This window comes from Nomascus leucogenys, chromosome 11 (assembly GCF_006542625.1).
Source record: "Nomascus leucogenys isolate Asia chromosome 11, Asia_NLE_v1, whole genome shotgun sequence".
NCBI lineage: Eukaryota > Metazoa > Chordata > Mammalia > Primates > Hylobatidae > Nomascus > Nomascus leucogenys.
Window position 1 is genome coordinate 26,955,916 of NC_044391.1, and position 72,089 is coordinate 27,028,004.

A 72,089-nucleotide genomic window follows, 5' to 3' on the forward strand; every position below is an offset into this window, starting at 1 on the left:
TGAAATTATGGAAAAACAGACACAAGCTCTTATTATGTGAGTGGCTGACCTGCAACGAAAGATGCATGCACAGCCTCGCCAGGTGTCTACTGTTAAAGAGAGGGCATTGATTGGAAAGAAAGAGGACTCTGAAACTTGGAATGGGAACATGTGGGAGGACTCTGATGAAGCTGGGGACACTGAGTTTGTAAACTCTGATGGACTTTTTTTGCCAGAAGGAACAGCTTCTCCATACCCGGTAGTGGCAACATCCCCTCCCCGACCCATGCTGCCATCAGCCTTTCCACCTTTGTCTGAGGAGATAAACTTTGCACTGCCTGAGGCAACAGTGATGGCCTCTGCTGAGGCAGTTGCCAGGCAAGATAATGTTGATTCTCTTCAGGAGCCACCCCCAACGCCCCTGTTTGCTTCTAGACTTATAACTAGAGGTGAGGTTGAGAGTGTGACCCATGAGGAGATGCGCTACACTCAAAAAGAACTGTTTGAGCTTTTTAATTTATATAAACAAATCTGGAGAACAGGCATGGGAATGGATATTAAGGCTATGGGATAATAGTGGAAGGCACATAGAGTTGGATCAGGCTGAATTTGTTGATTTGAGCCCTCTAAGTAAAGACTCTACTTTCAATGTTGCAGCTCAGGAAGTTAAAAAAGGTTATAATAGTTTATTTGCTTGGTTAGCTGAAATATGGATTAAAAGATGGCCCACTGTGAGTGAGCTAGAAATGCCTGATCTCCCTTGGTTTAATATAGAGGAAGGGATCCGAAGGTTTAGGGAGATTGAGATGTTGGAGTTGATTAGTCACTTGAGACCTACTCTTCCCAGCTGGGAGGATCGTCCAGAAGATATGCCCTTGACCAGTGCCTTGCGAAATAGATTTGTGAAGGCAGCACCTGCATCTTTGAAGAGCCCTGTAATTGCTCTTCTCTGTACGTCAGATCTAACGGTAGGAACTGCAGTCATTCAACTACAAAATGTACATACAGTGGGAATAATTGGATCCCATGGTGGCAAGGGCCAAGTGGCAGCACTCAACTGTCAAAGGCAAGATGGGCGTAGCTACCATAACGGACAGCAGAGGTAAAGTGGCAATCAGAATAGTCTAACTCATATAGAGCTCTGGCACTGGCTAATTAACCATAGGGTTCCTAGAAGTGAAATTGATAGGAAGCCTACTGCATTTCTACTTAATTTATACAAGCAGAAAACTTACACGTCGAATGGACAAAAGACTAATTTGGATTATAAAAACAGAATCACAGCCCCTCAATCAATTTCCAGACTTGAGCCAGTTTACAGATCCAGAACCCATTGAATGAAGGGGAGGCCAGGTCCCCTTCAGGAAGGACCCCACTACATTACTGACAATTTATGCAGTGAATCTTTCTCCCACCCTTCCCCAAGGAGACCTCTGGCCTTTTACCAGGGTAGCTGTGCACTGGGGAAAGGGAAATGATCAGACATTTTGGGGACTACTAGACACTGGTTCTCAGCTGATGTTAATTCCAGGGGACCCAAAATGTCATTGTGGTCCTCCAGTTAAAATAGGGGCTTGTGGAGGTCAGGTAATTAATGGAGTTTTAGCCCAGGTCCGACTTACAGTGTGTCCAGTGTGTCCCCAGACTCATCCTGTGGTCATTTCCCCAGTGCCAGAATGCATAATTGGCATAGACATACTTAGCAGCTGGCAGAACCTCCACATTGGCTCTCTTACTGGAAGGATGAGGGCTATTATGGTGGGATAGGCCAAATGGAAGCCATTAGAGCTGTCTCTACCTAGAAAAATAGTAAATGAAAAAGAATATTGCATCCCTAGAGGGACTGTGGAGATTAGTGCCACTATCAAGGATCTGAAAGATGCAGGGGTGGCGATTCCCACCACATCCCCATTCAACTCTTTCATTTGGCCTATGCAGAAGACAGGTGGATCTTGGAGAATGATAATGGATTATCATAAGCTTAACCAAGTGGTGACTCCAATTGTAGCTGCTGTACCAGATGCGGTTTCATTGCTTGAGCAAATTAACACATCCCTTCGCACCTGGTATGCAGCCATTGACTTTCCAAATGTTTTTTTCTCCATTCCTGTCCAGAAGGCCCACCAGAAGCAATTTGCCTTCAGCTGGCAAGACCAGCAATATACTTTTCCTCTCCTACCTCAGCGGTATATCAATTCTTCAGCGTTGTGTCGTAATCTTATTCAGAGAGACCTTGATCACTTTTCGCTTCTGCCAAATATCACACTGGTCCAGTACATTGATGACATTATGCTGATTGGATCTAGTGAGCAAGAAGTAGCAAACACACTGGACTTATTAGTGATACATTTGTGTGCCAGTGGATGAGAAATAACACCAACTAAAATCCAGTGATCTTCTAGTTCAGTAAAATTTCTAGGGGTCCAGTGATGTGGGGTCTGTCAAGACGTTCCTTCTAAGGTGAAGGATAAGTTGCTGCATTTGGCCCTTCCTACAACCAAGAAAGAGGCACAGTGCCTAGTGGGCCAATTTGGATTTTGGAGGGAACACTTCCTTCATTTGGGTGTGTTACTCTGGCCCGTTTACTGAGTGACCCCAAAGGCTGCCAGTTTTGAGTGGGGTCCAGATCAATAGAAGGCTCTGCAACAGGTCCAGGCTGCTGTACAAGCTGCTCTGCCACTTGGGCCACATGACCCAGCAGATCCAATGGTGCTCGAAGTGTCAGTGGCAGATGGGGATGCTGTTTGGAGCATTTGGCAGGCCCCCATAGGTGAATCACAGAGGAGACCTTTAGGTTTTTGGAGCAAGGCCCTGCCATCTTCTGCAGGTAATTACTCTCCTTTTGAGAGACAGCTCTTCACCTGTTACTGGGCTTTGGTGGAAACTGAATGTTTGACTATGGGTCATCAAGTCACCATGTGACCTGAACTGCCTATCACGAATTGGGTGCTTTCTGACCCATCTAGCCATAACGTGGGTCACACATAGCAGCATTCCATCATCAAATGGTAGTGGTATATATGTGATCAGGCTCAGGCAGGTCCTGAAGGCACAAGTAAGTTACATGAGGAAGTGGCTCAAATGCCCATGGTCTCCACTCCTGCCACCCTGCCTTCTCTTTCCCAACCTGCACTGATGGCCTCATGGAGAGTTCTCTATGATTAGTTGACAGAAGAAGAGAAGGCTAGGGCCTGGTTCGCAGATGGTTCTGCACGATATGCAGGCACCACCCGAAAGTGGACAGCTGCAGCACTACAGCCCCTTTCTAGGACATCCCTGAAGGACAGTGGTGAAGGGAAATCTTCCCAGTGGGCAGAACTTTGAGCAGTCCATCTGGTTGTGCACTTTGCATGGAAGCAGAAATAACCAGATGTGCAATTATATACTGATTCATGGGCTGTAGCCAATGGTTTGGCTGGATGGTCAGGGACTTGGAAGAAGCATGATTGTAAAATTGGTGACAAAGAAATTTGGGGAAGAGGTATGTGGATGGATCACTCTGAGTGGTCAAAAACTGTGAAGATATTTGTATCCTATGTGAATGCTCATCAATGGGTGACCTCAGAAGAGGAGGATTTTAGTAATCAAGTGGATAGGATGACACATTCTGTGGACACCACTCAGCCTCTTTCCCCAGCCACCCCATCATCGCCCAATGGGCCCATTAACAAAGTGGCCATGGTGGCAGGAATGGAGGTTATGCATGGGCTCAGCAACATGAACTTCCAGTCATCAAGGCTGATCTGGCTACGGCCATGCTGAGTGCCCAATTTGCCAGCAGCAGAAACCAACCCTGAGCCCTCGATATGGCACCATTCTTTGGGGTGATCAGCCAGCTACCTGGTGGCAGGTTGATTATACCGGACCTCTTCCATCATGAAAAAAGCAGAAGTTTTTCCTCAGTGGGATAGACACTTACTCCGGATGTGGGTTTGCCTATCCTGCACACACTGCTTCTGCCAAGACTACCATCTGTGGACTCACAGAATGCCATATCCACTGTCATGGTATTCCACACAGCCTTGCCTCTGAACAAGGCACTAACTTTATGGCTAAAGAAGTGCAGCCGTGGGCCCATGCTCGTGAAATTCACTGATCTTACCATGTTCCCCATCATCCTGAAGCAGCTGGATTGATAGAATGGTGGAATGGCCTTCTGAAGTCACAATTACAATGCCAACTAGATGACAATACTTTGCAGGGATGGGTAAAGTTCTCCAGAAAGCCATGTATACTCTGAACCAGTGTCCATTATGTGATACTATTTCTTCCATAGGCGGGATTCACGGGTTCAGGAATCAAGGGGTGGAAATGGAAGTGTCACCACTCACCATCACCCCTAGTGATCCACTAGCAAAATTTTTGCTTCCTGTTCCCATGACATTACATTCTGCTGGCCTAGAGGTTTTTGTTCCAGAGGGAGGAACACTGCCACCAGGAGACACAACAACGATTCCATTAAACTGGAAATTAAGATTGCCACCTGGACATTTGGGCTCCTCCTACCTTTAAGCCAATGGGCTAAAAAAGGAGTTATAGTGTTGGCTGGGGTGACTGATCTGGACTATCAAGATGAAATCAGTCTACTACTCCATAATGGAAGGAAGAGGATGCGTGGAACACAGAAGATCCGTTACGATGTCTCTTAGTATTACCATGTCTTGTGATTAAGGTCAATGGGAAACTAAAACAGCTCAATCCAGGCAGGATTACAAATGGTCCAGACCCCTCAGAAATGAAGGTTTGGTCACTCCACCAGGAAAAAACCATGACCTGCTTAGGTGCTTGCTGAAGGCAAAGGGAATACAGAATGGGTGGTAGAAGAAGGTAGTCATCAATACCCTCTATGGCCACATGACCAGCTGCAGAAATAAGGACTGTAACTCTCATGAGTATTTCTTCCTTATTTTGTTAAAAACATGGCCAGGCGCGGTGGCTCAAGCTTGTAATCCCAGCACTTTGGGAGGCCGAGGCGGGTGGATCACGAGGTCAGGAGATCGAGACCACAGTGAAACCCCGTCTCTACTAAAAATACAAAAAAATTAGCCGGGCGTGGTGGCGGGCGCCTGTAGTCCCAGCTACTCGGAGAGGCTGAGGCAGGAGAATGGCGTGAACCTGGGAGGTGGAGCTTGCAGTGAGCCGAGACTGCGCCATTGCACTCCAGCCTGGGTGACAGAGCGAGACTCCGTCTCAAAAAAAAAAAAAAAAAAAAAAGTTTGTGTATGTATACACGTGTACTAAGAAAATATCTTCATTTTATTTCGTTTTCCTTTATCATGTGACGTAAGATTTATTAACTTCATATCAGCATTTAAATCTTGTTAATTTTATATAACAGTATTTGAGTTGGGGATTGGTGCATTTCCGGTTGTGCGAAGGATAGTTGTATTATGTTAGGTGTAATTATGACCTTATTATAGCCTTTGTTTGAAGATTATGATCTCAGGAGATGTGTGTGGGTTCAAGTTGACAAGGGGTAGACTTGTGATGGTTAATACTGTGTGTCAACGTGATTGGACTGAAGGATGCACAATATTGATCCTGGGTGTGTCTGTAAGGGTGTTGCCAAAGGAGATTAACATTCGAGTCAGTGGGCTGGGGAAGGCAGATCCACCCTTAATCTGGTGTCTGGTGAGCAAAATCTAATCAGCTGCCAGCAAATATAAGGCAGGTAGAAAAATGTGAAAAGGTGAGATTGGCCTAGCCTCCCAGCCTACATCTTTCTTCCATGCTGGATGCTTCATGTCCTCAAACATCGGACTCCAAGTTCTTCAGTTTTGGGACTCAGGCTGGCTCTCCTTTCTTCTAAGCTTGCAGACAGCCTATTGTGAGACCTCGTGATCATGTAAGTTAATACTTAATAACCTCCCAAATATATATATATATATATATATACACACACACACAAATATATATATATGTATGTGTGTGTGTGTGTGTGTGTGTGTATATATACATATATCTCCTACTAGTTCTGTTCCTCTAGAGAACCCTGACTAATACAGATTTCCAATTAAAGATATCAAGCAGGCAGCTTAATTTTCAGGGCTTGCCCAAGAGGGATGAATGCAGATAAATTTTGGGAGTTGTTGGCACAGTGGATCGGAAATACTTATTGAAAGGTTCATTAATAAGCCTCAGAGGGTCCAAGAACATTCTAAAATTATCCGGAAAAAGTATGGTTGTATATTCCTTTTATTTTTCAGGGACAAGGTCCAGAATTTTCATCAGACTCTCAAAGGGGTTCATGACCCAAAAAAGTTTAAGGACAACAGATATAGATGATGGTAGATATTATAGGAATTGGTAAATTACTAAGCAAGAATATGTAGATTGAGAAGATAGCCAACAATGGGTTCTTATAGTAGAACAACACCTACAGGGTAGTTAGAGGAAGATAGAAGGTAGATATAGTAAGAAAACCAGGAGAGTGTTATGTTATAGAAAATCAGTGGAAGAAAGTGTCTCAGGAAGACAGTGTCTCAAGAAGAAAGACATCTGTAAGAGATTGGGTAAGATAAGTACAGAACCCCACCCACCGAATGGCAGCAAGGAGATCACTGGTTACTGGCAAGAGTAGTTGCAGTGTATTTGTTATTAATAGAAAACTTAGTTGGAAGTAAAATTGACAGAACCGCTATAAGCATTCTTTCTGAGAGTTGACTGTGAAGCAGAGGGGGGCACATGGCTAGAGAGAGGGATGTAAGATCAACTGAGAGACTTAAGCGTGTGTATATGCTAATTGGAACAAAATAGCAGAGAGGGAGCGACTGAAGAGATAAGATAAAAAGGAATAATTGATGGAGTTGTATCTCTGTGGATCTGGGAAATGGACACCACAACATAAGTCTAAGGATTAGCTTCAGGAGGACCAAGTCTTCCACTGAGACAGAAAAAGTGAAAAGGACAAGGGTGGATTTAGCTAATGTTATAGATCTGAGAGTGGGGGACTGAAGGAAGTCTCATAGGCTTATGTCTTCACTGTTTCTGAAGTAGAAAGTGAGGCAATGCCTTGACAGAGAGATAGGTTTTGAACATGCTGCCTGAGAAGATTGATGGGGTTTTGAAATTATTATTTAAGGAGAGAAAACTGGCTAGGAATATATAAAGGATTTATAGGTTATGCTGAAAACCAAGCAAAAATTAAAGATCTAGAATGTGAAGGGACACCAAGATGCACTGTGAACGTGTATTCTCTATTATCAGCCAGTAGATCATGGAAGTTAAAGATAGGATTTTACAAGGATAGTGTGACAGAAGGATGTGGGACAAGATTGTGGGGAAGAGTGTTAAAGACGGATGACACGATGGATCATGAGGTCTAGGCTGAACACAGAAGGATGGAGAGAAAGGAGAGAATTGAAGTTCCAGGATAGGCATAGTGGGAATGAGGGAGTTAAAGCTGGAAAGAGCCTGTTATTAGACAGTGACACACTGAAATTCATTACTTTAGAGAATGATGGCAATGTCTGAGGTATGAGAGTAGGTGAGGAAGTGGACTGGGGTTTATAAGGTAGGTAAATGTCACATATGGATATTGATTGGGATAGTTACCTGGATGGGACTTTAGGTAGAGATAAGTATGATTCAGGGGCCAAAATTTTTGACTAAAACCATGACTAGGTGGTTGGTGGTTGACAGTTGAAGGGGAAGAAATGATATGGTAAATGCCATTATTCTCAAGCAACAAACTTTTTTTTTAGACTCTAGGACTTGGAAATATTGATTTGAAAGCTGCACTGGGGAGTGAAAAGAACACAGGACCGGCCTCTTAGAACTACAAAATATGGAGCATAGGAATATGGCCCTTGAGAGGGCCACCACAGCAGTACCCTTGGGAGATGCATCAAATTTCAGTAAGGTGGGAAGTGTAGCATGCGTTCTATGTAGCAGCTAAGAGTAGAGGGAAGTCTGTTTACGCTGAAACAAGTTTCAAAGGGTTACGTGACGTGATGCTTTCGAAGGAGAGGAGAAATTGGGATTGGGTCAGAAGCGGGGAAGTGCAGAGGAGCTAAATTGACTGAAGAGGACAGCTGTCAGGAGAGGCTTACATTTTGAGGTCGTGACCAGGATTGACAGGAATGAAAGGCACAGACAGAATTTGCTGAACTTCATGTACCTGGCAAAATCTGCCTTAGAGTTGTATCAGACACAGGCTACCTTTCAAGACATAAGTCTCCTGACAGATAGTAGCTTGCTTTGTGGATCTTGAATCACTGTATATTTGTCTGGTATCTTCTTTAAATTATGAATCTCCTTAAAGGGTATCAGTTAATAGATATGTGAGCAAGTACTATGTGCAAAGTACAGAGGTTTTATAAAGTAGTAAGTGAGAGGATCTGACCTCACGGAGCCTACAGACTGTAGATTCTAAGGAGGAATTTATCGTTAAACAAATGTGTAAAATTCTACAAAAGGATTCGACATGTACAGGAGTGTATCTTATGATACTCAGCCTTGTGTAGGGTGGAAATGGTCTGCTTATCTTGCTCTTGTGTATTTAAAATAGGTAGTGTAAGGAAGTGAGAAGCACCTTTAGACAGACTGACCTGAGGTCAAATCTGCTACTCCACCAATATTACTATGTAAACCTGAATTGGTTTTATTAAACTTTGAGCCAGTCTTTTCATTTCTAAATAGTAGACAGGTTATATCTTGTAGGGTAGTAGTGAGTACTAAGCAAGTTAATGTAAATATAGCATCAAGTATAGTGGTTAGCACATGGTAAGTAAGCAAAAGGTTGGTTTCCTTTCCCTAGAGTACTTCCTATAGGCACTTTATAAAATATGACTAAAACTATAAATGAAGGACTGTATTCTATCATTATTCAAGCTACTTCTTTGGCATTATTATATTTTGATTAAGAAAATTATCATACTCACTTAGGTGACAAATTTTTTAGATGAAATTAGATGTATGGTGAAGGAGTATCTGATGAAACTGACTTAGCAACTAAAAAAAACTGCTACTCTGTTTTTCTTTTATAAAATTGAATGCTTAAAAAAATCTCTGTTTAGGATTGCCATGGGGATTGTTTCTACTTTTCACTTAAACTGTTGATTTATCTATATCCACACTGTATTTTTTCAGTGACATGTATAAGTTTCAAGATGACCCAGTATTTAGTGACTTCACCTAATGCTTCCGGTTGAAATGTTTCCCAAGGGAGTCAGCCAACCATTTTTATTTTGTGCATAGTATAGGTAGAAAACAGCAAAGCAATACAAAACAAAGTTATTGACTAGTTTTGTTGTTGTTGTTGTTTGTGACAGGGTCTTCTGCTCTGTCACTCTCGCTGGAGTGCAGTGGCACAATAAGAGTTCACAGCAGCCTTGAACTCCTTGAGCCCAAAACTAGAGTAATTGAGATATCTATCACCTCAAGCATTTATCATTTCTTTGTGTTACGAACATTCTAATTCCACTCTTTTAGTTATTTTGAAATATATGATTAATTATTATTAACTATAGTCATTCTGTTGTGCTGCTGAACACTAGATCTTATTTCTCTAAATGTATTTCTGTACCAATTAACCATCTCATCTTTATTCCCTCCTTCCCTGCTCCCCTTTCTAGCCTCTGCTAATCATCATTCTATTCCCTATCTGCATGAGTTCATTTTTTTTTTAGATCCCACATATTAGTGAGAACATGTGATATTTATCTTTCTGTGTCTAGCTTATTTCACTTAACATAATGACCTCCAGTTCCATCCATGTTGTTGCAAATGACAAGATTTTATTCCTTTTATGGCTAAATAATATTCCATTGTGTATATGTTTGTACCACATTTTCTTTATCTGCTTGTTTGTTGATGGCATATGTTGATTCCATATCTTGGCTATTGTGAATAGTGCTGCAGTAAACATGAGGGTGCAAATATCTCTTCGATATACTGATTTTCTTTCTTTTGGGTATATACCCTGCAGTGGGATTTCTGGACATATGGTAGTTCTACATTTAGTTTTCTGAGGAACCTTCATACTTTTCTCCAAAGTTGATGTACTCATCAATCTTTGATGAGTAAGTGGGAAAAGTCCCACCAATAGTGCACAGGGGTTTTCTTTTCTCCACTTCCTTGCCAGAATTCATTATTTCCTGTCTTTTGGATAAAAGCCATTTTAAATGTGATGAGATGATAGCTCATTGTAGTTTTAATTTGCATTTCTTAGATGATTAGTGATGTTGAGCATTTTTTCATATGTCTCTAACAAGAATACTTTTGACCTATGTTTCATTTCTTTGATACTTCATAGTAAAACTTTGCAGAAGAGTTGTCTAAAATTGTTTTCTACATTGCTCAGGTGTTTTCCCAGCCCACCTTAATTAGAGTTTAGTTTCCTTTTAAAGGTCATCCATGATTTCTACGTTACCAAATCCAGTGACCTCTTCTGGGTACTCATCTTCCTCCTCATTCCAACTACGCTTGTCTCATTGACCACTTCCTTCCTTCTTAACTGCCTCTCCTTAGCGCTTTCTTCTCTTGGCTCTTAGACCATACTTTCCTAGATTTCTCCCTGCCTCTTGTTGGTTGCTCCTTTGCTGGATTTTCCTCCTCTGTTTTCCTCTAAATCATGGGTGTCCAATCTTTTGGCTTCCCTGGGCCACACTGGAAGAAGAAGAATTGTCTTTGGCCACACGTAATATACACTAACACTAACCATAGCTGATGAGCTAAAAGAAAATTGCAAAAAGATCTCACAATGTTTTGGCCAGGCGCAGTGGCTCCCTATAATCCCAGCACTTTGGGAGGCCAAAGCGAGTGGATCACCTGAGGTTAGGAGTTCAAGACCAGCCTGGCCAACACGGTGAAACCTTGTATCTACTACAAATACAAAAATTAGCCAGGCATGGTGGTGGATGCCTGTAATCCCAGCTACTTGGGAGGCTGAGGCAGGAGAATTGCTTGAACCTGGGAGGCAAAGTTTGCAGTGAGCCAAAATTGTGCCACTGCACTCCAGCCTAGGTGACAGAGTGAATCTCCATCTCGAAAAAAAAAAATGTTTTAAGAAAGTCTATGAATTTGTGTTGGGCCGCATTCAAAACCATCCTGGGCTGCATGCAATCTGTGAGCCATGGGTTGGACAATTCAGTCACTACAATACTTTGCTGATGACTTTTACAAGTCTACCCTGAACTTCTGCCTGGAACTCTAGGTCATCTATGAAGCTTCCAGCTTGACCCCTCTACTTTGATTGCCTGTTTTTCTGTCTTCTTGCAACCACTCTACTGCCGCCATCATTCCTCTCCCCTCAGCTATTGTAATAGCCTCTTAATTCATGTCTTTATTACAACTCTGGGTACTCTCCTCTCCACCACCCAACTCATCCATTTTCCATACAGGAGCCAGAGTGACTTTCATTTTAAACACAACTCAGAATCTATCTCTTCCTTGCTTAAAATCCTCTAGTGGCTTCTTACAGCTCTTGGGATTTAGTCCAGCTTCTGCCATGGCCTACAAGGTTGGCCCTGCCTATTGGGCCACAGGCCTTCCCTCAAGCCTCAGCTTGTCTGTCTCTCCCCACTCACTGCCTCCGAGCCACTGTGGTCCTCTCTTGTCCTCAATCCAGCCCAGCTTAGGGCTGCTGCATTTGCTTTACTTTCTCTCTGGAATGTTCTTCTAATAGCTGGCTTGCTTTTATCATTTAATTCATTTAGTCTCCAGCTCAAATGTTACTTTTTCAGAGGGATTGTTCCAAAGAAATGCCACAGCCACTGTCTACCATATTATCCTGTTTCATATTTTTCACAGTAAATTTCTCTGTGGAATATCTAATTTGTTCATCTGTCTGCCTCACTAGAATGGAAATTGCATTAGAGCAGAAGTCATGTCTGCCATATTCACAACTACATTTTCTTCATGTAGAACCGTGCTTCGTACTTAGTAGGTGCTCAAAAGGTTATTTTAAAAAATAAATAAAGGAGTAAATGAGTAATGATAATAATACTGTTTAACTAACATTGAATAGCATTTGATATTTTGGGATGTCCTTTCACTCACGTTATCTGGCTTCCTCTCCACGATAACTTCTGAGGTAGGGACTATTGTTATGGTCATTTACAGATGAACTAAGTCATTTTGTGCCCTTTCACCTCCGCATCTGAAAGGGAAAGAAATTGCACTTTTTAAGCCTCCAAAGAAAAAGAGAGTCAAGGAATTTTGGTAAAATTATTTAATAGGCTGAGCTAACCATCTGTGAACTTTTGCTTTTTGCATTTTAACCAAATGTTAGAAATTGAACTACATGTGTTTCTATCCTGAACACTACAAACCATTCAGAGAAAATGTTCTCTATTATTCCTGGGTCCAGATGCAAGAAGTCCATGGTAGTCAATGCTCTGTAATTAAATGAGATTTTAGGCTGAGTTTCTAATCCCCTGAGACACAGAATGTGCAGCTGTACTAATAATGTGGCCTATTACATGGAAAGCCAGCCGGGTCCTTATTTCTTTATGTATGCACACACATACACACTCACACACATACATTCACATTTATATTTTTTAAAGCCAACAACAATCTAAACACAAGGTTCTCATTCTGTCTTTAAATATGGGAAATAATATTAGATTAAGTTAATGTAATCACTAACATCATGTTCTGTAAATTGAAAACTAATGCAGCTTTGTTTTCCAACTCCCAGTCTGCCCAAGAAACCAGAATTTCCAGAATGTCCAGACCCACACTTTCGATGATAAAATATATGTACCCCACTTAGAGTAAGGTGCATAATTTAATATTTTATTGTGTTTGATTTATAGGCTTTTTCAATCCTTATTAAATTTAAGTTTTCACAATTGAGGAAAGGCCTTAAATAAAACATATTTTGTGGTTAAAGACATATCCCACATGTGCTGGGTTGGCAATTTAAGTCAGGATAACTCCTTTCTGGGCCTTCAGAGCACTGCTGAAAGCTCTGATTGTGGGGCTAAGGTTAGTAGGGCTGAAGGAGAAAGGGTCAGTGTTCAGAATCCAGGCTGAGAGCAGTATCTGTTTCTTTGAGGTCTGATGTTGCATCAAAATCCACTTCAAAATCTGGTATGGAAAACTCTTAAAAATTTATATCAAAATTTGGCTTTTGTCTCTTTTAAAAAGAAAGAAACTTTAGGGGGGTAGGGAAAGTGATTTGTACTGATACCTTTGGCAAGCCCTTCACTAAGTATTCTTTCAGAGCAGTAATTCCCAAACCGTCAAAGACCTGGACATGACCTCAAATATCTACAGCTCGAGAAATGTTACTTGGTGCCGCAGATGTTTTCAGGCAGGAATTCCAGGTCCTGATGAACAGATGGAAGTACCTTTCCTTGAAAGCCTCTTCTGCCCTGAGGACGCTGGCCACTGAAAAGGATCCAAGCTATAGGACTGACATCACTGGAGAATGGAAATATCCTTTCAGCGTCTCTAAACTACCAGTCCCCACTAATCTTAACCAACTCCAATGCCTCTCAAGATGTTTCTGAACCCCTCATCCCTAAGGATTTATTTGCTCATGCCACTCCTGCGTTTTCGCATTTCTATTATGTCAGTGATCATATTCTGTCCTAACTCCTATTCCATACAACAGAGACCAGGAGGCCCTGTACTGTTCTGTACTTCATGTCCTCTTTCTCATCTCAAAGTTATCTTTGATTCTTTCTTCTTCCACAGTCACTACTTCTCATCAGTTATGGACTGTTCTTGATTCTCTCTTCTCAGTATCTCTTGAAATCCTTCTATTTTTTTTTTTTGAGACAGGGTCTCGCTCTTGTCGCCCAGTGCAATGACAAGATCTTGGCTCACTGCAACCTCCACCTCCTGGGTTTAAACAATTCTCCTACCTCAGCCTCCTGAGTAGCTGGGATTACAGGCATCCACCACCATGCCCGGCTGATTTTTGTATTTTTGGTAGAGAAGACATTTCACTATGTTGGCCAGGCTGGTCTCAAACTCCTGATTTTAGGTGATCTGCCCACCTTGGCCTCCCAAAGTGCTGGAATTACAAGCGTGAACCACTGCGCCCAGCCCCTTCACTTCTTTATATTTCTATGACCCTCTCTGAGTCCAGGCCATCTCTGGCTCTTGCTTTTGCCCTCACAGCAATTGATTTGGCTTTCCTCACTGAAGTCTTGCTCCCAGCCCTCCCTTTACCTATTCTTCCTTACTCTGCAGTCAGAGTGATTTTTTTTACAATGCCTGTATATCTGATCATCTCATTCCCCTGCCAAAACCTTTAGTGTATTTCCACTGCCCTTGAGATAAATTCTCAGCTCCTTACCATGGCTTACCAGGTGCTATCAGCATCTCTCCCTCATTCCCCCTCTTGCACTACACCTTACACTGCAGTCATACTTAACTCCTACTGCTTTCTCAGGGAAGCCTGTGGGGCCTTCGCTTGCCTGGGCATTTCCCTGTGCTGTTCCCTAGTGCTCTTCCTAGCTCTTTACCTGGCTAATTCCTACTCATGCTTTGTTCTCAACTTACGATCACTTCCACCTGGTCACCTTCCTAGACCTCCTGCTTATCTTGCTCTTCTTTCCCATAGCATTTTGTCCTTCCCTGGCACAGCACTGAAACTTCATTATAATTGTGGTTTATTTTTTCCCTCTAGACTAGAAGGTCCCCAAGGACAGAAACTGTATGTACCTTCTCTCTTTTATATCATCATCACCTAGCTCAGTGCCTGGCATATAGAAAGGCATTTAATAGCTATTGAATAAATATTCATTGCTGTATCTTCCACACATCTTGGTATCAAGTTGGTATCGCTGACTACGTTGCACACAGTGGATGTTCAATACCAATTTGATGAATCAGATCCAATGGACACATTGTTCAAATTGTCCGATAGAAAACCTAGGTCTATTGAGACACAGAGTAAAACAATAAGCTGGTTTAGGAAATATTAAAATATTCTTTTCTGAAAGATGAATTTGATTGGCTGACCAATCACATTGGACCACGAAGATGACCAGACAGACCATGTTATGTTTGCTATACTCTTTTTGCAGATGGTGTTTAGTTTTTACTGTCTGTGGCAATTCTATCTATTGCCTGGAAATTGGCTGCTATAGAAGTGGGTAAGAATTTAAAACTACCTTAATACTGATTATATTAATAACTACTAATCACGTTCTTAATGCGCATCAGCTCATTTGATCCTCACAATGATCCCGTGAAGTAGCTCCTGTTATTATTCAACTTTACAGACGAATGGTAGAAAGAGGTTCAGATGAACCTCTGCAGTCTTACTCTGGATTCCATGCTTTTAAACATTTCTCTGTATTGCTGGTATTCTTCGCTGTGATCACTAACTAGAGACATAGCTTCAGAGATAGACACGCATTTATGAGCTATGCAAAGGCCTTAGGAGTCTTTTGCACAGGCAGCAGGCATAATGCTTAGGAAACGAGGTCAGCCTCTTGTCATACCTGCTGGACTTGATTTTAATAAAGCTTTGCCAGCAAGTCATAAGAGAAATGGGAGCAATTTGGAAATAAATTACTTCCATTATGCTGCAGAATCTCCTATATACTGTGGCATTTAGGAATTATTCACAGATGTATGTTTACAGTTAAAAAATCAACTATACTGTGCTCAATTATATGAGGGGAAAACTCTAGTAAACAGTTTTTAATTGGATTGAAATTAAGATAAATTTAGGATAATGAAGGAAAATTTCTTAACAGCAAGATTTATAGACTGTGTGCAAAACTCCCATTGGAAGTGAAAGAAGCCCAGTATTTTGAAATGCAAAATTTACATGCACATGAGGAAAAAACATTATGTGTACAATCAGTTTCTATGTAGTCATGAAATTCTTTTGAAAAGCAGAGTATATATGTATTATTCAATAGACAGATAAGAGCATTCACTGTTACAAAGCTCTATATTTGGTACTATGGGAGGTACAAAATTCTCTGAAATCTAGCTACAGATTCCAAGTAATTTATAATCTACTGAGTTATAGGACTTCTTTATTAGAGGAACTGTATAGTGTATCCATAAAATGTTCACGAAATGTGAGAACCAAATTATAAAATATTCTTTTGGAAGAGATGCTGTATTTGGTAAAAGAGAAAATGAGATCCCAGAAGAATATTCATCCTGAAAGAAGAAGAAAGAATGAAATTTGGTTTTCTTTTCATTTAATTCTAGGGTTTAAATGCAATAAAAGGTTAAGGAACATCCTATATGAAGCTTTAAAAGCAGATTCTTTGAAAATATTAGTAATAGGGGGTGGATTTTCAAAGATGGGATGAGAGCCTACCTTTACAATCACATAAATGACTTGGGACAAACCATGATACATTCTAAACCCTTGCTACTCAAAGTGTGGCCTATGGATCAGCAGCATCAGCATCACTTGAGAGCTTGTTAGAAATGCAGAATCTCAGGCTCATCCCATGCCTACTGAATCAGAATCTTCATTTCAATAAGACCCCAGGTGAAATTGTATGCACAGTAATATTTGGAAGTATTGGTCTAAATAATAAGCCTTTGGCACAAGATATTTTGCATTTTTGCTCTTTTTGCAACAGTCATTTGCTGAGGCATTCGTCTACCTTTCTAAGATCTTTTCTTTCTACTTCACTCTCCAAACCATTCTCCCCAGAAGCTTTTCTGTCTCTACTGCTTCCTACAAGAGCTTCTCTTTTAAAAAAAATTTGTTTTTAGTGACAGAGTCTTACTCTGTTACCTATGCTGTTGCATAGTCATGCAATCACAGCTCACTGTAACCTCGAACTCCTGACCTCAACCAATCCTTCAGCTTCAGCCTCCCAAGTAGTTAGAACTACAGGTGGTTGCCACCCTGCCCGGCTAATTTTTAAATATTATTTTAGAGATAGGGTGTTGCTGTGTTGCCATGGCTGGCCTCAAACTCCTGGCCTTAAGTGATTCTCCTGCCTCAGCCTCCTCTGTAGCTGGGATTACAGGTGCATGCCACCAGGCCCAGCAAGAGCTGCTCTTGACTTGATTGCTTTCCACTGTCTTTTTGGCCTAAACCATATGGAACAATTTGCATTTTCTGAATATCCTATGTTCTTTCATGCCCTCCACCCACGTTACCCTCCATATTCCCATTTGGACCCATTTGACCTTTGGGACTCAGTGAAGCCTCCTCTCCCTTTTTACTTTATAGATATATATACACCACATTTATTTATCCACTCATTGGACATTTGGATTGGTTCCATGTTTTTGCAATTGAGAACTATGCTGTTATAAACATGCACGTGCAAGTATCTTTTTCATATAATGACTTCTTTTCCTCTGGGTAGATACCTAGTAGTGGGATTACTGGATCAAATGGTAGATCTACTTTTAGTTCTTTAAGGAATCTCCACACTGTTTTCCATAGTGGTTGTACTAGTTTACATTCCCACCAGCAGTGTAGAAGTGTTCCCTGTTCACCTCATCCACACCAACATCTATTATTATTATTATTTTTAAATTATGACCATTCTTGCAGGAGTAAGGTGGTATCGCATTGTGGTTTTGATTTGCATTTCCCTGATCATTAGTGATGTTGAGCATTTTTTCATACGCTGGCCATTTATATATCTTCCTTTGAGAATTGTCTATTCATCACCTTAGCCCAATTTTTGATGGGATCGTTTGTTTTTTTCTTGCTAATTTGTTTGAGTTCGTTGTAGATTCTGGATATTAGTCCTTTTTCAGATGTATAGATTGTGAAGATTTTCTCCCACTCTGTGGGTAGTCTGTTTAGTTTGCTGACTATTCCTTTTGCCATGCAAAAGCTCTTTAGTTTAATTAAGTCCCAACTATTTATCTTTGTTTTCGTTGCATTTGCTTTTGCGTTCTTGGTCATGAAATCCTTGCCTAAGCCAATGTCTAGAAAGGTTTTTCCGATGTTATTGTCTAGAATTTTTATAGTTTCAGGTCTTAGATTTAAATCCTTGATCAACCTTGAGTTGATTTTTGTATAAGGTGAGAGACGAGGATCCAGTTTCATTCTCCTACATGTGGCTAGTCAATTATCCCAGCACCATTTGTTGAATAGGGTGTCCTTTCCCCACTTTATGTTTTGTTTGCTTTTTTGAAGATAAGCCGGCTGTAAATATTTGGGGTTATTTCTTGGTTCTCTTATTTTATTCCATAGGTCTATGTGCCTATTTTTATACCAGTACCATGCTGTTTTGTTGACTATGGCCTTATAGTAGTTTGAAATCAGGTAATGTGATGCCTCCAGATTTGTTCTTTTTGCTTAGTCTTGCTTTGGCTACGTGGGCTCTTTTTTGGTTCCATATGAATTTTAGGATTGTTTTTTCTAGTTCTGTGAAAAATGATGGTGGTATTTTGATGGAAATTGAGTTGAATGTGTAGATTGCTTTTGGCAGTACGGTCATTTTCACAACATTGATTCTACTCATCCGTGAGCATGGGATGTGTTTCCATTTGTTTTTGTCATCTATGATTTCCTTCAGCAGTGATTTTTAGTTTTCCTTGTCTTTCACCTCCTTGGTTTGGTATATTCCTAAGAATTTTATTATTATTTTTTTGCAGCTATTGTAAAAGTAGTTGAGTTATTTATTTGATTCTCAGATTGGTCGCTGTTGGCATATAGAAGAGTTCCTGATTTGTGTACCTTAATTTTGTGTCTGGAAACTTTGCTGAATTCTTTTGCCAGTTCTAGGAGCTTTCTGGAGGAGTCTTCAGGGTTTTCTAGTTAAACAATCATACCATCAGCAAACAGGGACAGTTTGACTTTCTCTTCCAGCAACAGTTTGACTTGCCCTTTATTTCTTTCTCTTGTCTGATTGCTCTGGCTAGGACATCCAATAGTATGCTGAAGAGGTGTGGTGAGAGTGGGTATCCTTGTCTTGTTCCACTTCTCAGAGGGAATGCTTTCAACTTTTCCCCATTCAGTATTATGTTGGCTGTGGGTTTGTCATAGATGGCTTTTATTACATTGAGGTATGTCCCTTGTATGCCAATTTTGCTGAGAGTTTTAGTCATAAAGTGATGCTGGATTTTATCAAATGCTTTTTCTGCATCTATTGAGATGATCATATGATTTTTGTTTTTAATTCTGTTTATGTGGTGTATCACATTTATTGAGTTGCATAGGTTGAACCATCCCTGCATCATTGGTATGAAACCCACTTGATCATGGTGGATTATCTTTTTGATATATTGTTGGATTCAGTTAGCTAGTATTTTGTTAAGGATTTTTGCATCTATGTTCATCAGGGATATTGGTCTGTAGTTTTCTTTTTTGGTTATTTCCTTTCCTGGTTTTGGTATTAGGGTGATACTGGCTTCATAAAATGATTTAGGGAGGATTCCCTCTTTCTCTATCTTTTGTAATAGTGTCAATAGGATTGGTAATAGTTCTTCTTTGAATGTCTGGTAGAATTCTGCTGTGATTCCTTCTGGTCTTGGACTTTTTTTTTCTTTGTAGTTTTTAAATTACCATTTCAATCTTGCTGCTTGTTATTGGTCTGTTCAGGGTATCTAATTCTGATTTAAGTTAGGAGGATTGTATCTTCCTAGGAACTTATCCATCTCCTCCAGGTTTTCTAGTTTATGTGCATAAAGGTGGTCACAGTAGCCTTGAGTGATCTTTTGTATTTTTGTGATGTCAGTTGTAACATATCCCATTTCATTTCTAATTGAGCTTATTTGGATTTTCTCTTTTCTTGGTTAATCTTGCTAATGGTCTATCAATTTTATATTTTTAAAAAACCAGCTTTTTGTTTCATTTATTTTATTTATTTATTTTTTGTTTCAGTTTCATTTAGTTCTGCTCTGATCTTGGTTATTTCCTGTCTTCTGCTGGGTTTTGTTTTGTTTTGTTTTGTTTTTGTTTCTCTAGTTCCTTAAGGTATGACCTTAGATTGTCAGTTTGTGCTCTTTCAGACTTTTTGATGCAAGCATTTAGGGCTATAAACTTTACTTTTAGCACTGCCTTTGCTGTATCCCAGAGCTCTTGATATATTGTGTCACTATTGTTCAGTTCAAAGAATTTTTTAATTTCCATTTTTGACCCAATGATCATTCAGGAGCAGGTTATTTAATTTCCGTGTATTTGCATGGTTTCGAGGGTTCCTTTTGGGGTTAGTTTCCAGTTTCATTCCACTGTGATCTGAGAGAGTGCTTGATATAGTTTCAAGTTCCTTAAACTTATTGAGGCTCGTTTTGTGGCCTATCATATGGTCTATCTTGGAGAAAGTCCTATGTATTGATGAATAGAATGTATATTCTGCAGTTGTTGGGTAGAATGTTCTGTAAATATCTGTTAAGTCCATTTGTTCCAGGGTATAGTTTAAATCTATTGCTTCTTTTTTGACTTTTTGTCTTGATGACCTATCTAGTGTTGTCAGTGGAGTATTGAAGTACCACACTATTATTGTGTTGCTGTCTATCTCATTTCTTAGGTCTATTAGTAATTGTTTTATAAATTTGGGATCTCCAGTGTTAGGTGCATATATGTTTAGGACTGTGATATTTTCCTGTTGGACAAGGCCTTTTATCAATATATAATCTCGCTCTTTGTCTTTTTTAACTGCTGTTGCTTTAATGCTTGTTTTGTCTAATAAAAGAATAGCTACTCCCACTGGCTTTTGGTGTCCATTTGCATGGAAGGTCTTATTCCACCCCTTTACCTTAAGTTTATGTGAGTTCTTTTGTGTTAGGTGAGTCTTTTGAAGGCAGCAGACAGTTGGTTGGTGAATTCTTATCCATTCTGCAATTCTGCATCTTTTAAGTGGAGCATTCAGCTGTCTACATTCAATATTAGTATTGAGATGTGAGGTACCATTCCATTAATTGTGCTATTTGTTGCCCATATATCTTTTTGTTGTTGTTGTTATTTGTTTGTTTTTATATTTTTGTTTTATAGGTCCTATGAGATTTATGCTGTAAAGAGGTTCTGTTTTGATGTGTTTCCAGTATTTGTTTCCAGATTTAGAGCTCTTTTGTCAGTTCTTGTAGTGCTGGGTTGGTAGTGGCAAATTCTCTCAGCATTTGTTTGTCTGAAAAAGACTGTATCTTTCCTTCATTTGCGAAGCTTAGTTTCACTGGTTACAAAATTCTTGGCTGATAATTGTTTTGTTTAAAAAGGTTGAAGATAGGGCTCCATTCCCTTTTAGCTTGTAGGGTTTCTGCTGAGAAATCTGCTGTTAACCTGATAGGCTTTCCTTCTTAGGTAACCTGGTGCTTTTGCCTCACAGCTCTTAAGATTCTTTCCCTCGTCTTGACTTTAGACAACCTGATGACAATGTGCCTAGGTGATGATCTTTTTGCAATGAATTTCCCAGGTATTCTCTGAGCTTATTCTATTTGGATGTCTACGTCTCTAGCAAGGCTGGGGAAGTTTTCCTCAATTATTCTCCTAAATGTATTTTCTAAACTTTCAGATTTCTCTTCTTCCACAAGAATGCCAATTGTTCTTAGGTTTGGTCATTTGACATAATCCCAGACTTCTTGAAGGCTTTGTTCATATTTTCTTATTCTTTTTAGTTTGTCTTTGTTGGATTGGGTTAATGCAAAAACATTGTCTTTGAGCTCTGAAGTTCCTTCTTTTGCTTGTTCTATTCTACTGCTGAGAATTTCCAGAGCATTTTACATTTCTATAAGTGCATCCATTGTTTCCTGAAGTTTTGATTGTTTTTCATTTATGCCATCTATTTTATTGAAAATTTCTCCCCTCATTTCTTGTATCTTTTTTTGACTTCCTTAAATTGGGCTTCACCTTTCTCTGGTATCTCCTTGATTAGCTTAATAACTAACCTTTTGAATTATTTTCCAGGTAAATTAGGGATTTCTTCTTGGTTTGGATCCATTGTTGGTGAGCTAGTGTGATTTTTGAGGGGTGTTAAAGAACCTTGTTTTGCCATATTACCGAGAGTTGGTTTTCTCGTTCCTTTTCATTTGTGTAGGCTCTGTCAGTGGGAAGGTCTAAGGCTGAAGGCTGTTGTTCAGATTCTGTTGTCCCACAGGGTGTTTCCTTGATGTAGTACTCCCTACTCTTGTCCTAGGGATGTGGTTTCCTGAGAGCCAAGCTGTAGTGTTATCTCTCTTCTGGATCTAGCCACCCAGCAAGTCTACCAGGCTCTGAGCTGGTACTGGGGGTCATCTGCACGGAGTCCTGTGATGTGAACTCTCTGTGGGTCTCTCAGCCATGGATGCCAGCACCTGTTAGTATTTGGAGGGTCTTCTGGGTCCTGCAGGAGCAATCTGTTTCCTTCAAAGGGTCTGTGGGTTCTCTTGGCTTTCCTGATTTATTCCTGCAGTTATTCTGGAACAAAAGTTCATGAGGCGAGCCTCCACATGCTGCTCTGTCTGTCTGAGTGGGAACTGCATTCTAGTCCTGCCTCCCATCTGCCATGATCTTCCCAAAGTACAAATGGCTTTTCTGGTGCTCTGTTTGGGGGCCCTAATTTACTGATTTGTAATAAGTGATACAGCTTCTGCAGAAAAAGTACCTGACCAGTGTCAAGTGGTCTCACATTTGACAGATACTGTTCAGATGACTCTGAAATACTTCAGAAGTATTATAATATGGGTAAACTGTAGGGGGATTTCCCAGTCTCTACGGGAATCCATGACACTGGCCGGTTTTATGATGTTAAATCAAATTGAAGTCTTTGCAATTTCTCCATAAGTAACCTGCTTGTTTCCCTTCTATGGATAACAGCCTCTGAAAACTTCCTAGAAAGAAGTCCAAGTGGTCATTGAAAATCTTTCTGGAAGATTTTTAATTTTGGGACACATGAATTGTAGGGGAAGATCATTTCTGCCAAGTCTTACTAGGAATTCTGGTCAGATATTTTTTCTTCAATTGTTGCAAAACCTTGCTGATTTTTATGGGATATTGCTTTAGGAAAATGTGGAAGATTTAAAAGTAGAAATATCTTGGAGGAGAACGGAGTTTAAGGAGGTAGAAAGTAGATTCAACATTTTGTGTAATATTGTTTAAAATAGAGAGTCTATGAAGATAAGATTACCATTCACGTTCCGGATGTTGGGTTAGAATTTTAAAAGTCCATGAATCTTTGAGCAATCAAAATGAAGAGAAAAACAGATCACTGAAAAATGTTTGTATGAGCAGAAGTAAAATTTTTATTTGCATGTTCCTCATGAAGCACTTATTCAAAAGATGTGGAGACATAAGACAAAAAGAAAACAATATAGGATAGCAAACAGGTAGCCGAGGAACAGTAAAACCTGTAACTCTTGGTTTCTGTTGCTGATATAATGGTATTTGTAGGTAGCTTAAAAAGTTATGATCAGATATGGTGGATACAATATTTTTTAAAAAGTAATGTTAAAGGCATAGCTGAGTTGGCAAGACTGTAAAGAAAACCTTGGAGGAGAGCAGAAATCCAGCGAGGGGAAGGAGCACTAGAGTAGGTAGTTGCTCTGGAAGCCAGAGCGTAGGTTTTCAAGAGCTCCAGTGAGGGATGAGTGACTAAGTCAAGTGCATGCCTAAGGTGGGAAGTATGATCCAATATCAATTTTAGAAAGCCTGGACCCCTTAAAATTGAGTGAATGGTGGGGACCACCTACTAGAGAAAGGAAGTGAGTAAACTTGTTTATCTTTTTCTCTGGCCTATGTTGAGGAAATAATAAATAGATATAATTTCACAAGCAGAAGCCTGCCTTCATGTGGATTGGGAACATTATTTATACCGTTCAAGCTGATAATTTACTATAAAATGGTCTACATGTGGAGGTGCCTCCAGGGGTACAGTGGAGGTCAATGTGAACTCTGTTTGAAGAAACCCACCCAAACTTAGGTCTAAAAGAATTACCATTCCAGGAAACACATGCAAGATTAAAACATATACAAGGAAAGAAACCACCATTAGAAAGTTAGCAGAAACAATAAAGACCAAAGCTATTAAAATTATTGGATAAATATAAAAAATAACTGTATGAGATACACTTAAATAAATTAAAGAGACCATTAAAAATATAACCAAGCAAGCAAGAAAAGACTATAAAAAGTACCAAGCTAATTTTAAAACGAACCAAATACAATTTCTAGAACTAAAAATATAGTAATTAAATTAGATAAGCAAAGGGTTAAGCCAATTAGGACAAAAAAAAGAAAAAGAAAAAATGATGCAACAGAAACTCCAACTGAAGAGACTACTATGCTTCTTAGACAAAGATTAGAAATGCGAAAAATATGAGGGATTAATAAGTTTTCACATATGTCTACTGGCTATTTCAGACAAAGGATAGAGAAAAGCCAATATCTGAAGTGATAATGTCTGATAATCTTCCAGAACTGTAGAATAACAGGTCACATAAAATGTGGGAAGTTACACAAATCCTAAGTAAAAATTAAAAGTTCTACTTCAAATAAGTCAGAAATGCTGCCAGTGTAACAGTTAAGAGTACAGACTCTGAAGCCAGATTGCCTCGATTCAAATCTAGGCTCTATCACTAACGAACTAATTGCCTGAGTTTCCTCATCTATAAAATGGAAATAACAATACAAGTTGAGCATCCCTAAGCCGAAAGTTCGAAATACTCAAAAATTAGAAGATTTTTGAGCACCAGAAGTGGAAAATTTCACACCTGACCCCATGTGATGGCTTGTAGTCAAAATGCAGTCAAAACTTTGTTTCATGTACTTCATGCACAAAATTGTTTAGAATATTGTATAAAATTACCTTCAGGCTATTTGTATAAGGTATATATGAAACATAAATGAACTTAAATGAACATAAATGAAATAATATATCATTATGTAAGTGCAAATATTCCCAAATCCGAAAATATCTGAAATCAAAAACACTTCAGGTCCCAAGCATTTTAGATAAGGGATACTTGACCTACAATAGTACCTTCTTCATAGTATGGACATGAAAATTAAATGACAGTGTGTATAAATATAGCCAAAAATAGTCCCTGGCACATTGTAACACTATAAAAAAAGCTTTAACTGCTTATTATTGCTATTACTTATACAGGGACTTCTCTAGAGCACAGTGAAGCCAGAGGAGAGTGGAATGTTTCTACACATTTCTAAAAGAAAATAACTGTAGGCTGGGCACAGTGGCTCACATCTGTAATCCCTGCACTTGGAAGGCCAAGTGGGGAGGATCAACTGAGGCCAGGAGTTCAAGATCAGGCTGGGCAACATAGCAAGACCCCATCTCTACAGAAAAAAGAAGAAAGAAAGGAAAAGAATTATACACCCAGTAAAATCACCTGTTTTGAACAAGGTCGAATTAAAGTCATTTTGAGATTAAAAAAAAAAAAGACCTTACTACCAACATCTTTTTATTTATTTGTTTATTTAAACATTTATTTTAAGTCGAGGGGTACAGGTGCAGGTTTGTTATAATAGTAAATTGTATGTCATTGGGGTTTTGTGTACAGATGTTTTTGTTACCCAGGTAATAAGCATAGTACCCGATAGTTAGTTTTTTGATCCTTACCTCCTCCTGTCCTCCACCTGGTGGAGGCCCTAGTGTCTGTTGTTCTTTTCTTTTTGTCCATGTACCGTCAACATCTTACTAAAGAAACTTCTAGAAAAAGTGCATTAGGAAGAAAGAATATGGTCCCGTAAGGAAAGCCCCAATATGTAAGAATAAATGTTAAAAATATCAGTATATCTAAATAAATAGAAACTGTATAAAATAATAATAAATGTTTAACATGTAGAGCTAAAAAAATAATAAGCAGAAATAGCATATTATTTGTCTATGGAGTGGTGGTATCATTATAATGAAAGCATTATAAAGTCTTAGTATTCCAAGAGAATGCAAAGACATGGACTTAACTTAAATATTAATGTTAATATTTATAGAAAATCATTAAAGAATGGGAATCAAATTTATAATTTTTATACTAATAGAAAAAATAAAATGGAACACATTTTTAAATTGAGACAGGAAAGAACACGATCAGAAAAAAACAAATAAGCCCAAATGAGAAGACTGAAGAAATGATAACATGGACTAAATATATCACAATTCACAATAAGAGTAAATAGGTTACACCTTCTAGTTAAAAGATAACGACTATCATACCGAATTAAAAAATAAAATCCAGTTTGGTTATGTTTTCCCTAAAGGGACACCTAAAATATGAAGACATTCCACCAGAAGTGTTTAAAATTAAAGGTTAACAAAAATATATACTAGGAAAATACTGCTTAAGAGAAAGTTGGTGATGAGAAAGTAATTAATATCAGACACAATAAACTTTAAGGAGGTGGATAATGATGAATGATGTAATTCACTGGGAAGCTTTAACCATTCTAAGTGTATATCAACTTAGAAACAGAGATTTATTTCATCAAAAGGAAATTCTGGTTAAACTACAAGAAGTTGCTAAATTCACCACCATTGTGAGAAATTTAATACATATTTCTATTACAGTAATTAAAAGATCAAAAGACAAAAATTGCAAAGTATATAGAACCAAACAATACCACCAACACATTTGGTAAAATGAATCTATATAAGAACATTGCTCAACAACTGGCAAATATGCATTCTTTCCAAGCACACAGAAAATTTATGAAAAGTGACCATGTGCTAGGACAGAAAAGTCTGGTATCATACATTCTATACTCTTACAATTAGGTTAGAGAAATGCATACTTGTAAGTTTAAAAACTCCTCAAATAATTTCTGCATCATAGAATTAATATAATGGAAGATACTTGGAATCGAATGATTAACAAGACTAAATATCAAAACTTGAAGAAAAGCTGTACTTAGAAGAAAATGTATTACCTGAGTGCTCATATTGATGAAAGGTAGAGATTAATGAACTGATCAAACTTGAGAAATTAAAAACAGGAACAGCAGAATAAGTCTTAAGAAACTAGGTCAAAGGAAATAAAAGATCAGGTTGAAAATTAATGAAATGGAAAACATCGATCAACAATTAAGATTGGTTCTCTGAAGAAACTTTGAAAAGGAACAAAATTCTGGCTGCCTGTATTAAGAACAGAAGATGGATCATATTAGGAATGGAAAAGAGGACATAACAGGAGACAGTGAGTGTTAAAGGGGCTTAGAGGAGACCACACGGCATTTTAACTCAGAGCATAGGTTTGGGGGTCAAAGAGATTTGGTTTTGAATCCTAGATCTGCTGCGTTCCAGCAATGTGATCTCAGGCCAGTCTCGTGACCTCAGCGCCTCATTAGAACAATGGCAAAGCTTGTGAATATAAAATGAAACAGAAAGTAAAGTACTTGGCACGTTAAAAACAGGAAAAATTAGCTATACATTTTATTGTGATTTTTTATTCTTGGCATTAGAGATCAGTACTCCTGGGCAGCTTTACTGGTTTTTTGATGTATAAACAGGGCACCAAGAGCAAGAAACAGAGCTGGACAGAGACTGGAGGACATTTCATGGGGGTCAAAGGTGAGCAGAGGCCTAGGAAGGGATACACAAGGCCTGAGCAAGTCTCGTAAGTGGAAAAGCCACAGGGTAGAGAGTATGATTTTTAACATCAAAAGCTTTGAACACACACAGAGAATACCCACATTTCTCCCTCTATGTACTCCCCAAACACATTCACTAGTACAAGCCTCTGTGCTGGGGACCACTGCCACAGAAGGATTAGATTAAAGCAATAACACAAGGAAGAGAATCAGGCCAGACCACATTTCCATATTAAAATTTAGAATACAAATTTTGGTGTTTTCAATGGCGTAGGCCATAGAGAAGTTGTTTAGACCCTCTGTCCCCCATCAAACTGAATTTTACTTTATTCCACCTAGAGAAGAACCTGGCCTTGTTTAAACACCTAAAAAAATCTAAGGGCTCAAGAATATTGTGATTGTTCACATTCCTGTGTTTTAACCCTCAGGCACTGAATAAATATTTGATATCAAATACTCTAAATAAGTATTTGATAAATGAGGGCAGCAATGAATAACCTGAACACTGATAGTACCAGACCTTGGACATTTTGTGAATATGTGCATATGGCAAGTCAGGGTAGAGTATGCCAGGCTTTCTCAAATGTGTGAACCCTCAGTGAGGTCTGAGTAGCATTCAGTCATTCAGTATCCAGTAATCCTGTCTTGAATTAACACCAGCTTCCCAGATCAATTTCTGACTGGGCGCTTTACATGAGAATCCATTTAGGTCACACTGCTGCCTTTAGAAACAATCTGGAATTCTGAGGAGCCCAGAACATTTATAATTTCTCTCAAGGGAGACGCCTCCCAGCAGCACGGTGCCAGAAGAAGATACACATCCATGGGCCCACCTCTGGCTTCAGCAGGGCTTTGTCCAGCTAAGCTCTGAGAAAGACGGTTAAAAAAAAAAAAAAAAGAGAAGCCCAGCTATCTTCACCTAGGGTCCCCCTGCTTAGTAACCTTCCCAACAGGGGCCACACAACCTTCTTCACTGGCTGCTTGTTTCTCTGAGTGTCGTGCCTGGAGATTCCTCCGAAAAAACGTATCCCAAAGCTGGGCTGCCTAGGCCTCTGTCATTAGGAAGTCCAGGAGCCCTCAGATACCAGAAGCCTGGTGTTTTGAGGGATGGCTAAGAGCTTTGCCCCTGCTGGTACTGGCAGCCTTTATAGCTGGAGACTGCAGTTCAATGCAAAGGGAGCCATTTGACAGTGTTTGCACCTTATCATTTCCAAAGAATCCCTGCTCTTGAGACAATCGGTGCTCTCAGCTGTCTGTCAAGTTCAAGAACTTTTTGTCTTAAGCATATCTGAGTGTTGGGGCTGAGGAAACTAAAGGAAACTCACCACAAGAGACATTATTTGTGGGGCTCAATTTTCCCCACGGTTGTATCTTTCTGCTATTCTTTTGTACCATGTCAGTCTGGGGACATAATTGGCCCTCTTCCTGTGGAACTGGCTCTTAAAATTTTTTATAATTCTGGCCTGGAGCTGCTGGGAGGTCTCTGTTTTGGTGAAACTGCTGTTTCATGGTGAATCAGTCACTTCCTCCAGGCTGCCTTCTTTCTGTCCTGCCACGAGGTCAGGGACACTGCCATTTGGGGACAGTCAGGGCTTTCATCTATATTTCATCTGGCATGGGAGACTGGATGGACACTCCAGTCTGAACAAATAGACCCAAGGGGATTGTTGAAGCTGACACTTGGAGGGGATTTCAGTTCTTTATTATAAACTGTTATATAAAATATATTTTATCCTCCTACCTTGACAAATATACCCTCATAGTGACAAAAAGCAAAGGATATATGTAAAGCTACAGTTTTTATATGTCTGAGGGCTGGCAAAATGTCTGCTAAAGTTATTATTGCATACATCTGGCTTTTCTGTCTATGGGTTGTGATGGTTGAATGAGTAATAAAATGTATACATAACTTATAAACTTGTATTTGTTCCATCAATTAAGTTTTCTTGCCTTTATTTCAGAAAAAGTACTCTGTTGTTATAATCAATATGTTTACATAATTTGTTTTCAACTCATTGTAATTCTTTGAAGGCTTTAAAAATTGCAATTATATTCAAAGTATATTTAAACATATTTTAATGAGAATATATAAATTAAATAGAAAAATAAAATCTAAGTTATTTTATATCTTTATAAAAGTCTTTTAAAATATTCAAAATGATCTATTAACTTTGAAAGGTAAAATCCAAGTTATAATAAATATATGCCAAAATTTCATTTCATATATTAACATTTTAATTAAATCTTGTTTTTATAGCGATAACACTATTCACTTTGTAAATGTTCTATGTCCACCTAGTTACCAATATAAAGAATTGGTACTATGATACACATATGATGCATGCATGCAAATTTAAGGGTAATATGAAATGTTAATATTACAAAATGTTCCTAAATCACTATCTGCAACTTTTCTGAATATTATGTTAATTGAGTAGCATGGGAACCAGGAATGTGAACAAGAAGAGAAGCATGAAAAAGGATTCTTGGCATTATTGAGAAATGACACTTAGTTGTAAAAGAATCTATTGCATTTATGTTATCTTCAGGGAGGAATTTGGTAAGTTTTATTCTTCTCATAACCCAGCACTATTTTTCTCTTACATCCTCCAAGAATTCTGAAGCAACATCAGCATAATCCCTGATTTTTATCAACTTTCAAATTAGGTCACCTTTTCTTTTAAGGATACAGGGAAGAGATACAGAGGGACACTTCCCTAGGACCTGAACAGTATGGTCATGAGAGTGATGTTAAGTGTTATAGACTATGCTGGGCCAGGTCTGAGTGCCACATCCTGAGTGATAAAGGCATCTGTGTGTTCTTTAATACGTTTATTTGTGGGTGATTGTGGTATGTGGAGCTCTCTAAAATATCTCTTGCCCAGATCTATGAAAAGTTCTTGATATATCACCCATCCAAATGTATACATCACATTCTCCGGGAGAAACTACTGCCAACATTTTGGAATATTTCCTTCCAGTTATTTTCTGTCCCTTGATTTCACATAGGATAATATACTTTACATACAGTCTTGTATCTTACTTTCTTGCTAAAGTTACCAGTGGAAAGAGATCTTCACTGACTGACCACTTGGTGCAGGAATTCCTGTCAGATGGGTCAACCAGCCTTACAGAACTAAATTCTTTAAACGTGGGGGCAAATGTTGCCCGGTCATGGAGGCTTACACCGTTGGAGGAAGGATTACGTTATTTTCCTAATGGATATGGCAGAAATTAAACATAAGAAGCATTCGAAACAATTAAATAAAGATCCAGAAATATAGCCGACGCACAGTGTTAGAGGCAGTAGAGGATATTCAAAGAAATACAAGACAGTTTCTGTCTCTCTAGAGGTTTGCTTACAAACAACCAGGCTGGCTTTGTTCTCAGCAACAGGATGACTGATAGCCAAACTCTAAGAAGAAGGATGAATAGGCCATTGCAATGGATTAGCCTGTTCTGGATTAGCTTAAATTTACAGCAGAAAGTTGGGATTTTTAGAGATAATATGGTCCTAGAAACTGCTTTGGAAAATGACATGGCTTTGTCCACTTCCTTTGTGTTAGTAAGGCTAACTACTGTTTACTGAGGATATTATGGACTAAATAAATACTTCATAGGCATTATTTCATTTGAATTTTCATTTAAATTTAAAATTTAAATACTCGTTATTTAATTATTTTATTTGATCAATAACTCCATGAGAAAGGTCTTATTTACTCCCACTTTTAAAAGGGAAAACTGAAACGTGAAGAGGTTTAGTAGCTGGCTTTATGCCACAAGAAGTGGTAGAGATAGAACTATTTCCAGAGGCTGCTGCTATCTAATATTAAGATATAACAGGGAAAACTCTGTTCCTCATCACAGCAGAAGTGGAAAGACTCTTCTGTTGTCAGGTTAGTCAATGATAATCATATTTGTTAGGATAGGTAAGGATGTGCTGCAGTAGCAACAAACCATCAACCTCAGATGCTTAACTCAACAAAAGCATTTTCTCACTCACCCTACATGTCCATATTGTATCAGCTACAGACTCTACTGGGCTCTATTTTCACTCTGGAACCAGCCTGATGGAGAAGTCACTGTCTGAAACATTGTCAGTTGTGATGGCGGAAGGAAAGAGCACTAGAATTTGTATTAACAATTAAATGCTTCTAATCATAATTCATCCATCTGAACTTGTCATGTGACCCACCCAGCCACACAGAAAGCTAGGAAGTATAGTTCTACCATGTACCTTGAAGACAGAGAGTCAGGGATATCTGGTATCAGCATGTTTACTTCAATAGATGTGGGCACCATATGACCAGACTTCCATCTCTGCTACTGATGTGCGGCTAGCAAGTTCTTTCTGCTGGAGCCAGATTGTAGAGGTCACCCGAATGGCAGACAGGCAAGCAAGAACAATCTTCACAGTGCTGGCACCAAGGATGGTGGGGGGCTCAGTGGAACAGTAGGAAGAGTCAGGGACCTATGAAGAAGAATGATAAATGCTGTGGGCCAGGAATCATTTGATTACACTTCATGCATATTAACTTATTCAATCTTCACAACAACCCTATAGGATAGATCCAATCATCCCCATTTTAGAGATGAGAAAACTGAGGTACAAATGTTAAGTAGGTTCCCCCCAAAAAAATAGCTAGTAAGTGGCAATGTGGGATGCAATCGCTGGCAGAATAGGTCCAGAGGTTATGCCCTACAGAGTGTACTCATGTAGCCACTGAGTACATTCTCCTTCCTGCCTGTGGTCGCTGCTCAGAAAGGAATCTGAAAATCATATGCCTGTTTTCAACTTCATCTTCACCACAATGACTTTAACTCTCTATAGAGTGAAGTTCCTTTTCAAAGGCACATCAAACTTAACTGTGCCTTAAGGCATCTCTCTTAACTGTGAAGATGAATGAGCAGCTCTTCATGTGAACCAGAGAAGAGAGCCAGAAACCATAAGGTAAAATGCTAAGTGTGGCTACATGTGTCTCACTCTAAGTCAATAAATAACTGAAGAGAATCACAGGCATGGCTTTATGGATTTGAATTATCTGTGTGTGTATAAACCTTGTTGATTCAGACTCCACTGGAAAGTATAAACACATCAGTGCCATAACCATTATGAACAGAAAAGGCACGGCCACAAGTAGACACAGAAGCCAGCATGGAATTGACAAGAAGTTATTCCACTCACTTACCAAAAAGTGCCTCCCAAATCCTAACTCTTCCAAATGACTCAATTTCACTGGCATCACTGGGTGCCTTAAAAATCCTCTCACCATACAGAAAAGTTACCCATTTATATCCATTTATATGCTTGTTCCATTACCTTGCCCACTTCTTTTTTTCTTGAGGTGGAGCTGTAAATATTAGATTTCATGATTCAAGTCTCTGGAATCCAGCTTTCTAAATTGTCTTACCCTAGTGGAAATGGGAACACCATATCCTACAGTCAGCTGTTATTCCTGTTGAGACTGACAAAAAGCTTATTAAGTGCCTCATAGTATATAGCACTGACATGGGTGCTGCCAAAGTGTCAGGCCTGTGCACTATGCCATGTTCAGCTCAAACAAACTTTGAGGTCCTCCAAATACACAGCAAGTAAATGTTTTGCCAGCTTTGAACATTTGCCACCAAATCACTTGCAAGACAAGGTCATTGCTTATTAAGTCTAGGCAAAATTTTTTAAAAGTCAGAATGACCAATGTTAACCCATTACCAACTATATTGGTTTCCTATTGCTACTGTAACAAATCTCCATAAACTTAGTGGCTTAAAACAAGGCACATTCATTCTCTTACAGTTCTGGAGGTCAGAAGCCTAAAACATGGGTGTTAGCAGGACTGCATTCCGTCTCAAGGCTTCAGGGGATTCCTTGACTTTTTCAGTATCTAGAAGCCCCTCCCTCAATCCCTCCAGCCTCTTGCTTTGATCTTCTCAACTCCTCCTACTCACTCTGAGCCTCCTGCCTCCATTTATAAGGGCCCTTGTGATTGCTTTGGGCCCACCTAGATAAACCGAGCTAATCTTCCCATCTCTACATTCTTTTTTTTTTTTTTTTTGAGGTGGAGTCTCACTCTATTGCCCAGGCTGGAGTGGAGTGGCATGATCTTGACTCACTGCAACCTTCGCCTCCTGGGTTCAAGTGATTATCCTACCTCAGCCTCCTGAGTAGCTGGGACTACATGTCACCATGCCCTGTATTTTCTGTATTCTTAATAGAGACGGGGTTTCACTATGTTGGCCAGGTTGGTCTTGAACTCCTGAACTTGTGATCTGTCCGTCTTGGCCTCGCAAAGTGCTGGGATTACAGGCATGAGCCACCAAGCCTGGCCTCCCATCTCTACATTCTTAATCACATCTGCAAAATCTCTTTTACTCTATAAGCCAACATGTTCACAGTGTACAGGGATTATAATGTGGACTTTTTGTGAGGGGGTAAGGGGGACATTGTTTAGCTTACCACAGCCACCAAGGTTTTTCTGATATGTGATAAGCTGTATAACACTTTATTCTAAAAATCATTATGTATAGACCAGGGAAGAATTGGAAGAAAGGAAAATATCACGTGTAAAGATTACGGTTGAGAATGTCACAATGTTGCTGGTCTTTGGTTTTAGTATCTGGTGTCAAAGACTTACAGAGTTAATTTTTTTCTACCTTTTTTTTTTTTTTCCTCCTGTGGCTGTCATCTGCTTACCTGCAGACCCAGGCTCACTCTGTTGTAGCTCTGGAGTTGGGCATCTCCAAGTTTATCTGTTGCTTTGTGAAGGCCGGATGCTTACTCTCATGGATCCAGGGTCCTCTGTCCTGCTGAGCTCGGTTTCTCATGCGGGGTCTCCCCCTTTTTATGCCATGCTTTCTTCCCACTTTCCCTCCTTGTACAGCAAACACAGCACAAATGTTGGGGTCCTATAAGAGAAGTTGAAGGTGTTATCCTAGACCTTTCAGGCTGGCAGGAGGTGAGGAGGTGGGCACCTATTCCACCAGGCCCTGTGTCTTCTCATTACCGGATTTTAAGCAGCCTCCTTGAGTGAGGTGGGGAAACCAAAAGCAGTGTAAGAGCAGGAGCTTCTTTCTGCTCAGCAGATCACCCCTCTCCCTGATCCTCGGGCCTCTTTTTAATGATTCCACTCCCTGGTTACTAGCTACCCAGCGTGGGTGTCACTTATTCTTGCCTCCAGCACAAGGGGACTTGGTAACCTTGGTATATAATACTAGCCTTTGAAATAAAAAGCTGCACATGAGGCAACTTGCAAATCCCAACTTTTCTGGGACAGGTGTGTGGTTGCAGGAGGAGTTCTTCCTTAAACAAAGGCAAATTTTCCAGTTACGTCAGTTAAACTGGTTCTCACACCAAATATCCCAAGAGTTCTTCTTCTGTGCCCCTGGGAAAGGAAGGCCCCTGAAAAGCACTGTGCGCATGCCTGTGCCTGCCTTATGTTCTTAGGACCACATTCCCACCATTCAACAGGCAGAATTTAGCTAGGATGCCAGCAGGGCTTTTTGACGTGTGCATGCAACTATTTGAGGAAACGTTGGCGCTGGGAGAGTCCAAGCCTGGTAAAAATGACAACTTGCATCTGCACAACCTATTCTAGATTATAGGGCTGGGACTAGGAAGAGACCAGTGAGTTACTAACCTGAGGTGCAAATTTTAAGGGGGTATCACACAGTAATCAATTAATCAAGAAAATAATATTTTGATGGAAGCACTTTTTAAAAATCAAAGTTAATGCAAAATATCTACAGTAAACACAACATCAAATTTTAAAATAAATATTAGTAACAATGCCATGCTATCCTATGAGTCTGAGGCCAAAAGAAAAAAACTAGTAACACTAACCCAAAATATCTCAAGTGTTGATGTTTTGATCATTATGGACTTTTATGCAGTAATTTTTATTTGAAAATATTGCATTAAAATATTATTTATCTTGATTATGGGTTTTTTTGGGACCCCCTTTAATTTTGTGCCCTAAGGTGAGTGGCCGACTCACCTCACTCTAGTGCCAACCCTGTAATACAAAGGGCAGTTTGGAGGCTTTAACTCATTTGAGCCTTATGACTATTCTCTAAGGTGGACATGGCAAGTATTCTTACCTGCATTTGACAGTAAAGGAACTAAATCCCAAAACTAAAGGCACGACTTGGCCAGGACTACATGGCACATGGTGAAGGTGAGATTAAAAATGAGGCCTAACAACTCTGAATCTGGGGATCTTTCCATGACACCAGAGAGTCTCAATCCCCAGCGTACCAAAAAATAATCAGGGGAGTTGTTAACATTCAGAGTCCCAAGTGCCAACCACTGAGACTGTGATTCAGAGGGTCTAGGGTGGAATGCAATAGTCTACATTTCATTTAACAAACACACTAGCTGATTTTGACATCAATGAGCTACGAACCAGTTGGGGCAACTCTGTAAGGACTCCAAGGCAGATGTCCCCAAGCTATGTCTGCAAGAGCTTGCTGTTCTTATCATTCACATTTCTTCTTGTAAGAAGATATCTGTACTTCATGTGGGTTAAAATATTACTTTAGTAAGGGTAACCTCAGCTAATTAACAAATAGCAATCTTCAACCCATCATCCCTATTGTTAAGCAAGGGAGAGCATGGTCTTCTTAATCCACAAGACCAATGTACTATGAGGCATGAGAGAAGAAGAAAAATCTGAAAAATGGGGGACCGCTCCCATTAGATGGGAGTCCTGAGAAATCATGGGTCTGCTTGTGGGCACTGGGTGCGTGGGATGAGTACCTCAAAAAGAAAGGGAAAGGGACTTCAAAGACAAACTTGGTCTACTTAATAATTTCTCTTGTACTGGTTAGAAATGAGAAGTTAATCCTTTCTGTCAAGGTAGTTTCTACATCTAGATCGAGTAAGAGAAAGAGTTATAAGAAAAATTAGTACTTTTTAGCTTAATGCTTGTGGAAATGGTACCTTAAGTTGACAATGCAATAGTAGGGCCATAAAGGCATAAGAGAAAGTTGAGCTGAATATGTGACTACAATGCAAGTAACTTGAGAAAGAATGTTGTCAATGCTGCCAGGGAAGACTTTCTGCTTGAGGTCAGAAGGATGAAAATCAAGCAAACAAATAAAAATATTTAAATTGGATTCTTAAACCATTCATCTCTGAAAAAAATAACATCTAATATTTTCTTTTCTATCAACTGCCAGCCATGTGGATTTTACCAACGCTTTTCATCAAGGAGGACAATTTCCAGTTACCCCATCCTTAGTGGTTACTGTAGCCTCACATAGCTTGATTCTGGCAAAGAGCATAATTCCATGCCAAAATGAAATGTATTGGCCTGTTTTGTTCTTTGGGCTGTGAGTAAAGGAAGTGGCAAAGGGAGCCAGTTTTCTAATAATTGAAGTGAAAAGAAGTTGGCCTCAATGAAGTTTTTCATCTCAGGTGTTCAGATTGCCCTCCTTCTCTGCCTCCTGGGATGTGCGTCCAGATACAATCTTAATGTATTGAGTCTGGGTGGCTATAGACCTGAATAGTAACAAAATTGTCAGGGCCGCCTGCACATTTGAAAACAGTATGTCTTCAAAAATCGCACTTGGCAGATGATCGATTGGACACAAACCTCTAAGCAACACCAAGCATGATGTTGACATTTTCAGAGGTACTGTCACAGTGCCGCCAGAAGAACACATGAACACTCCTCCCTTACTTTGTAAAATATGCCTGCCTATTGCTTTGCTCCATTCCTGCTCACTGATTATTTTCCATTGCTCCCTGGATCCCCTATCAACCAGAACAATGGTTCTCAAACATTAATGGCATCAGAATGACCTGGAGTGCTTGTTAAGCTACAAATTGCTGGGCCCTACCCCTAGAATTTCTAACTTGGGAAGCCTGTGTGGGGCCAGACAATTTTCATTTGTAGTAAGTTCCCAGTTGATGCTGATGCTAATGAAGACCTTGACAGCCACCAATCTAGAGTGATGGGTCTAAAACATTAGAATCACCTAGGGAGCTTTCATGAAAATACTGATGCCCAAGTTTACCCCAGGCCAATTAAATCAGACTGTTTGAAGATGGAGCCTGTATTAGTTTTCTAGGGCTGCTGTACCAAATTACCTCAAACTGAGTGGCTTAAAACAACAGCAATCTCTTCTCTCACAGTTCTGGAGGCTGGAAGTACCAAGTCAAAGTGTTGGCAGGCCACCATCCCTCAAAGGCTCCTGGGGGGGGCACTGCTTGTAGCTCCAGCTGTGGCCAGCAGTGTTTGGCCTTCCTTGGTTTGTAACTGTATCACTCCAGTCTCTGTCTCCACCTTCACATGCACACGGCCTGTGTGTATCTATGTCTGTGCGCCCTCTCCTCTTTTCATATGGATGACAATGACTAGATTTAAGTCTTACCGTAATCCAGTATGACCTTTCCTTAATTTATGCCTTAATTATATCTGCAAAGACCCTATTTCTGAGTAAAGTCATATTCTGAGGTTCTTGGTGGACATGAATTGTGCAGGGGCATTGTGAGGAGACACTATTCAATCCTGTACAGAACCCTGACTTGACTGTACGATCCCTGAGGGCCAGATCCATGTGTGTCCAACTGCCTTGGAGAGTCTGGAACAGAATGGGATGAAAAAAAATTTCTTGAATGGATGAGCCTGTATACCCTCTACTTCCAATTCACAGTCATCACAACGTAACAGATGAAAAACACTCCTCATTTGTCTTAAAAGCTTGTTAAACTAACTGCAGATTTCAAGGACTTTAAAGCGTTTATCTGTATGACTATTCAACTCTAAATTAAAGACCTTTCCTCAAACAACAAAAGATATTGAAGGTATTTCTTTGTAGAAAGACCTGTATTCTGTTCCTCAGGGCATTTTATAGGGAACATACCTATAAACAGCCCAGATTACACACTTTTGAGAGCTTTTAATGATAAGAAACAATGTTTTTGAACTTCCCATTATGAACTAGAAATAATATTTTCACATGAAACAAAAATGCTAAATTACTTAACTGCCTCCCTAGAGTTTTAAGTTTTGTACAGTGTAAATGATTGTTTTCCAGGAATTAAGACCACAGGGGTGTCTCTTTAAAATGCCTGCAATATAAAGCAGGAGGCAGGATGCCTGTTGTCTGAATTTCAGTTGGAGAGGTGATTATTCATGGGGTCGGTGTGGGGGTGGACTAACATGCAAGCCACAAGCCCAAGTCAAATGTGGTCACATTGGAAGGTGTGATGTGGATTGTCAGTCAGTTGGAAATCAGAGCGAGTGAGGCTTATTTTGGATGAGGTGGCATCTCAGGATCACAATCAAAATTGTCCAAATGGCTTTATTTTGGATCCGTTATGCCAATATCGGATACGGGGGTGGTTTGTGGGGGGTTCTTTGAAGACCACTCTGTGACTCCCTGCAATGGTAGTGGATACAGTGGGACATAAAACTGAACTCAGGATTAGGAGCCCTGGATTCTGGTCTCAGCTCCAGCACGCAGGATCTCTGAGATTACTTGCAGTTTTTAAGAACACTGATGTGGGCTATACAAATGTAATGAACGTCTACATTCATGTATCTCGCTTTGCATTGCTGCATCTGCTTTACAGAGGTATCTCTTTTTTTCTTTTAAAGAGAGAGGTTTGGTTACTTATTTAGATTGTTAGAAGTATTTTCTCATCAGTGAATTCTGGCTTTGACTCCTTTTCAATAAAAAAAATTCTTCTTATATTAACCAGGAACATGATAATGTTTAGAAGTTATGAAAGTATCTAAGTGTTTTTATAACATTTATGATATTTTAAAAATTCTTTCTAACCACACACTAATAGTTATGATAATTTCCAGTTTTCTTTCTTAACCAGAGGCAGTGGTAGCTTTTCAACATGTCTTACTTCTCCCTTGAACCTCCTTCTCTATCAATGAACTGAGAGGACTGAAATCATCTGGGCATTTGTGAGCAAACTGTCAGCTTTCTGAGAACTTGGAAGTTTTCTCACATCTTATTAGTTTATTTAGTCGTAAAGATTCTTTAAGATAAAAATCAAACACAGTCAAGTGTATGTGACAGATGTTTCTGGGATTTGGGCTAGAGGCACAGGCAGGAAGGGAAGCTGTCAGTCAAAGGCAGCCTCATATTTACTGCTGCGTTTTTTCCTGATTTTTAGACTTTGCATAAGGAAAGGGGTGCCCTTCCTGCATGAGCGAGGCATGTCTTTGCTCTCTGACAGCTGCTGTACCTCTTCTTTGAAGTTATTCTCTGGCATGCAAGATACACAGGAATATATCTGAAGTCTAATTCTGTCCAGGGAAAAAGTTCAAATTGAAGAGTAATTTTTTTTAACTGTAAAGAAAACTAATATTTGTGGAGCATCTACCAAGTACAAAAAGAGTGCTACATGTTGTTTCTTTTAGTTCTCATCATTGCACCTTTTTACAGACAAGAAAAAGAGGCACACAGCTAGTAAGTGGCAGGTCCTATGTTTGAATTCAGGTGTACAGATTCCACTTGTTTCTTGGAAGCACTTACTTGGTTTGACCTCAGTGTTTACACAGTCTTTGTTTATGACATTCATTTTTCTATTTGGAAATATACATAATATAAACTTAACCATTTTAGCCATTGTTGAGTATACATTTCAGTGGCATTAAGTACTTTCACATTGTTCTGCAACTGTCACCACCATCTTCTCTAGAATGCTTTCATCTTTCCAAACTGAACTCTGTACCCATTAAACAATAACTTTCCATTCCCCTCTCCCTGCAATCCCTGATAAACTCCATCTACTTCCTGTCTCTAGGCATTTGACTATTACAGGTACCACATATAAGTGGAATCATACAATATTTGTCCTTTTGTATCTGGCTTATTTTACTTGGTATAATGCCCTCAAGCTTCATCCATGTTTTAGCATGTATCAGGGCTTCATTCCTTTCTTTTATTTTGAGACAGAGTCTCACTCTGTTGCCCAGGCTGGAGTGCAGTGGTGTGTTCACAGCTCACTGGAGCCTTGACCTCCCAGGCCCAAGTGATCATCCTGTCTCAGCCTTCTGAGTGGCTGGGACTACAGGTGTGCGCCACCATGCCCGGCTAATTTTTTGTAATTTTTTTTTTTTTTTTTTTTTTGTAGAGACAAGGTTTTGCCATGTTGGCCAGGCTGGTCTTGAACTCCTGGGCTCAAGCGATCCACCAGCCCTGGCTTCCCAAAGTACTAGGATTATAGGTGTGAGCTACTATGCCTGGTGCATTCCATTTTAAGGGTGAATAATATTTGCACGTGTGTGTGTGTGTACACCCCATTTTGTTCATTCCTTCATCCTTCAATGGACATTTTGGTTGTTTCCATCTTTTGGCTATTGTGAATCATGCTGCTCTGTGAACATGGATGTACAAATATCTGTTCAAATCCCTACTTTCAATTATTTGTGGTGTATATTCAAAAGTAGGAATGCTAGAGCATTAGAATGTTTTATTTGTTTTGAGATGGAGTCTCACTCTGCCACCCAGGCTGGAGTGTGGAGTGCAGTAACGCAATCTCGGCTCACTGCAACCTCTGCCTCCTGGGTTCAAGTGATTGGCATGCCTTAGCCTCCCAAGTAGCTGGGATTATAGCCACATACCCAACTAATTTTTGTATTTTTAGTAGAGACAGGGTTTCACCATGTTGGCCCCGCTGGTCTCGAACTCCTGACTTCAAGTGATCTGCCCACCTTGGCCTGGGATTACAGGCGTGAGCCACGATGCCTGGCCTAGAATGTTTTTAAAATATATATAAAAATGTTAATTGAAGCTACCATACTCTCAAATACATTTTACATTTTTTTTGAAAATGCATTTCCTATCCAAGTTACCAACTTTCTCATTTCTCTGGGTGATACCAGCGTTCTTCCAGCTTTCCAAGCTTGAGATCATGATGTCACCTTGGACAATTTACTAGTGCCCTTCTCCTATAGTCTGTCATATACCATTGTTTATTTCTTCAAGGTATCCTCAAGATTGGGTTATTTTCATTAACTCTGCCATAACCTCAGCCCAGGTCTGATCACTGTGGATCACTCCAACAGCTGCTTGATACAGCTCCATGCTTCCAGACCATTTCCTACCAAACCTCCAATATCATTGTGGGGGTGGTTTTCCTAAACACTTCCTTCATCATGTCACTCCCCACTCAAGAATCTACAGTGGCATTAAGTTCAAGTAGTAAATTAATTGATTCCCTCTCATCTGTGCAACACTATTTTACACATCTTCCTTGCCTTCTTCTCTACTCCAAGGGCTCTCTTTAATATTAGTCTTATAAGCCAAGTTATTTCCCCAATCTATGCCATTGCTTTCTACGCACCTAATCTCACAAAACCATTTCCTATTGCTCTTCAAAACATATAGGTTATCCATTTATTTCCTACATTTATTAGTTTTGCTTCCCCCTAACCACATGCTGAACTTCTTGAGTATAGGATTTTTGTCCTGTACTTTTTGTGGGAATCCTAAGATTCTGGATAGATATGTGCTTGCTGGCTCATGAAATAAGACAGAGTAACAGGAAGACACAAATTGCAAAAGGTGGAGACAGAGTTATCAGAGCCCTTAGGAAGAAACTCCTTTACACCCAGGAGGAAATCTCTCATAGTGGTTGTCAAATAACAGAATAGAAAGAGTTCAGCTTAAGTAGTTCCTTATGCATCTTTTGCATTGTGGTGTACAAACTCGGGCCAGTGAATTTTCAAGGCAAAATGCTACCCAGGTGAGTCTGTTTCTCATTTTAAATAATTCTCAAAATATGTGAAATACTTAATAAGTGTTCCTGCTCTTCTCCTAAGCATTTTGATTACATCAAATCCTAGAAACACAGCATTCTAAGAAATTTGAAATGTTCTTACTACTGTAAAGTTTGGGAGCTTTTCTCAAAGTAGCTTTTTGGTCCCGTTAATAAAAAGATTTTTTTTTTTTACTTGAGAAGGGCTTAGGAGGGACAGTTTCACACCTTATAGTAATTTCATAAATGCATAATTTGACACTAAGTTGGGAATACAAATCATTTTTCTGTAAGCAGACATGACATCCAGAAAGTTAACCCCAGAATCTGGCATGCCCTCCTCTTACATTAGGATCACAACATTGACCAATTCAAGTTTAAGAACAGAATATGTCACAGAAGGTCAGATAAGTGAGAGCTACAAAAACTCAGAGAGATAATGAGAGAGAAGGGGGTGAAGAGACAGCAAGAGGGAAAGAGAGAGGGTGGGAGAATAGCATTGGAAGAATATTCTAATGATATTTCAGGCCACAGAAATATTGTGAAATATAACATTAATTAAAGACAACCAGAATTTTTTGGTTATGGATAATGAATAAATAAAATCATGCAGCCAAATTAGCTCATTTCCATCTCCTATTTATAGACATTGTATTTAGATAGACTTTTTCACAAATAAATACCAAATTTAGAGCTAACATGACTGAAGGCATGTCTGCTTTCTGTTCTCTTCTCTTTCACTGCTCTTAGGTGAGTCAAATAAGCCTCAGGGCCTTTACTTTAAACTGATATTCTTCTAATTCCTGTTAATGCAATCTGTAAGAGAGGCATTAGCAATGTATTTTGAGGACTCCTGATAGTAAAGTGCTGTTCTAGCCACTACTGCAGTTATGAAAGTTAAAATTTAAAAATATCCACCATTGTACCAACATTTAATTAACAGTACTCTATCACTGTCAGCACCAGAGGGCCTTGAATAAACTATTGTTGTGGCTTGGTTGACAGACAGCTTGTCAGGAAATGATCAGTATTGGCCATGATTTAGGGCTAATTTCATGGATATTTTCCAGTTTCCTCGATCTTCCTTTCCCCTCTTCCAAACAAAAGTGCTTCTGAAAATTTCTGTTTAACATCTTTCACTTTGAATAAAGAAAACACAAAACATACCCCTTGCAGCTGGTATTGGTGAAATTACTTCTCTGGAGAGACCAGCAGATGAGGGTCTTGTTTGAGAGGCACCAGGCAGAGGTTTCATTCTGTATCAGAGACCACACTCAGACCTGCAACCTGAGATCTGTCTCTCCCCCTCCCTTCACCTACCTACACACACATACACCACCTAAATGAACACAGATGGCTGGCACCCAGAGTAGGCATCTAGGAAAACAGCCGCAGGCCTCTCTGTTTGCTGTCATTTCATTGTACAAACAGACAGCCTTCGAGATGCTGGTGTTGTTTCTTAATCTGAGGTCATTCTTGTTTGGAAGTTTACCCACTTCCTGTTGAGAAATACAGCAAAAGCATCAAATACCCAGAGTTCAATTTGACTAAAACCAAACGTTCATTTTAACTTGTTAGATAGTTAAAATCATAGTCATAGTACACTCAAGGTATACTAACTCATGTAGAGGATTATATTTAATGAAAGCCATATATTGATACAATCCATATCAGTTCCTACCTAGCAATACATGTTCTTCCTTCAGAGCTGCATAGCATCATCTGATGTGTTTGTTTCTCTGTGTGAAATAAATTAATTATTCAAATGTAATATAAAAGAGTGTAAAGCCAAACTTCACAAATGCTGAAAAATAATCTAAATCTTTATACCTCCCCCCCATCAAATGGAACATATGTTTTCTCCTATTTATTTCTGTATAAAATATGTAAACAATTACCTGGATTTGGAGGACATAATTATGAAGAGGTAGATATCTAAAAGGTTATTACTGATTTATAGAACTCTCTAGTTTAATAGAAGACAGATTTAGGAATAAGAAAAAAAATACTGCTTTCTCCAGGAACAATAAATGTCTCAAAGGGGAAACGTAAGATTTAAGAGTAATTTTTATTAGACATATATACTACAGTTTGTGAATCTAGGAGGTGTTTCTCATTTAAACGATTTCTATGTAATAAAAATTTTGTAGAGCTATCTCACACTTTGTAGTATATTTTATATGTCTCGAAATGCAGTGATTAAATTTCATTTCAAGGGCATTTTTTTAAAGTCTGAATTCCTCAATTTCCCTTCATGGATTTATAATTCTCAGCCTGAAGATTAAATACCATATTAACAAGTATGAAATATTTATTTAAGCAAGAAATTGAGCTTAATTCTCCCTGGCATGTGTGCATATTCTTCCTGTGTCTCCTATACACACACACATGCACAAGAGCATGTACACACACACACACACACACACACACACACTCTGTCATACACACACTTTCAACAAATTCATCTAATGTTGAACAATGTAATAATGCTTAATATTAGTATGATTCTGCATAATAAAAATTAAACCTTGCACTTGGGAGGATCTTAATACTTTAGCTTCATAGGTTGTTAAATTACAGTTGCAATGTATTTATGCAAGAGTAATCTAATTTTCAATATTCAGAAGATTGCATGGCTCAGAAAAAAAAACAAAAAAAATCAAATTTTTTTCTTTTAGGGAAAGTTTTAATTTACCAAGTCATTCACAAAAGCCTTAATCATACCTTAAGCAGGATTTTAAATTATACAAAAGCTTCCTAACTTGTGGCTTTTCATAAAGATTGGCCCAGTGTCAAGAATTCAAAAACCAAATATTTTCAGAAGTGAAAAACAAAAAGAAAAATAAAATGGTACATGCTTAAATTGATACATGTATTTAATAACATCCCATAACCACATACATAAACCTGTATAGTCTGTAATGTATCACATTTGTTACTCCTTTTAATCTGACTTACAGCTGAGGACTGCTTTATAACTAAGACTGGCTTTCAGATATAATAATAGCCAAAGACTTCAACTTCTGGCTAAGATGGAGTAACGTGGACTGGATTTATTCTCCCACCCTGAGCAACTAGAAAACTGGACAAAAAATGTAAAACAGCAATTTTTAGACATTGGACAGTAAGGAGCACAGGACTCTCATCCCTGAGAGAAGAGAAACAAACAAGATGAGTCCTATGATTGCACCAGTTTAATGACCAAAGTATTTCCAGACTGGGAAATTACAAACATAAGGGAACTAACAGGTGATGGAACTAACAGATGAAGACTTCAAACACTTATTATATTCTCTATGTGCTAAAAATTTTAGAGAAAACACAAGCCTGATGAAGAGAGAAATAGAAAATATAAAAAGGATCCAAATAGAACTTTTAGAGATGAAAAATAGAACATCTGTAATGAAGAGTAATAATAGCTAAAATTTAATGAATTTTAAACGTGACAAGGTGCCAGGCCCTGTGCTGAGTGTTTTACATGCAGCATCTCATTTAACTACAGCCTTTCTCCTATAAAGCAGGTGTTACAGATGAGGATGCCAAGGATTGGAAAAGACAAATAATTGTACATTGTAGAGCTGAAACTTGAAACCACATGGCCCACCTTCTAGGCTCATGCTTTTAAGCAACATTCCTATTGTTTATAGCAATGTTTGCAATAAAATATAATTTAGTCTAAAGAATGAACCTTATCTACAGATGTTTATTGAAATTCATAGAGAATCTCACTAAAAATGACGTCGTTTTGTGTGTGTGTGTGTGCACGTGCACATGTGTCTGTGTAAGTGTGCACACACACGCATGTGTGCATGTTGGTATAGATTTGCTAGAGATCAGATAGGTTTTTCTGAGAGTGTTGTAAGGTTTGAGATGGAGAATGATTGAACTTATTTCTATTCTGCTGTTTTCTCAGGAAGATACGATAGAGATGAATTGAGGGAAACTTGCAACTTAATGGTAGAACAATACAGTATAAGATTGTTCAGAGCTTTTTTCTTGCTGTTAACGTATTCTGCAACTGATACTTCAAGTGTGCCAATAAGAAGAAGAATATAATATTAGCTAAAGTTTATCAAATGATTGTTGTGTGTCCTGCTCTGCTAACATACATGTGTTACCACATTTAATTCTTTGAGGTAGCTTCTATCCCTATTTATAGCATCGAGGAGCAGGGAGATGTTACCTGACTTGTCCAGGTAACCCTGTAACCTTGACAAGGTTACATAAAGGTCATACAAAGTATTTCTTGTAGAGAATCATTCTTGAAAATGAATTTAATAATAGTTTCTGTCCCATTATAACTTTTCTGTATAAGACGTTTATTTTAATAGGTTTTCTATAAAGTCATTTTATATAAAGATTATTTAATAGACTAGCCTTAACTATAATAGACACTATCCAACTGATAAAGAATGAAGCACATAGGTTTTTCAAAAACCAAAATGTATTAATACTCTGGTGTGAATACATCAATGAAGTAATCATATTTGTTCTCAAAAGTACCTTAACTTAAATAATGGGTTTATCCTGAGATTAAAATATTTCAGCTTCACAATTTTTGAAGTCCATAGTTATGTCAAGAAATTTCTGTTCCTGAATAATGCCTACATACCTAATTCAGCCTAATGCCCTTATACTAAGACTATTAGGCAACAACAGTAATTTGCCACTTTTTCATTCCCTGCAAGTAAGATAGAAAGTCCATTTGAGTGATCCATTTCAGGTCACAGAATAAGTCATTAATAAAATTGAGACTGAGACTCTCATAAGTAGATTCTTGCTGTAATACTCCATCCCTTTATAAGAGCTACTTTTCACTCACAGAAAGTGAGTAGCCCTCTGCCAGGTGGCAGTTGGCTGAATGTGACTCACAGCAGGCAGGAGGGAACTGCATGAGAGTTCCTTATGTATCTTGAACAAAGTGAGTAAATTTTATTCCAACGAGCATTTACTAAATGTGATGCTGTGCACATTCTAAGTTAAAGATGGAACTACTAAGTCCTGATGCTATCCTAATTGTCTAAGCCAGGCATCTACTTAACAAATAAACAAACAAGTTAGTTGTGCCTATTTTAGTTCCAACTCCACCACAGAAAATCAGTCACATGAGTAGTCACTAGGCATAGAGTGGAAAAACAAACATTTGATCGGATTGTGGCAGTCACTTGTAGGCTAGATGCATTTCTATTGAGTATATCAGGAACCAATTCCTACAATCTGGATTTCATGGGCTAGAAAAAGGTTTTTTGTTTTTGTTTTTGTTCTGTTTTAAATTGCAGACCAACATAGATCAAGTAGAATAAAAACCAAAGAACAAACCACCATCAAATATCACCATCAACACATACTTTGTTTAACATCAAATAATTAGTAGGGGTATAATCTTTTGTCCTTATCAGAATAAAGGATAGTTACTTAAATTGAATAGATTTAGTTTTGTGAAAGAAAATTCATTTAATTTTCCCTGTTCTTCTCATTTTTACATGAACCATGAAAAACCTTGTCAGTCTGGCACCCCTTTGCAAATAGGAGTTTAAGAACCCTTTCCACAGATAAATTTTAGTTTCCATGATATAAACAACCCTGGACTAAAAAGAGAGAGGCGAAGCCACACACCCAGGGCAGTCTTGAGGATACAGTGTCAGCAAAGGGGACACTGGCCTGCTGATCAGGCCTTAGTCTCTTTTGGTGGCCGCATCGAAGGCAGGTGGCTCTCAGGACCAAGTGGGTCCTCTTTGGATATGAAGAACGGCAACCTGTGAAAATGCTGTGATTTCACTACTTACTACCTGTGTTTTTTTATGAGTTCAAACGTTAAGGAAATATGTCTCACGAATGTAACTACCAAATAATCGAGTCTATATGAACTTCACTCAGGCCAGTCGTCATACATTTTTTTGGATGACAAACTACTTTGAGAATCAGATGAAAGCTATGAACTTTCCTCCCAGAAAACTGCACATATGTGTCCACCTAAGAATATTTTGTGCATATTCCAGGGGGACCTCTGAACTCCGTAAATGGATTCCAATTTAGAGATCTCAGTTTTAGTGCATGAAGGGATTTGAGGTCTTCACCACTGCTATTCCAACTTATCTATGCTTCCTTATACTGCTTTAGTTTCTACTTAATTCTCAAAAAGCCCTTCATGATTATCTTTGCTGCAGCTTCTTCTCGTATCCTCTAGCACATGTTCCCAGAGAGGAGGTTAGATTTTCATCTTGGCTCCTGGATTTCACTCCTTCCAGCTCCCTGCCAGGCCTGGACTACATTTGGCTGTGGTCCTGAAAACCTTTCTAGCTCTTAACATCTTTCCTTCAAAATCTGGATCTTGTTCTTACTCCTTTTGCCTCAGATTTATACCTAGCTACAATTGGTTTTTGTGAAAAAAGTCTGCCTCTTATAATGAAATCCCAAAGAACCAAGATGTTACCATCAGTTGACCTTTACATATTACTGTAGCCTAAAGACTATTGTGGTGCTCTTGGCAGAGATCAGACTTCTTGAATATCATGGCAAGTTGGAATCAGACCTAAGGTCACTATTACCCCTGTGCACAGTCTAAGTAATGGCCAAGATTCTCAGTTAGTGGGTAGAGCTAGTCTGTCCCCTCCAGTCCTGGTTTACTCTTTTCTCCATCCTGCCTTGCCACAGAAGTCTCAGTAGGTCTGAAAGTTACGATGACATCCAGAATTGATGTTAAGTCCACTTCTCTATATGGAAATAAATGGTCAAGGCAGGTTTTAAAATGTTTTCTCACTGACCTTTAGTAATATTAACTCCTAATTAGCAGGGAGTGGATCTGAGCAACATGTAATTGGCTAGCCTTCTTCAACTCTCTGATTTAGGGCATCTTAGTAGTATATAGACCTTTCACACACACACACACAAAAAAACCCAATCTTTTTTGATTAATCATTAACTTGAGGCTAATGAAGATTGTTCCACGAAGTTATTGAATTCAATGATGATAAATACATGCCTTAATGTTAGGAAAGACTAAAAACCATCCAAATGTGGTGGACATCAAGCTGTCATTGAGCACACTGAACTCTGTTAACTAAAATTTATTGGATGTTTAGTAAGTACATAATAGCTCAGTAAACATGTTAGTATTTTCATTATTATGTGTGCCAAACATACTAAGTGCTTTATGTGAATTATTATTATTTTTTAATAATTTCGACTTTTACTTTAGATTCAGGTGGCACTTGTGCAGGTTTGCATAATGCCGATGTTTGGGGTACAATTAATCCCATCACCCAGGTACTGAATGTAGTACCCAATAGTTAGTTTTTCAACCCTGACCATCCCCCTTCCTCCCACTTCTAGTAGTCCAAAGTGTCTATTGTTATAACCCATCTTTATATCCATGAGTACCCAATGTTTAGGTCCCACTTACAAGTGAGAACATGTGGAATTTGGTTTTCTGTTCTTGTGTCAATTTACTTAGGATAATGGCCTCCAACTGCATTCATGTTGCTGCAAAGGACAAAATTTCATTCTTTTTAATGGCTGCATAGTAGTCCATGAAGAACTTGTGCCATATTTTTTTTATCCAATCCTCTGTGGACTATTTTATTTAATTTTCAGAAATGCTCTCTGAGGCAAGTACTATTATCTCCAGTTTAAAGTAAGCTTAGAGAGGCTAACCTGCTTAGGATCATTAGTAGAGCCATAAATCAAATCCTGATTCTGGGGCCTAGGCTCTATACCACTGTAGTATATGGCATCTTTATCACACAGAAAATTTTCCTCGTAAGATCCTCTCAGAGTAATGTAGATCTTTAAACAAGGCCTTTGTTCATTTGCTGTGGATAGGTAGTGGCAGTCTGGAACACTGGTAAAGACTGCAGATCCTGGAGTGAGTCAGACTAGGTTTGATTCCAGGCTGTACCACTTACCAGTTATAAGACTTACAGCATATAAATTTAATTCTCTGTGCCTCAGTTTTCTATTTGTAAAAATGGATCATGACACCTATCTCACAAACTTGTGAGAATTAACACATGTAAAATGTTTATAATACTCCCCAATTTACAGTAAATGTTCAAAAACACAAGCTACTATTATTTGGGTTATGTCAAAATAGCATAATACATTCTCCATTCCTTTATTTTCTGATGACAGAGTAAATTCCAGAATAGAAAATTTCTCTAGCTAACAATTTCATGCTCAAATTCACTGATATGCTACAGTAATTCATTCAACACATGTTTGAGTTCCTTCTACATGTAAGGCATTGTGCTTGGCCCTGGCCATCTTGTTCTGAGGTAGGGGCCAAATGCATGTGGACAGTTATATAACTTCACCATAAGAGGCATTCTATAATAGGTGATTAATTCTGTTTCAGTCTGAGAAATGGCTTGGATCTCTCAGTTTCTCTAGGAGCCTCTCCCTTTTTCAGGCCAATCTAAGACCCGGCAGTGCTGATTCCCTTAAATAATGATTGGCAAGGTCTTCTAACACCCAAGCATTGATCAAATGCTGAATAAAATAACCCTGGATGGTCAGCAACAGAATACACTGGTCATTATTTCTCTACTAGAAGCATAAGCTTATCTTTAGATATGCAAGCTCTCCAAAATGGCTATGATCAGCTCAGTTGTTAAAAACATGCCTATTTAGTGAGTTGTTAAACTCTTTGATCCCCATTATAACCTCCAAGGACCTATCAATCTATATGCTATTCTGTTTTATAGTTATTATTATTATTGAACAATGAGCATTTGGCATCTGAGAGCTCTGGAACTCTGTCTTTTTTAATATAATAGCACAGACTTGAAAGTAAAAACCTGCTTGCTATTCTGAAAACCTCTTCTTGCTGGTTGTCCAAGTCACCACTGCAACTTTTTTCCCAGCAGGCAAAAAGCCCTGATTACCTTTTGTAGGAGAAAAAGGATTAGTCTAGGAAAACTCACCACTTTTGTTTTCATCTCGGAGACTGCATATCATGAATTGCATAAGTCACTGTGACGAATAAATCATTGAGAGAAGCTAGTCAATGTCCCTGGAAGTTTCTATTTCATCTTCTCTTAGATATCTGGTGTGCTGAAATAACACAGGGTTTCCTAAATCTTAGCCTCATTTATTTTCAGCATCAGAAGGACCCTTAATGACAGGGCCTTTATGAAGCATTAGAAAATTCCAGGGCCAATAAATATTCTGAACAGAAAGTGCTGACTTGAAAATTCCCTAAACTGAGGATTGCTGCCGTTACAGCTGCGTGAGCTCTGACAATAGTTGTTGGTAAAGTGCATGGGGTCAGAGTTCACCATGACCTTTTCTTCAGCTAGAAGAGTAAGGGATGACTGACCACAGATACAACCCAGATACTGTGGTACTGCCCAAGTATCCAGTTCACAGAGATCCTGCAGTGCTCACAGCTCCTCACTTCCTATTGGGTTGGCCATGGAACCCATGGGTATAAATCCTTTCTGTTTTCATTTCCCTGCTGCAGGTAGTAGTTCTTAAAAGTTCAGGAGGAAAGGGTTCCCTTTAAGGGTCTGATGAAGCTTTGCATTTTCTTCTTAGAAATATGCACATATGGAGAATATCTTGAGTACAACTTCAGGGAATTTGAAGACTTTCTGAAGTCCATGTCAGCACCCCCTGGGGTCCAAACATCAAAGGTATGTTGTTTGAACAAGTACAGTTCCTGGAATTTATTTTTATGGTTTTCACATCATATCCTTTCCTAAAGTGACCCCTTTTCTTATAGAATCTGCAACTCTTGTCTTAGAAAAACTACAAGCAGAGACTCCTAAGCAAAGCTTGGTGTCTAAATTCCTCTTCCCCACTTTATTTTTCCCCAGTTAGGTTTTTTCAAAAACTTTTTATTATGGAAAATTTCAAACATATAAAATAATATAACAAATCCCTATGTGCTCATGAACTGATTCAACAATTACCAGGTTATGGCCAATTTGATTTCATTTACGTCTATACCTCTCCTCATATTATTTCATCAATTAGTTACTGAAGTATAACATATGTTCTTTCCTTATTATCTTGAATCAAAACCTATATACTAATTCATTTATAAATACCTTATTTACATAAGAAATCATGCAAATTATAAGAAAAGCTACAGTACCATTTTCAAACCTAAAAACATCAAGCAATTCCTCATATCATCTTACAGTGTTCATATTTTCAATGATCTCATAAATGTCATAAAAGCATTTTAATGGTTCATTTGATTATATCAGAATTCAAGTAAAGTTTCCATGTTATGATTTCTTGGTATGTTTCTGAAGTCACTTTTAATCTGTGAATTCTCTCTCCTTTCTTTCTGCTTGTAATTTACTTGTTGAAGATACAAGGTTGTTTTTCCATAGAATCTCCTTGAGTTGGGGTTTTGCTGGTTGCATCTCCATGGTGTAGCTTAATATATTTCTTGCATATGCTTTTCTTCTGACTGTATTTCCCATAAATTATTAGCTGGATCTAGAGCTTTCTTGGATTTAAGTTTGATTTGTTTGTTGAGGCTATTTCATCAAAGTGGTGGTTTGTATTTCTATCAGAAGTTATTTATTTATTTATTTTGAGACAGAATCTCACTCTGTCCCCCAGGCTGGAGTGCAGTGGTGCCATCTCAGCTCACTGCAACCTCTGCCTCCCAGGTTGAAGAGATTCTTCTGCCTCAGCCTCCCAAGTAGCTGGGATTACAGATGCACACCACCACGCCCAGCTAATTTTTTTCTATTTTTAGTAGAGACAGGGTTTCACCACGTTGGCTAGGCTAATCTCGAACTCCTGACCTCAGATAATCCACCCACCTCAGCCTCCCAGAGTGTTGGGACTACAGCCATGAGCCACTGTGCCTGGCCTTATGAGGAGTTATCTCTATTTGTGAGATGTTAGCAGCTATTGTTAATCCATTAGTTCATGAAAGGTTGCAAAATAGTACTATTATAATTCTATCATCTCTTCTTTATTTATTAGCTATAACACTTATTCAAAGAGCTGTTTTCTTGCATTTCCTATTTTGTTGCTGTTTTAGTCTGTTTTGGCTGCTATAACAAAATACCATATACTTGGTGGATTATAAACAACAGAAATTGATTTCTCACATTTCTGGTGGCTGGGAAGTCCAAGATGAGAGTGTCAGAAAATTCAACGTTTGGCGAGGGTCCACATGGTAGAAAAGGAGAGGAGTCTTTCTGTGGTCTCTTATAAGGGCACTAATCCAAACTCTTGAGGGTAGAGGCTTCTTAACCTAACCACCTTGCAAAACCCTCGCCTCTTAATACCATCACCTTGGGAACTAGGATTTCAGCCTGTGAATTCTAGGGGGACACAAACATTGAGACCATAGCAGTTACCCATTGGCATATAATATATAGGGAAGCTGAGATAAATATTTGATTCTTTCCATTTGTTTACCTATTTCCAAAATTATGAGTTGGCTTGCATTCTCCAAAGGTGACCATGGATTTAAACATATTTGATCAGTTTTAACCCATTGCAGTTTTTATCTGAATTGATGCGCTACTTATCCTATTTCTGGTCAGTTGGAGCCTTTTTATTTTGGTTCCTGAGTCCTTTTGAAATGACCATAGAAGTCTTTTGATAGTTTACTTGATATCTATAGGAAAAGATGTTCCCAGATCATCTTGTATATTTCTTGTCACAGAATCAGCCACTTCTCCAAAGACCTCTGGTTCTTTTCAGGGGAAATTTTATATGGACACATTAATCTTACTTCTGGATGTGTTCATTGATTGAGCCAAGTCTGGATATGGGCTTTTAACATTCTAATAAATTAATTGGTAAGAATATGTTTGGAGTACTGTTTAAATGATAAGACACACCTATCTTTTCTGTGATGTAATTAAAATATTATGGCCTTTTCTTGGTTATTATATATGTCAAATTTTATATGATCAGTATATTCTAGACTCACTTTTAGAAACCTTCAAAATGTCACCTAAGGAAACTCCAAAATTTAAATGTCAGAGGATGGTCCAGTCCTATAAGTTATTACAAATGCTACTATCAGGTTATGGATCCCACTTATTAAATTTATTTAATATACTTAGAACATCTAGTGATGCTGTTGAGAACTGCATCTTCAACAATTCCACAAGGTCAAACAGAGCCTACCCATTTGGGGATTTGCAATTAGATAGAAGGGATGACAAGGGAATTAGGAACTTGCACATATAATTGTAAGTATTGAGAAGTGGTACAAATATTTGATAAAAATTCAAGAACAATGTTGAGTACAAAGAGCACATTTAAGAAAGATATATACGGAATAAATCAATACTTATAAATTTTAAAATACTCAACAGTATTGTATATTAGTTCAGGATGCACACAGAAGCAATTAAATCTTAGAACATGAACAGGAAATATGCACAACTTTGGACTACTGGTTACCTCTTAGGAAAGAGATAGGAAGAGAAAGAAATGAGATCAGGGAATGATGCCTAAAGGACATAATTACACCTGTGATACTTTATCTCTTTATTAAAAAAAAATTAGAGGAAAAGACAAGAAAAGACAACAGAAAAAGTATGAAAGCCTCTGAATATATGAAATGCAGGAAGCAGTTTGACTTATTAAACTATGTGGTATGTGGCAAAGCAGTAATATTAAGCTTTCAGCCACCTGCCTGCTCCATTTTTAAGATAAAGAGTATATATAATGTTTTCAAATGTGTGTGTATATATATATCCATATAGTTGAGAATTACTAAACTGCCTGAGTTTTGTGGCAGTATTCAGGTCAAGGAAACATGGGTCTTTATTTTTGCCAATAATATTTTATTGCTGTAAAAATTACTAAAAATGCTAACTCTATCCTGAATCACTCAGCATATAACTACTGCAACACAAAAGCAACAAAAAACACAACCCCAAACAGCACATTCTGGCCAACATAACCAGTCTCCAACCTTCTCCTTTCAGCCTCTTTGCCAACACGACCTAGGAAAAAATTAAGATTTACCCAGGCAAGATGATCATTCTTAGTCCCTTTCAGCCCAATGCTGGGCCTCTTCAGTGATGCTCTTTCTAAGGGGGAGGAATGCTGTGGATAATGGCTAGTACCCCTAGTCTTCTGGCACTTTTAATTGTGGATTTACCTTCTTCATTCCCTACCATCCTCTTCCTCCTGGTGAGGTTAGATGAGGCAGAAAAGTGTCCCCATGGATGTGAAATCAACCTGGGCATCTCTTTGCTGAAAGTGGGGATGACAGCAACCCAGAAATGCAAAGATCTCTGATTCTCGAGGAAATCGCAAGCTTCCTTGAGAGGGCCTCTCAGAATTCTCAAGATAAAAATTCTGCTAACTACCTACTTGATAGGATGGGATGCATTGAGAGCAGTTTTCAGTTCACCCAAAATCCAATCCCACAGATCCCTGGGACTCTTCCGTTTTCCATTCTGTTTCCTAGTTTGCTTTTTGTGTTCTCTATCACACTTCACATATTTCTCCCCTTGCCTTAGTGTATTTTAGAGGAATATTTTATATTGGGACTATCTTATATGAAACTCAAGCTGGTGTAGGTATGAAAAAGAGGGTAGTGTAGAAATGGGGTGAGTCTCTACAATCAGAAAATCAATGAAACAAAAGCAGATAGGAAAAAGAACAAGATTAGGAACAAGAGAATGAGAGTTGCTTAGAAATAGAAAAGTGGAGATTCAGGGGGAATCAATATTCTCTGTAAGTTTTTGAAAAATAATAAAATGTGTTTATGTATTGCTCATATGATAAAAATTTAGTACAATTTATTAAGAAATAGGGAAGATGAGGAAAGATAAGAGAAATAGAGGGAAAGAAGAGAGGCAATGATATCATAACAATGTAGTAAAACACTTCTGGTGGCAGGGCAGGGCAGGAAGCAGTTTGGGGTCAACAAGAACAGTGCAATTACAAAATACTCCACTCATGTATACATGGCCTAAGTGATGAAGCCAAGAATAAAACCCAGATTTCCCGATTCCTGGCCCTGGGCCTTATGTATTAAATCATGTTGCCTCTGCTGTCAGATAATTATCTTGCATCTGGAACATAAATACAGCCAATTCAAATATGCATCTTGATCTTATCATGTGGTTAGCAATCCACACTGTTATTACTGTCAATAGGACTGCATCCCATTAATACCATGTTCACTTTTTGGCTACAGAGCTAGTGGCATAAGGTGGATAAATACAATATAGAATGTGGTCAAAGAAAATCACCCTCATTCCAAATACTACAAGATATAAGAGGAAGCTCCCAGGTAGAGCTACTGTGGAGAATCTTCAGGAAGCCACATGGAAAAGCTGGAAAAATTTATTTTAAATAAAGATGTATTCACTAATACATCTTTACTTGATAACTCTAAATCAGATGGGATTTGAAAAAGTGTAGTGATTTGATTATGAATCTATTTTTAAATTAAATGACAATTTTTACTATAAGAAACACAACCTTTTTTTTTTTTGACAGTCTTGTTCTGTCACCCAGGCTGGAGTGCAGTGGCACAATCTTGGCTCACTGCAACTTCCATCTCCCAGGTTCAAGTGATTCTCATGCCTCAGCCTCCCAAGTAGCTGGGATTACAGGCATGCACCACCACGTCCAGCTAATTTTTTTTTTTTTTGGTATTTTTTAGTAGAGACAGGGTTTCTCCAGGTTGGCCAGGCTGATAAACTCCTGGCCTCAAGTGATCCACCTGCCTTGGCCTCTCAAAGTGCTGGGATTACAGGAGTGAGCCACCACTCCCAGTCAAGAGATGCGATCTTTATTATCATCTGTGCTCAGGTAAAATTGCCAAAATCCCCATTTACATTGCTTAGATTTTATTTTCACATTAATAAGCACCAGTTGTTACAAAGACTGGAGGATTGATTATCAGAATTAGTTATTTGATGTATGATGAGTTATCAGCATCAATGTGGATTTTGACACTGAATCAATGGAAGAATAAACTCTATAGCTTGTGCTTCTCCAAATGCATTGACCTCATGTTCAAAATGCTAGATTGTCTCAACAACCTAAACTACAATTTGGACATCCATGTTCATAGCAGCATTATTCACAGTAGCCAAAAGGTAGAAGCAACCCAAGTATCCAAGAATGGATAAGTGGATAAACAAAATCTGACATATATATACAATGGAATATTATTCAGCCTTAAAACGGAAGAAAATTTTGGGGCATGCTACAACATGGATGGACCTTGACGACATTATGCTAGGTGAAATAAGTCACATGCAAAAGGACAAATATTGTATTATTCCATTTAAATGAGGTATCTAGAATCTAAGGCAAATTCATAGAGACAGAAAGTAGGATGGTGGTAGCCAGGGATTGACGGAGGGGAGGAACAAGAAATTCATTTTAATAAGTACATAGTTTCAGCTGGAATAGATGAAAATGTTCTGGAGATGGATGGTGGTGATGGTTTCACAAAAATGTGATATACTTAATACTGCTGAACGATGTATTTTAAAAATCTTTAACCGAGATTGCGCCACTGCACTCCAGCCTGGGCAATAGAGTGAGACTCCGTCTCAAAAAAAAAAAAAAAAAAAAAAAAAATCTTTAAAGTGATAAATTTTTTGTTATATATAAATTACCAAACTAAAAATCACTAAACTACATTTTATCAGTCACTTTAAATTTAAATCTATTGTATACACCCTCGGGTTTCCACAGGAAATCTGATTTAGTTATTTCTGATACTGATATTCACATTACAATAGTTTCTTGATAGGTGCATCACCTTTGAAGTACAGTCGTGTATCACTTAACAATGGGGATATGTTCTGAGAAATGCAATGTGTGTGATTTTGTCCTTGTGCAAACATAGTGTACTTACACAAACCTAGATGCGATAACCTACTACACATCTAGGCTATATGATTAGCTTATTGCTCTTAGGCTACAAACCTGTACAGCATGTTACTATACTGAACACTATAGGCAATTGTAACACAATGGTTATATATTTGTGTATCTAAACATATCTAAATATAGAAAAGGTACAGTCAAAAGACAGTATTATAATCTTATGGGACCACCATCATGTATGTGGTTCATCACTGACCAAAGCACGGTTATGTAACACATGACTGTACTTGCTTAAGCAAAGGAAACCAAACCTAATCTATCTCAAAAGAGAAGCTGTATGTTGGATCACAGTTGGTACAATCTGGTGTAATCTGGATTACCACATAGCATGCCAATATCGGGGAAGGTAAAATTAACATGATATAATGTTATAAAATAAAGTCTGCTTTTGAAGTTAATGCCTGAAAATGCTATTTCTGAAGATCCAATGAGAATCTCTGCAGGTGGTCATTGCAAATAGTTTGGGCATTTCATCCTCTGGCTGCAGCTATATGCATCTCTTCTCATCAATGCTCCTCTGGAATCTTTTTGGATTAAAAAGATTATTTGGATGAAATTATGTCCTGAAAGCTGATTGACCCTCAGTAACTGTGTAAGCTAGAAGGGCTGTCATGAAGAGATTGCCTCTCCTAGAGGGCCTGGCTGCCCCTGCAGCCACTGGAACCACCATCAGTCTGGGTTTGATGTAGGCTGAGGAAGGTTGACATTGTCTTCTGGTTTTGATTCAAGCAAATGTCCTTGGTAGACTCTAATCACTGCCTGAGAGTGTTATATGAGATGAGATGATATGAATACTACCACCTCAGGAATTAGAAAACAAATAGAATCACAGTTTTTAGAACTTAACCAGTCCTCGAGGAATAATTTGGTGATGTCCTGACCACAGATTCATTCATTCAGTCAGTCAGTTATCCAATTGTTATTAATCACCTGCTGAGTATTTAGGCACTGTGCTAGTCTAATCGAGTGGAGAGAAAATGACTGCCATAAAAACAATATAATCAGTTTAAGAGAGGTATTCCTTAAGAGAAGATTCCAAGAGAGAGATTCTTTTTGATTGAAGAATTATAAAAAGTCTTCATGGAGATGGACACTGAACGAGGAGAGTGTGAGAAGTCTATGCTAGCATGTCCAATAAGGAAGAACGCATGGTGTTTGTCCAGGGATTAGCAAACACACCTATTGGACTGATGTATATAACAGAAATTGGAAGAGGAAATATGGCTAGAAATTTAGGTTGGAATATAATATAGAATGCCATATTGAAGATTTTTGGGAAATACACAGTGTTTGTGAAAAGAGGAGTAATTACAACCAAAGGATACCCAGGTTCTTACATCAAGGAGCATCTAAAAAAGGGGTTAAAATTGATGGTAGCATGAAGAGTAAGTGCATAAAATGGACATTACTTTTTTTAATAAATAGTATTCTCTTTTATTGCTTTCTCACTGGGTTGCACAGTCTGTCCACTGATGTGAACATTACATGTGGAACCTACTGACCATTGTTTTCACAAAACTTCCTTCAAAGCAAGGCTTCTCAACATTTTAAAATGCATACAAATCACCTGACATTCTTGTTAAATTTGAGATTCTGACTTAGTAGTCTGGGGTGGAGCCTTAGATTCTACATTTCTGAAAACCTTTGAGGTGCTGCTGCTGCCATTCCTGGGAGGACATCTTGATTAGCCAGACTTTAAAGTCTTAAGTTTTCACAACCATTTCATCAAAAGACACAGCTTTTGGACACTGTGCTCCTGAGGCACATAACCATTTCTACTGTACCCACGACTGCTTCCTGTCACCACTCCCAGCCCAAGATCACCATTATTTAAGGCCCATATCGGGAAAATGAATTGAGTTTTGAGAATAGAGTAGGGAGAGCCTGACATTGGGGACTGCAGTCTAGGTGAGATGACAAAGGCCTCTTGATGAAGAGAAACATATATAACATGGGGTGCTTGGAAGAAGTGAGACTCTTCTGACTTATGGTATGATCCATCTGAGATTTATAACAATTCTTAAAATTAGATTAGCAAGCACACATGAACTACTAAGCTAATGAGCCCTCACCACCTGCCTGTTCCACCTCTGGTTGCAGGTAGCCTGTGAACAGGCTTGGATCAATTAGTCAATATAATTGAAGCCAAATGTAATTAATTATATAATTTCTGGCTGTCCAAGTTTAATTCACTAAATCACATTATGAAACTAGGGCATTATGAAGGATTAGTGAGAAAAGGGAAATGGGCTTGAGTAAAGCTCTCACAGGAGCTATAATGCATGTATTATTTCTTGAACTGCTATCCTTAGGAATGAAGCAGAGGCTCTAAACTCCCACTATTATTGATACAAATCCATGTGTCTTGTACACTCATGGGTTTGTGATCAAGTGTCACTAGTGTAAAGTCATAAAAAGTCTGTTATACCTGATGGGAGGGGCCACTGGGTAGGAGAAAGTTCAGGAGGAAGAGTCAGAAAGGCTGCTCACATTTTGATATTTACAAAGAAAGCATTAACAGAAACATAGAAGGGAGGCAAAGAAGTTGATGTAGGAGTGAAGAGCATAAACCACCTTTTCTTAATTGCTTTCATTACATAATTAACACCATGGATTGCAGTATACTGCCGCTCCCATATACTGAAGTCCTCATTCCCAGAACCTGTGAATTGGATAATATTTGGAAATAGGATCTTTGCAGATGATCGAGTTAAGATGAGGTTATTACGACGGGCGCCAGTCCAATATAACTGTGTCCTTATAGAAATGGGAAGTTTGGATACGGAGACAGATACACAACAAGGGAAGAGGATGGGAAGACACCAGGAGAACACCCTGAACAAGCAAAGGATCCCTAAGGCTGCTGGCAGTTAAGAGAGAGGCATGGAATGGAGTGTCTCTCACAGCCCCAAGAAGGAACCAACCCTGACAGCACCCTGATTTCAGATATCTAACCTTCGAAAATGTGAGGTAATAAATTTCTGTTGCTTAAGCCACCCAGTTTGTGGTACTTTCTTACAGCAGCCCCAGGAAACTCATACAAAAAATATATGATTACTATTTAAAAATCCAACACTAAAGAAGTATAAAGTACAGAAATAAAAGGGGAAACTTTTATCCTTATCTGATAGCTTTAGGGGGTTGATATGTTTCTTTCCAGGTCTTTTATCTATTAATATGTATGTAAAGAATGTAGGCTGGGTGCGGTGGCTCACACCTGTAATCCCAGCATTTTAGGAGGCTGAGGCGGGCAGATCACTTGAGGTCAGGAGTTCCAGACTAGCCTGACCAACATAGTGAAACCCCATCTCTACCAAAAATACAAGAATCAGCTGGGCATGATGGTGTGTGCCTGTAATCCCAGTTACTTGGGAGGCTGAGGCAGGAGAATCACTTGAAACCAGGAGGCAGAGGTTGCAGTGTGTGGAGAGCATGCCACTGAACTCCAGCCTGGGCAGCAGAGCAAGACTCTGTCTCAAAAAAAAATTTGTTATAAAAATGAGATTATACCATAGATATTACTATGTAATATTACTATAGTAATATTGTTACAATGGATACTACTATGAAGCTTGCTTTTTTTCATTTAATAAATATATTGTGGACATACTCCCATATCAATTCATACAGATATACTCCTTCATTATAATGACTGCATAGATTTTATTTTATAGATTATCAGATGATTCATGATATACATTTGGAGAAAGAAAATTTACTATTACAAGCAATGTTGCCACAAACATATTTATTCGAATATCCTTATGCTCTTCTGAGAGTATTGCTCTAAGATAGATTATAGAAGTGGAATTACTAAGTCAAGTGTACTTGTGCTTAACGTCTTGAAAAAAATTGTCAAATTGTTCTTTAAGATGTTGCAATTACCTTTTTATTTATTTATTTATTGTAAGAAATGGAGTCTTGCTATGTTGCCCAGGATAGCCTTGAACTCCTGGGTTAAGCAATCCTCCCATCTCAGGCTCCCAAGTAGCTATGACTATGGGCACATGCTACAACACCCAGCTGCAACTACCTTTTCAACATCATACTAGAAGTTCTAGATAATGCAACAAGACAAGAAAAGGAAATAAAAGATATACAGATGGGAAAGAAGAAATAAAACTGTCTTTCTTCACAGATGACATGATTGTCTCTGTAGAAAATCTTAAGTAATTGACCAAAAAAACTCCATAATAAGTGATTATAGCAAAGTTGCAGGATGTGAGGTTGATATACCAAAGTCAGTCACTTTCCTATATACCAGCAACGAACAAGTAAAATTTGAAATTAGAAACATCATGCCATTTATGTTAGGACCTCCAAAAATGAAGCAGTTAGGTATAAATCTAACAAAATATATACAAGATTTATATGAGAAAAACTACAAAACTCTGATGAAGGAAATACAAAAATTTTTCTAAATAAATGAAGAGATATACCATGTTCATAGGTAGGAAAACTCAATTATTGTCAAGATATCAGTTTTTCTCACCTGATCTATACCTTCAGTGTAATCTCAATCAAAATCCCAGCAACTTATTTTGTGGATGTTGACAAACTGTAAAATTATATGGAAAGGCAAAAAGACCCAGGATACACAACACAATATTGACAGAGAGCAAATATTACCAACCTCAAGACATATTATAAAGCTGAAGTAATCAAGACACTAAGGTACTGGTGAAAGAGTATGAAGAGATCAATGGAAAAGAACAGGGAACCCAGAAAGAGCCCCACATAAATATAATCAACTGATATTTGACAAATGGGCAATGTCAATACAATGGAGAAAATACAGTCTTTCAACAAATGGTGCCGGAACAACTGGATATCCACATGCAAAAAGGATGTCCACATGGGCAAAGGATATGAACAGACACTTCTCAAAAGAAGACATTTATGCAGCCAACGGACATATGAAAAAATGGTCATCATCACTGGTCATCAGAGAAATGCAAATCAAAACCACAATGGGATACCATCTCATGCCAATTAGAATGCTGATCATTAAAAAGTCAGGAAACAACAAATGCTGGAGAGGATGTGGAGAAATAGGAACATTTTTACAAGGTTGGTGGGAGTGTAAAATAGTTCAACCATTGTGGAAGACAGTGTGGCAATTCCTCAAGGATCTAGAAATAGAAATACCATTTGATCCAGCGATCCCATTACTGGGTATATACCCAAAGGATTATAAATCATGCTACTATAAAGGCACATGCACACGTATGTTTATTGCGGCACTATTCACAATAACAAAGAGTTGGAACCAACCCAAATGTCCATCAGTGATAGACTGGATTAAGAAAATGTGGCACATATACACCATGGAATACGATGCAGCCATAAAAAGGGATGAGTTCCTGCCCTTTGCAGGGACATGGATGAAGCTGGAAACCATCATTGTAAGCAAACTATCACAAGAACAGAAAACCAAACACTGCATGTTCTCACTCATAAGTGGGAGTGAACAATGAAAACACAGGGACGCAGGGCAGGGAACATCACACACTGGGGCCTGTTGCAGGGTCAGGGACTGGGGGAGGGATAGCATTAGGAGAAATACCTAATGTAAATGATGAGTTGATGGGTGCAGCAAACCAACACGGCACACATCTACCTATGTAACAAAACTGCATGTTGTGCACATGTACCCTAGAACTTAAAGTATAATAATACAAAAATCTTTTTTAAAACAAAAAAACAAAAAAAGAACCTAAAGAAAGGCCTTATATATGTCACAAAAATTACTCAAAATGGATTTATAGACCTAAATGGAAAGTGCAAAAGTATAAAACTCCTAGAAGATACCATAGGAAAAAATCTAGATAACCAATGACTTTAGAGATATGACACCAAAAGCATGATCCAACAAAGAAAGAACTGATAAGTTGGACTTCATTCGAATTAAAAATTTCTTCTCTGCAAGACAGTCTCAACGATGAAAAGACAAGTCACAGGCCAGGAGAAAATATGTTTTTAAGAGATACATCTGATAAAAGAGTGTTATCCAAAATAGACAAAGAATTCTTAAACCTGTTAGTCAGAAAACAACCTAACTAAAAAATGGGCTAAAGACCTAAACAGACAACTCAATAAAGAGGATATTCAGATAGCAGATAAGCGTATGAACAGATTCTCCACCTCTTATATTACCAGGGAAGTGTAAATTAAAACAACAGTAGGATACTACTACACACCTATTAGAATAGCTAAAATGCAGAACACCGACAACATCAGATGCTGGTGAGAGTGTGGAGAACCAGGAACTCTCATTCATTGATGGTGGAAATATAAAATGGTACAGCCACTTTGGAAGACAGCTTAATGCTTTCTTACAAAACTAAACATACTCTTACCATAGGATCCAGTAATCACACTCTGGTATTTATCTAAAGGAGTTGAAAACTTATAGAACATGCACATACATGTTTATAGCAGCTTTATTCATAATTGCCAAAATTTGGAAGGAACCAAGATGTCCTTCAATAAGTGAATGAATAAGTAAACTGTGTTATGTAAAGACAATGGAATATGATTCAGTACTAAAAAGAAATGAGCTACCCAGCCATGAAAAGATGTGGAAGAAACATAAATGCATATTTCCAGTGAAAGAAGCCAAACTGAAAAGCCTACATACTGTGTGATTCCAACTATATATGACATTCTTGAAAAGGTAAAACCATGGAGACAATAAAAAGATCAGTGGTTTGTAGGAGCTCTGGGAGGAAGAGATAAATAGGTGGAGCACAGAGAAATTTTAGGGCAGTGAAAATACTCTTCCATGATACTGTAATGGTGGATACATATCATAATACATTTGTCCAAATGCATAGAATGTACAACACCTAGAGTGAGCCTTAATGTATACTACAGACTTTGAGTGATAAAGTGTCAGTGTAGGTTCATCAGTTGTAACAAATGTACCACTCTGGTGGGAGGATATTGATAGAAGGGGATGCTATGCTTGTTGGGGGACAGAGGGTAAATGACAAATCTCTGTACCTTCCTCTCAATTTTGATGCAAAGATAAAACTGCTCTAAAAGAAAACTTTAAAAAATGTTGCCATTACACTCTAGACATGGAGTTTGAGATTGTCCCTTCCTCTACATTCTTTTCAACATATGTATAGTTGAACTCTTAAAAGTGATGAAATTCTTTATCTTTCTGGTTAGATATGTGTTAAAAATTTTAGCACATATGTCTATAATCACTAGCGAGATGGGGAAACTTTTCATATTTCTGGACATTTGAAGTTCTTATTTTGAGAATTGCCTATTTACATACTTTGCTGTTCCCTGATAGCTGTCTTTTTTTAAATTAACATAAATATTTGTATGCTTGGGATAGTAACAAATAGTCATGGTGAATATTTCCTCCCATATGTGTTAAGTTTGGTCTGTTAAATATGTGGCAAATATATTCTGCCAATATGTTATATGTTTAGTTAACATTTATTATGTTAAGATAATAAGATTACTGTTTTTCAGTCTCTAGTATATTTGACAGTAGTCAAATCTGCTAGTCTTTTCATTTGTGATGCTTGCCTTTCATGTCTCACTTAGGCTATGCACAGGTATATATGTAGATGGAGAGGCATACTTTCATTCATTTTAAAACACGTAAGAACGTTTACTGTGCTTAAGAGACAGAAGGCATTAGGCCAGATGATACAAGGACAATTATCATATAGGATGGATATAGCATTAGAAATTAGAGAACACTCAGTATAGGCTAGTGCCAGAATGGTGAATTCTGTGGTTGAGGCAAATCACAGTTTACGTAATCTGTATAGATCGTAGTAGTAATCCATTCTCTAATGCCATTTGCAATGGCATTGGATGCATGTATTGAAGATATAGTGTTGAGGGAAAGTCACCCCATATTATTCTTACTCAAATTTGGGGCTGGAGTGGAAAGGTTCTGCCATTATTACCACTTAGCAATGGGCATAAAATATAATCAAACTATATAATAAACTGGAAACTTATAAACTGAAATTTTAATATGTAAAGTCCATGTTCATATTAAAATAAGAATGAGTGAAAGAGCGATGAGTATAACAAAAGTATAATGTTATCATTAAGTCAAGAACAAGAGAATTAAGGCTGACAGCCTATGCCACTGTGTCTGTGGCAGGTGTAGGCTGAGGGTACTGTGACCACTGATGTGACCATTTTGTCCACTGTCCATATCTCTAATTACTGGAGTTGGGGTATCACTGCTGCCAGTTAGTCACTACCAATTTCCTTTTCTCTGAATTATATACATCATGCAGCCCTTCAGTTCATAATTTAGTTTCCCAAGCAGACTGCCTTACTGAGAAGGCAATGATCAAGTGAACCAGTGTCATTATTCTGATTAGCTTGGCAGCTATGTATCTCTTTGTGAATTATTCAGTTGTTTAGTAAATGAGGTGATGTTTTATATCATCCCTCCACTCCATCATTCCCCTAACAACTGGTTCATATGGTAAGGGAAAGTTTACAAGCTAATACTGTACATGCAATGGCCTGCATGGCCTAGTATGTGCTGCCATTATCCAAATACCTCCACCACAAATCATTCTGTCCTTATGCTTGCAAACATTGAATAACTTTTCTTTTCCTTACTTTTACCCAGTGATATCTACTGACCTATACACAACATTCCATGTAACACACATGTGCTGGCAATTATTGTGACAGAAAGTAGAGAGCAGGGAGAAAGGTCACAAAGGATGGAGGGGGTGAAGCATTTCACATTTTATCAAGATATGAAAACTGGCACCTAGATTTTTATGCACTGGAAATAATTATTGGTCTCATGTGAAGAAACTAGTGATTGGCAGAGAGGAATGGCAACAATCTTGAAGGTTGAAGAAGGGAGGTAATATTTACAAAGGACTGAAATTTCATTGATTCAACAAAACTTTTTTTTTTTAGCACTTTCTATCTGCCAGGCATTGCTTTAGGCATTTAGGATACATCAGTGAACAATAAAAACCCAATTTCCTCTCCTCTTAGGACTTAATTCTAGAAAGAAGAGTCAGACCAATAAACAGCAGACAGACCAGATGAGTAAATTACACAGTATTTTAGGAGGGGATACATACTATGGAAAAAGAAAGGGTAGATCAACGTAAGTGGGATTGGGGATGGGAAGTGGGAGTGGGTGGGTTGAGATTTTTTAAATAGGTTGGTGATGACGAAGAGGGATCACTGAGGAATGAAGCTGGAGTGAAGACTCGAAGGAGGTGAGGGAACAAGCCATGTTAATATCTGGAGACAGAACACTCCAGGCAGAGGGAGCCATGAGGATGAGACCCTCCACATAGCTGAGATTTTGAAAGTTTCCTGTGTTTAAGACAAAATGAAAAGAAACAAAAACCAGTGTCCTGAAAAGATCTCAAAGCCTTCCTATGCTAGCCAAAAAGGTAAAGGTGTGTATCAGTACACACTTATCCACCCAGGTAAGGGTTATTCCGAGAGTTTTAGATCACATACAGAGACTAAAAAGAGCAAGCTTATTTGGTGATGGAGTGAGAAGGACCACCTAACAGTCATGTACTTGCAAGGAAAGAAGACGGGGGAAAGAAGGGGCCTCTTGATAGACTTCTTAATTAGCAATTCGCCTCCTATCTCATGGGAAGTGAAACCCACTTCAGTCCAAAATGGTCTGCCAAGAAGATCCTGCTGGAAAATATTTTGATGGATTGCAAGGGGAGAAGTTTGAGGCAGCCAAGAGAAAGATGTTATAATCATCCCAGTTGAGATGACCAAAGCTGAAGTAGGATCATACATACATACGTACAGATGAAGATATGATGAAAGAGTATGCCAAGGGTCACTCATCATATTGTGTTATTTTGCAATGAGATAAGACTTTGGCAGGAAACTGTGCAGAATGACAAAATTCCTAGACCACGCTTGCTCTGCCACATATTTCTGTGATTTCTGGCTACAAAATCAGGTGGGGGCTCAGTTTTCTCATCTGTAGAATTGGGGAGTAACACCTGCTTGATCTAGTTCATAGAACTTTTGTGAGAATCAAATGATGAAACAGCAGAAACTGTTGGGTAGGTAATTAAATGCTATACAAAGAGGAGAAATTCTCAAAGCTTTTATTCTCACCAAATAGCTGATATAACACTTGACTTCTTTTAGTTCACACCTGAAAATAATCTGCATTTTCAAGACCAAAGTAACCTCAATCCTGGTGGGTTACTCTCTAGTCTCTTCCTCCTTCTCCTTGGTCCCCCACTAAGGCTGGAAGGGCCAACAGGTAGGGAGAAGTTTCAGAAGAAAATCTAGCACCATGGTATAGGTTAAGAGGCAGCATAGGAAGAAAATCCATCCTCTACCTCTATTTCTTTTGGAACAGAAATAAAAGGGTATGGTGTCTGTGTTCCAGCATCTGCTCCCAGGTTTTGATTTTTCTGTGACTCAGGAGAAGACAGAGGCTAGTAGGCAGGCCTCCCCGATGCCCAGGCTCTCCCCTTCTGGGTTCTTATCAGAGAGAGTCTGGCCCACTGATCCCAGCCACAGGCTTGCTTTTCTCCTCCATGGCTGATTGTCCCGAGAGCCCCGTAATTCTCAAGGTCAGACCTTCCCATGCAATGCCAAAGTTGACAAATGTAATACCTCAGGCAAACAGGTTATTTTGCTGCAAAACCTCACAAAAAAAGGGGAGGGACATTCCCCTTGGCTTGAAATTTTAAGCTACTTTGAGTCCAAGCTCACAGAGCATCTCTATGATTTTCTTCGAGGGGGCCTCAGGGCAAAAAAGGAGGGCCTGCCATCTCTTATTGAATATCCCCATTTCCAGCCTCAGTCAGACCACTCAGAACACACTCTCTCCAGCTTTCATCAGCTTAAACCCGGAGCAGACATGTGGTATGTGAAAGGATGTAGGTTGTTATTCAGTGCCTCTGGCATATCGTGTTAAGATGAAAAACACAAGTTTACTACTTAAAGGGGAACTGTCAGTCCAAGGTCATCATTCCCCAGCAGGCCATGGTACAAGCCACACCACAAATACCCATTCTGGGTGTGGGACAAGCGTCTGGTTAGTTTCTCCATTTGAGAGAAGCACAGAGAACAGCATTTCCTCCAAATACCAGATCAATCATTTAGGGGCAATTCATCTTTTACTAAAATGATCTCAAGTTCACGACTAATAAGACCACAGCTGCCTTTTTTATGGCTGAGTTACCCACACACAACTCGGCACCGTATTTTCGGTCAGATCACAACTGCGTAATGGGGCCTCAAATTTGGCAGTTTCATGTTCTTCTGTCTTTTCCTTTCCCAACCCACACTGAATTACACGCTGACCAAAGCTCCCCTGGAGTCACATGGAATGAGAATTTGGCTCCAAATATCCAAATTTGCAGCCCAAAATGGAGGCGTCCCTGGGCCGACTAAGTTTTTCCATTTCACTGCCTGGGATTTGCCATTCTCTGTGCAGAATTCAGGCTGCATTTTCCTGTTGATGGTCCAGGTTATGCAAATGTAGATAGGAGAGTCACAACAAATGTGTCCAGATGGCCCTTACACTATAGAGTTACCCCAAATTCAAGAACAAAATGAGACACAATTATTTACAGCATGAACTTGAACTGTAAGGAGTACAGAGGGAAACAGATCTTAGAGAAAGAAAAGAAAAAAGTAAATAAAATTTTGTCTTTGTTTCCTCTCTTTTCAAAATCAATTTTGCTAAATTGTTAATTACCCTCGAAAGGATATTAAGGGCAGTCAGGAGGAAGTCAATGTTAGTATTTTGGATATCCTGGCATACATCACGTGTAGTCCCTGGGACATCCAAGATGACACAGACTGACATGTTGCTCCAGGCACATGCTCTATGTTACCATTATATTTGCGTAACTGATCCATTCCTGGCATATATAGCCCTGACCTCTGGGTGCTGAAGGATTAAAATATCAGTCACGGGGCTCAAACTGTTGTCCTTATGTAGATGAATGTCAGCTTCTCCTATTTGGCTGTTCGTGTCCTAAACTTTTAGTTTGCTCTAACAATGATTGCCCACGTCAACTAGTAGGCACTGTTCTGAGGACCAGGTCATTGAGATTTACTGCTTTGCATTTTTGCCTTCATAGTTCTACATTGCACGATTAGCACTCCACCATGGGACTACTGCTGTGCCAGGTGCATATGCAGAGCTCAGCACAGTGCTTTGTGAAAAAAAAAAAAAAAAAGATGTTGTTGGGGTCAGGCACAGTGGCTCACACCTGTAATCCCAGCACTTTGGGAGGCCAAGGCAGGCAGATCACCTGAGGTCGGGAGTTCGAGACCAGCCTGACCAACATGGAGAAACCCCCTCTCTACTAAAAATATCAAAAAAAAAAAAAAAAAAGTTAGCCGGATGTGGTGGTGCATGCTTGTAACCCCAGCTACTCCAGGGGCTGAGGTGGGAGAATTGCTTGAACCCGGGAGGCGGAGGTTGCAGTGAGCCAAGATCACACCATTGCACTCTAGCCTGGGCAACAAGAGTGAAACTCCATCTCAAAAAAAAAAAATAAAATAAAGAGAGAGATGTTGTTTAAATGATACTGAGGTGCTGATACCATTCTTCTTGGATCCCATTTTATCATGAATCCATCCTCCATGTTGCCACTAGGCTGCTTCTGCTTAACAATCTGTGAAGATGAACTGTGGCTCAGCTTTGTGTTATTTGCCTAAGGATGTCTTCATTCAAATCTTTGACAAAATAATGAACAAGAAGACACAGAGGGCAGAGCTATGTGATGTTTCACTATAGATGTTCTTCTAATTTTCACCTAAACTTATATATCCAGCCTCTCTCTATATATTTTTGCTTGCAAGAATCTCAACCAAACTTAGTTTGACATAAACTTATTGAGATCTAGAAACTGGAATAAATGAGGAAAACACTGTTCCAACTTTCAAAGGACTTCCAGTCTGACGAGAGTATATATGATGTATCTGATGGAGGCAGTGGTTGGGGATCAGGGAAGTTGGTAGGGAAGAGGAGTAAGAGGCGGGGCTTAGATTACTACATAAATAGTCACAGTTCAAAGCATAAAAAAGTTTACCTGAGGAGTGCAAAGTGCCCCAGGGTTCAAAAGAAGGAAAGATTACATTTTACTAAGGAAGTTCAGGGCAATGTCATAAATCAGCATATTTCTTGCTTCCCCACATCACTCTGATAATCGTTCTCCTCTCTTTACAGCTTTTATTGGGGTTCAGACCATTAGCTTATTCAACATTTCCCTTTCCTGACCACAGCCACCCACCAACTCCTGGATACTCTTCCACCTTCAGCACCTGCCCACTCTTCTCCCTATCTTTTCTACCAGCTAACATCCTCAAAAACTATTGAATGTTGTTGACATTCAAATATGCTGGCTCCTTCATTATCGACTCCAAACTCAGCTACCCTCTGATGTAGTCAAAACTTAGCCTCCATCACCCCTTGAAATGGTTCCACCCCAATGACACAAACTTAAACATTTCTCCTGTTATTTCTCTTATCAGATGATGCATCTCACCCCTCTTTCATTTCTCACTTACGTTTAACAAACTTTGTTTTGTTTGTTGCTTTCATTGTGATCTTCATTTTTGCCCTTGGACGTTCACAATATGCTTCATCTCTGTCCCCTTTTGGGTTTGATGTCCTCTTCTTCCCTAACCTGGAGTTTCTGGTTAGTCTATTAAACAGGACACTTCTTATGTAGACTTTTTGGACATGCTGCCATGCTCCCTCTCTGTCAATCTTCAACTGCCTCGCTTTTGTGAGGGCTTTCTGGCTACACTTCCAATCCTTCTACTCATCTCTTGTAGATGCCCTGAAGCATTTCTACATCCACCATTTCATACCTTTATTTCTCTCCTCTGAATTCTCAACATCACCCCTAGGACAGGACCTCTTCTCTTAATTCATTGAAAAGATATAGACCAAAGCTGCTCAATAGAACTCCTGTGATGATGTCAGTGTTTTATATTTGCATTATGCAATATGGTAGCCAGTAGGCATGTACAGCTATTGCACACTTAAAATGTAGCTAGTAAGACTGAGGTACTGGATGTTTTATTTTATTTTATTTTAATTAACTTAAATTTAAATAGCAACATATAGCTAATAGCTACTCTATTCCATGCCACAGGTATAAATCAGTGCTATCCAATAAAAACATAATTATTTCATATATC

The 72,089-nt window shown here is 38.7% G+C and overlaps 1 long non-coding RNA gene across 1 annotated transcript; it reads right to left on the reverse strand.

The window, feature by feature from the left end:
• Positions 1-29,459: 29,459 nt before the first annotated feature.
• LOC100607836 lies at positions 29,460-51,024 on the reverse strand. The gene is made up of 5 exons (XR_004032391.1): positions 50,984-51,024; positions 43,744-43,801; positions 34,032-34,243; positions 32,661-32,691; positions 29,460-31,811 (listed from the first exon to the last, which is right to left on the reverse strand). It is a non-coding gene; the product is annotated as an uncharacterized LOC100607836 (long non-coding RNA).
• Between the last annotated feature and the right edge of the window lie 21,065 nt (positions 51,025-72,089).